Source organism: Benincasa hispida, chromosome 8 (assembly GCF_009727055.1).
Source record: "Benincasa hispida cultivar B227 chromosome 8, ASM972705v1, whole genome shotgun sequence".
NCBI classification, from domain to species: domain Eukaryota; kingdom Viridiplantae; phylum Streptophyta; class Magnoliopsida; order Cucurbitales; family Cucurbitaceae; genus Benincasa; species Benincasa hispida.
In genome coordinates this window covers 38924950-38996254 of record NC_052356.1, presented here as the reverse complement: position 1 = coordinate 38996254, position 71305 = coordinate 38924950, and the positions used below count along the sequence as shown (strand labels likewise).

The following is a 71305-nucleotide window of genomic DNA, read 5'->3' as shown; positions in this document are numbered from 1 at the left end:
CCGAATCCCCGAACAGGGATTTTTCGACCCCGACCCTGACCCCCAAAATGGGGAATGGAGCGGGGACGGGGATTAAGAATCCCCACGGGGACGGGGATGTGGAGTACATCCCCGCCTCGCCTCGGCCCCGTTGTCATCCCTAATGTATGTAATGTGATAGAAAAGGAATTACATGCTAACATAGGTTTATTTCTTAAAAAAATAGTTTAAAATTTTGATTTCATAAGTACCCCTATGTTTAATAATTTTCTAATTCGATTAGAAATAGATTTAACCTTTTATTTCAGTTTGATATGATTGAATTGAGTTTTTGAATAAATGATTACATTTATAACAAATGTTTCTATAAGGGACCTTTGTGTAAGGACAGTTCTGTCTAGGCTGTGGTATTATTTAAGCTAACAGAAATGGAACACCCCTACCTGGGAACTGACATGAAAGGTGAATTAGATAGATTTCTTACAAGCATTCAATAAATGATTCATATTTATTAAAGTATTTAATGAACATAAATCAACGTTATTAAACTATCCAATGTAAAATTTACTTTGGGCAAAGTTAACATACACTTAGTAAAATTGTTAGTCGTTATTTGCCTAAGTTATGAACCATCATTTTTAAAACACTCAGTTAAAGGACAATGATGTATATGATACTTCAATTTCCTTCTTGCATTTCTCCCTAAATAGTTCACACCATGAGATCTATGCTCGGCCTCGAGACACCTTTGCTTGTGTCCCCCTACGGATGGTGTTTACATAGGTCAATACCAAAGTGAATGGGAGAGAGTGCTTATAGTAAGTGGGAGAGGGAAGTGTGTCAACACATCCCACAGTCTCCTTCATTGATTTGCAGTAAACTTTCATGCTTGACTTCGAGACACCTTTGCTTGTATCCCCCTACGGATGGTGTTTGCATAAAATTTTATTCAAACTCCACAAATGGATAATATTGCTTTAGTTTTTGGCCCAGTCGGATTTTCCTACGGTTATCTCATTGGAACGAAACTCTAGAGTCTAAAATGAAGGGTTACACTTACAAGAAATTGTTAAGAAAGTTAATGATGTTTTGACCAAAATATGGTAACTAAATATTGTAGGAATAAGAGTTATTTTGGTGTAATATTTGGTTGAAAATGTCTCAAAGGAGTAACTAACTGTCCTATGGTGACTTTTATTCTAACTCACTTGAGTATTGTAGCAATAGATATTCTGAATTAATACGAATGAGATTCATATTAAATATATTGGGTTCATCTTTTAATTTCTATGCTGAGTTAGAATGGATAGTAGTCTGCATATAGTCAATTAACATGTTTTATATATTTCAAAGTTATGTCATCTTCTTCCAAGAGTTATAATTTCTATTACCAATATAAGTCAAAGTTTTGATAAATATGTTACTTTGAAATGTGTCATCAACAAATAGAGACAATGTAATTTGTCTTTCAATTTGAGAAACGTTCTGAAAAAGAATTGTTGTCGATTTATGAATAATCTTTCCAGTGATAACTTACTTTTATTATTTAGATTACATATGATAGATTTGGAACACAAGATAAAGTCACGACAAAACATATTGTATGTTAGAGTCATGGGAAGCTAAATGACCTATAAAGATAAGTATTTTTTATTTCCAAGAAAATTATTATGACTAGAACTAATTAGGAAAATGTTTCTCAATTAATTTGGGATGCCAGATGATGAGGAATTTTAGAAATACTTCAAAGAGAAGAAAAATAAGAATAAGTAAATTAAATTTACTGAAATCTTGGTGGAGAATACAAATTCACACCTTGATTGCTGAATAATGATTCACTATCAGAATTTTTTCTTCATTACAATTAGATTGTAAATTTTGGAAAATATTCAACAGTGGAATAGGTCTACTAGTTAGCAATAGAAAACTCATCTCAATTAAAGTAGCGGGATACATTTAAATGTTGTTTATTTATGCTGAATATGGTGTTGAGGATGATACCCTAAAGTCTCGTGTCCTGTAGTTTGTAAATACAATTTTGTACGAACGCTTGTGATGTATAATATATGATATTTACTTCACTACTTATCTTTGAACATTGGGTGTTTTATTTGCTTTACCACAAACCAATAAACTAAAATCCTTAGTTGTCATTATGTAACTTAAGCATGTATGTGGTGACATATAAGTGGATCATGTCTTAAGTGATAACCAAAATGATCTGTAGTATATGAATATAGGAGGGAAACCTTATCCTGATAACGCTACGGATGCGGCCCGATTTGTGGAATAGTTACAAGTGTTGTGACTTGCTACAGATGGTCTGATCCTGATCATTCGTGTGGGGACATGCGAGCGGGGGCGTCTTACACAAAGAGTTTGTATAATACCTGACCACGAAGTGTTAACGTCTCGTTATATAACGTCGTTCATGACAGAGACTTCACTTCACTAGGATGATCATAGGTTGCGAGTGGCCAAGTCGCTGACTCAAACCTGACGAATCCTGTCATGAACGTCGTTCACGTCTCGTTATATAACGTCGTAATACCTGACCAGGAGAGTTCAATTATCGATCTTTAATGGAATGCCTAGCGGTTAATAGATGGTAGATCTCGTAGCTAAAGAGTTTAGTCAGCTATTCACCTATCGTTGGAGCTTCGAGCCATAGGTCCATAAGGTCCCCTTGGTAGCTCAATTGATTCAAGTTGAGAATCAGTTTTTGGGTCAGTATGAAATGTTCAAATTGACAAGAGGGAGTTCAATTATATATGACATGATTGAACTAGTTAATTATATTTGATATGATTAACTTTATGTATGAGATATATTAGTTGGAGGAAAATGGATAGTGGAGGAGAAAACACTATGGTTGATATGTGATATTAAACTATAGGTTGATGTATATAATATGATTAGATTTATTATATTAATTTGACAATTATGGGATAATTGTGCATGCCATTTTCTCCGTAATCGTGCATTAGTGGGAAGTTTCAATAAGTTTTCGTAATTGAAGAATAAAATGAAAATCGTTTTCATTTTGGAAGTAATCACGGAATTTGCTCAAGAGTAGTGTGTTGCTTATCGCTTAGTAAATTGAGAGACTATACGATAGCTCGAATTTTACTACACGATCGCATACACACGCACGCTTCTTCTAAACGATCACCTACATTTTACTAAACGATTGTCTAGCGTCGAGCATTTACTACAATCGATAGAGATCGTTGCCTTTTTACTACACGATCGTGTACTTCATCTAAACGATCAAGCATTTTGCCTATATGATAGACTAAGCATTCTCCCATTTGATTAATCGTTGTATACGATCTTCATCTCCTCCTGCCTTCTACCAAATCCCAATAGGGTTCACTCTTTGGATTCTCACACCGAGAATACTAAGGGTTCCAAGTGGTGGTGTCGTCCCTATCGTTCTGTTCGTGTGGAGACCATTTGTGGTAGATGACCAGTGGTGTTGCTAAACGATAGCTTGACGTTACAACGAGAGCGAGAGGAGTCTGTTCCCTTAGAGAGAATGAGCTTTGCTGTGAAGAAAGAGTCTTCAACTGGTAAGTTTACTTGTTCTCTTGTTTGTTATTCGTAAATCATGCCGGTAATTTTACAATATGATGCATATCTGTTTGTTTGAATGTAAATGTGGTAATTTTGTCACAATGTCTTTAGAAAGATCCGTTTCCGCTCAGAGGTACTCTTGTATAAGAGTTCCTTCATATGGTGCTTATAAGAAATTCAATTTCTCCAAAATTGATTACTAAGTGTATCATAGCACATGAATAGTTTTAGTTATTAGACATGTTTTCAAAAAAAAAAAAATGTTTTGAAAATATGTTCAGCTTTAAATCAAACACATTTATGTGTGTTAAAGGTTAACACATTTACGTACTAAACTTGAGAGGAACCGACATAGTGAGTTTTCTGTTCCGTTCTGTTCTGAGCATCATTTTCCCCATGATTCCAATCCATCTTCCCGCGAATGCATGCTTGAATTTGATATAGCCTGAAAGCTTTTACAATTGCTAGTCAGAAAAATCAAGTATGTAAACTTAACAAATCTCTTTATGATATTAAGCAAACTCCAAAAATGGTATGAAAAATTCAACAATACTATGATAAAAAATGGGTTTAAAGTGAATTCCTTAGATACATGTGTTTATTAAAAAATCTTTAAAGCAAAGTATGTGATTGTATGCTTGTATATTAATGATATGCTCATTTTGGAACAAACATAAAGGTAATAAATAATACCAAGTTGTTATTATCGTCGCATTTTAAAATGAAAGATCTAGGAGAAGCTGACGAGAAAGAAAATGATTTTTCTTTGTGTCAATCACACTATATTGAAAATTTATTAAAGAGATTTAGCTGCTTTGATGATCCTCCTATAAGTACACCTTATGATGCTAGTATAAGTCTTAAGAAAAGTAAATGAGTTAGTGTGTCTCAATCTGAATATGCAAAGATCATAGATGGTGTTATGTTTTTAATGAACTATACCAGACCTGATATTACATACGCTGTGAGTAGATTTAGTAGATATACACATAATCCTGATAAAGATCATTGGGGTGCTATTCGTCGTTTGTTGAGATATCTTCAAGGCACAATAGACTATTGTTTGCATTTCAATAAATTTCCTACTATGTTAAAGAGTTATTGTGATGCAAATTGGGTAGCTGACAATGATGAGGTCAATTCACTAGTGTATATGTATTCTTACTCGGTGGAGGAGCCATATCGTGGAAGTCTGCAAAACAGATGTGCATAGCTAGATCCACCATGGAATCTGAATTTATTGCTCTAGAGTTAGTAGCACAAGAGGCTGAGTGGCTTAGAAGTCTACTGGGAGATGTACGATTGTAGGGGCATCAGTACCGATTTCGGTACATTGTGATTCACAAGGTGCCACAGGAATTGCCAAGAATAGTGTATATAATGGCAAAAGAAGGCATATTCGTCTTAGACATGGAGATGTGAAACAATTATTAAAAGGATAAGTTATTTCCTTGGAATTCGTGAGGTCTAAAAGGAATCTGGTTGATCCTCTTACCAAAGGACTAACAAGGAAAATAATTTTAGAATACTCAGTGAACATGGGGCTTAAACCCTTATAGTGGTCCATAGCCCTATATCTGGGTAGTTTATAACGATAGACTTGATGGTCCATAGTCTTTTTCTTTCCAAGAGGACTACTGCGATAGACTTGATGATCCATAACCCTTTATTTGGGTGGTCCTAATAAGGACTTGATAGATAAAACTAAAACATTTAAATGTTCCATAGCCCTTTCTTTGGGTGGCCCTGATATGGACTTGATGGATAATGTTGAAATCTTCATAGCTCAGTGTTTGAGTAGTTTGACTCTGAAAAACTTGATGAAGTTGGTTCTGGTACGGACTAGATGATGAAGACTTCATAGCTCAGTTGTTTAGTGGTTTGTCTCTGATAGACTTGATGAAGCATTTGACATGATAGTGAAGATGTGACTGCCTTTTATGAAAGAGTCTAAGGGTCTATTTCTAGAGCTTTCACAGTTACCCGAGGTTAATGTGCATGGCCTTAATTAGCACACTTTATAACGCAGAATCAAGGAAAAATACTTGGAGTAAAACGTATTATGAGGGTCTCAACTAATGATATTGAAAGTTCAAGAGGTAGCTCACTTTCTCTAATGAAGCTATTGCCCTGTTTCACTGTGCATCAATATAAATCGTTAGATATTGGTTTTTAAGTTTGATCTGTTATCTTTGTTCAGAATATTTTTTTTGATTAATTTTTTTTTATTTTAATTTTGCTATAATGGTCATTTGTGGAAGATTGTTGGAAATGACTCTTGGGCTTAGACCCATAGCAAAAGTTTAAAAAAAAAATCCCACATTGGAGAATTAAGCATTGCCTTAAAGGTATAAATACCAAGACATGTTATAAGTAACTCTAAAGTGTGGTGGTGATAAAAGTATGACCCTTTCATCACATGTGCGCCATCGTTGTCATCCATTTGTCCGCGAACGGGGTGGGTTAACCGCGCGAAAAAGAAACACAACATTTTATTTTTTTTCAACCTAAAAATTAAACGTTTCTTCCCGTTTTGACTGTTTAACCCTAGATGTTTTGATAAGCTTCTTCTTTAAAAACCCAAAAACACCGATCTAAAAAATCAATATTTTTTCAATATTGTTTTTTGCACTCTCATCTACCTATTTCTGTTCCATTATGTTTTGAGCATTGTTTTTCTTTTGATTTCAATCCGCTTCTGTCGAGTACATGATTGAAGTTAGATGTTGTGTTAACATTGGAGAGCAACCGATACAAACGATTGACATCGAGGTCGCATTGTAATTACTTTTAGGGTAGTGGTTTCTCCACAGCGCAACAACTTTTTCGCATCTATTTTTATAATGAAGTCATACGAATCATATCTAATAAAGTTGCATTTCAACTTTTTACTAAAATTACGTTTTAAATTTTAATAGCCACGTGGCGATTAGTTTAAGTGGACTTTAAATTTTAGATGTAGCTCGAAAAACAAATTAGAGATTCAAATCTCTACCCTACCTTGTTATCGATCTAGAAATTAGATAAGACTAAGACTAGTTATATCAAAGATTTTAAAGCCACGTTAATGTTTTAATTTTATGAAAATGTATCATAAAATGTCAATAAAGTAGCAAGGAAACATTTGATTGTTTCTAAATAATATATTCACATTTGCTATATTTGGCCAACTTTTTTTTTTTTTTTTTGAAAGGTATTGTAATTAAAATGTGGGGTGGGAGAATCGAACCTCAAACCTCAAGATCAATAATACAAGTATTATGCCAACTTTTTTTTTTTAATTTAATGAAAATGTCTACGTTTAATGTTGGCACGTAGGCTTATGGAAAACACTAGCAAACAAATCCTTCAAATTCATTGGAACACATCTATATCACAAATACTAGGTGTGTATTTCATACCTTTCCAATAATAAACAATATGATATATATTAGATGTATTTCATACACTTTTAATTATAATGAAAATGATTAAGGACTCATTTGATAACGCCTCCTTTTCCTATTTCCTGTTTCCATGTCTCATTTTTCCAGAAGCTGACTTGTTTGATAATCATTTCCATTTCTTATTTCTAGAATTTGGGAAACGTATATGAAATGGGATCAAATTTGAGAAAATACAAACAAAACAAAAAAAAAAATAGTTTCTCCTTGTTTTATTCCTATTTTATTTATATTCGTTCCTAATTGAAACAAAAATTAGTTCTGGTTTGTTGGTAAGTAGATGTGTCTCAATTTACTTCAATTTTCATAATCCTGGGTATGAACCCCCAATCAGTCATTTCGATTTTTTAGTTGTCTATTTCTTTATTTCTCCATTTGTTTTTTTTTTTAAAAAAAAAATTCTTTCTTTCTTTTATTATTTTTAATTTTATATATTAATTTAATTTACAATTTTAAAATTTTCAATATTTAGATTTACATATTATTTTTATTTTCAAAATTTTTAATTTTTAATATGTATATTAATTTTTTTTTAAATATTAAAATTTAAATTTTGCAATAGGTATGTTTATATATTTTAAATTTAAATTCTTTATTTTTAGGACCTTCAAAACTGGTTAGATTTTATAATCTATAAATTTTGTTTACTAAAACACTCATTTAGTTCACTTTAATACTTTACAACCACGACATTAACACAATAATATAATTCAGTTGGATTTGAGTCAACATCATGTAGACAAATGACTTGAGTGAGAAATAATATGACAAATTAAAATTTAGCGATATATGAATGATAAAAACAATTATATTATCACTATTAATTTTGATGATAATGTAAATTATGTTTTATAATAATAATTATTATATATATTTATTTATTTATACATGTTATATATTTTTTTATTTTGCATAATTAAATTATATTTTAACTAAAAAATATGAGAAAAATATAAGAGAAAAAATACAAGAAATGATTATCAAATAAATGTTTGTTTATGTTTCTCAAGAAAAAAGAAACATGAATAATTACCAAACATATTCCTATTTTAAATAGTTATCAAACATATTTCTATTTCAAATAATTACCAAACATATTTAGTTTTTAAAAAGAAGGAAACAAGAAACAAAAAATAAGAAATAAGAAACAAGAAGAGAAACGTTATCAAACAGAGCCTAAGTGTTACAAACATTAAAGGTGTATCTCCTTCCATGCTGTCATGCACCAACCGCAAATCCAAATTGGATTTCCCAGACAATTTTGGCAAATTGGTATGATCCTCTTGCATAAAAGGAAAAAAAGGTGTACTTACTTTCGAAGACCGCTAATTCAAATTACTATCGACCAAAACTTAATTAACCAAGATGTTGCTGCCGTCCAAAGGTATTGCCAGTTGCCACCGTCTGCGAAGTTGAAAATTTTCACAAAATGACCCAAAATCCAAAAACTTTTCTACTAATAACCTCTTCCTGAAAACTTTTCTACCACTGATATTTTCCCCATGCGAAATTTTAAAATTACCCACAGTTTTGTTCAGCCTTCAGACGCACCACATTTCTTCTTCCTTCTATGATTTCTTCAGCCCTTCATTCAATGTGCATTCAATACACCACCAACATTCCACCAAAACATTTATTCCCAACTAATATTCTGAAGAGAATAGAACGTAACTCTCATTATTCACTTTCTGTCATCGAACTCCCCACGAAATTCTTTCATTATTCTTTCGTAGCTTTCTCTCAGAGTTTCAGCCCAACATCTTCGAATTCTCTCGTAGCTTTCATCGTCGGATTTAGTCCACATTTCTTCTTCCTTCAACGGTTTCTTCAGCCCTTCATTCAATGTACGATTTCTTCTCCCATATCGTTTTCATAATAAGTGTCGTTTAGCATTAAATTACTGGACAATCGTTTATACATTACTATGCGATCGTTTATACATTCCTATGCGGTCGTTTATACATTCCTATACGGTCGTTTATACATTACTATGCAATCGTTTACTATGCGATCATGTATAAATTACTACACGATTGTTCATAAATTACAATACGATTGTATAGTAAATTATAAACGATCGTGTAGTAAATTATACACGATCGTATAGTAAATTATAAACGATCGTATAGTAATTTATACACAATCGTTTAATAAATTATAAACTATCGTTTAGTAATATATACACAATCATTAATACATCACTATGCGATCGTTTATACATTACTATGTAATTGTTTACTACACGATCGTGTAGTAATTTATACACAATCGCATAGTAATTTATAAACGATTGTGTATTAATTTATACAATATGATTGTTTATACATTACTATGTGATCGTTTATGCATTACTATGCGATCGTTTAGACATTACTATGCAATGTTTACTACACGATCGTATAGTAATTTATACACGATCGCAAGTAATTTATACACGATCGTTTACTTATCAATGATTTGTTTATCTAATTGTAGATCAATGACGTTACTTTGCATCTTTGTACGATTTGGTGGGGATTAGGATGAGTTCGGAAGAAATTATGTTGATGGTCATATGAAAGGTCTGAAAGTCATAAATGATATAACAGTCAATGAATTAGTGAGTATGTTGAACCAACGACTGAATATCGATTCGGATATGTTTGATATATACATCAAATGTTGCTATAATCTGTCTCGGCTCCCCCAATTGACATAGTCGACGATGAAGATCTTAGCTTCTTTTTAGAAGGCAGTGAGGCATCCCAGATTCGTTATTTGTATCAGTTACATCTTGTGAAAGTCATGGAGTACACCAACATTGCAATCTAACCGAACAACCCAATCCAATTCATACCATGTCTTCACTTGATGATCATATTGAGCCATGTAACTTGGGAGATGACTGAAGTGAAGCTTGGTTTGGTCGGAACAGTAAACCCAAATGTACTTCACAATTCAATACTGATCATAGATATGGACAATCTTTAGGTCTACAAACTTCTCCAACACCTAACATCCATGTTCCAACCTTACCTACTCCAGTTCCCCCTGGTTATGATGCCTTCAGATCTAATGCATTCCATCATTCCAACCGAACAATTTGTTGATATACTTGGACCATCAGAGGGCCCATCGTATGACAATCTCGTCATAATACCTCATTACTGTCTGAATGACAAGGATATAAAGGTCGGTCAAATTTTCTTTTCGAAATATGACTTATTAGTTAAATTATTGATGCTTGCAATAAAAAATAACTTTGACTACCATGTAAAAAGTCAACAAAGAGCTTGCTAACTATCTGGTGTTCGGTAGAGGAATGCAAATGGAGGGTCCGTACCAAAAAAAATGAAAGAAAGTGATTCCTTCAAAGTGACGAATATCCCAGCGAACATACATGTTCTCTTGAAATGAGAACTGGTAATCATCGACAAGCAAAAAGTTGTGTTATTGGACACTTAATAAAGTCCAAATACAAACAAGTTGGTCGAACCTACCGCACAAGGGATATAATTGAGGACGTCCGACGAGAATATGGAGTGAACATTACCCACGAACGGGCTTATCACGCTAGAGAGTACGGATTGGTGTATGCATGAGGCTCGCTAGAATGATCATATGCTATTGTTAGGGCATATGGCGAGGCACTTAAGCTTGCAAATCTAGGTATCATATTTGAGGTTGAAGTAGAGGACGAACATTACTTTAAGTACGTCTTCATGGCACTTGATCCGTGTATCAGGGGTTTTCTAAACTGCATCCGCCCAGTAATCGTTGTTGATGGGATCCATTTGCATGAGAAATACAAAGGTATGTTATTAAAGTAAGAGTATATCAACATGCAGCAGAAGCAACAAGGATCAATAAGCATTCTAATTCATTAATTTTGGTAGTAACTAAAACATGCTCATCTAATACAAGAGGGTTTGAAGCCATACCTTTGTAGAACTCCTTGAAGTATTGATTCTCAACTGTAATCTTCTCCGAAATTTGCTCTGAACCACTTCAAGATCTTCCTCACTATACTCTTGGAGCTTTAGAATGAGTTGTGGGACTCAAGAACAACTTGAACGAAAGGAAACTTAGAGAGAAGCTTACTGCTATAACCCACTTGAAGAACAATTTCTTCAGCCTGAATTTTTCTGTAAAAACTCTTTGAATGTATGCCTCAATTCCACTCCAATCTTCTTTATTTATTATAGATCTTTCATGCAAAGAAGATGACTGCATGAGATGCAGCTCATGCTTGGAGTTATTGAAGCCAAAGGAAAATGAGTTTTGTGTGAGCTAGTTGAAGGCTTAATGGAAAAATCCATCTTTCTATTTTGTGTTAATTTTCCAATTTTTCAATTTTTGATCCAATGATTTCAAAAATCAATTTGGTTTAAAAATTGAAAATGTTATTAATTTTGTAAAATTAATTTCATAATAAAATTAATCAATAATAATTTAATTAATTCTAATTAATTTAATATTAATATTAAATTAATTTTATATAAATCCACCTTCATATATTTAAATCATATTGAAATATAAATTCTCCTATTCCGTTTTATTCTAATTTGGACGTTTCAAATTAACTTATCATGCTACTCTAAAGCTAATCCATTTACGAGCTAGTAGGGGACCTCGCGGACCTACAGATCATGGGCTCCAACGATCCAGGATTAATTGGCTAAACTCATTATACCGAATTAACCTTCATTCGTTAACTAATGGGTCACTCCACTAAAGTCCATAGTTGAACTCCCATCACTGTAGATATATAATGTCCATTTGATATAACTATGATGAGTAAGTCGATCCTTCACAGGTCATTCGTAATCACAGTTGGGTCAAAATCATCGTTTTACCTTTGTGAATACATTTCGTTCCTTAAGTTCCTACTGACCCTCTAATGAATAATTTTGATTCATAATACTTATGAATCAAGTCCTTTCTCTATCATGAGAAGGCGGGGCCCCGATTGTTTAAGACCTGGAATCAGTACTTAAGAGAATAACCTATCTGCTAACCCTAAATCGGGTATGAGTGAATTCCATCTTGCAGAGCTATGTCCCCAACTATTCATCCAATCTTATCCCCAAAATGGAAGGCTTATTGAGCAGTGTTGTTGGACTACTCTCACCTATGCAGATCAAAGGATAATTCTGAACAAACAGGAGTTCATAGCTAGCTCAGGATTAAGATCGAGTTATCCTAGGTTACTTAAAATGAAATAGTCAGTTTTAACAGTAAACGCTCGTTATAAAGAAAAATGACTATTTTGTGGTCCAGTCTTTATGCAAACTAATTGCATAGGATGCTTCCACTCACATCTCTCTACATGAATGATATGTGGATCACATCATTTGTATTACCTCCAAAATATGTCGCATCCAATAGTGTTTCCAGGATGAGATACCCAATTTCATCCATATACTTATTAGACCATTTATGCTATATACTATTAACTTGATCCTGTTTACGTCACCACATAAAATTAAAGTATTCACACTATAGCCATGGATATGTTTATTGAATTTTCATAAAAGAATGCAAAATCAACAACTTTATTGAATAAAATACTCAATAATATTTTATTGATAAATAGAATGTTTAACACGAACTGCGAGTTCTAGGAAATTCCCAATAGTTAATAGCTACGTCGCCTTCAGTATTGTAGATGGTGAGAACGTTCCCAATCTAGTAATTATATTAGATCGTCACATCTCAATTGCAAAGGCTGTTGCAAGAATATTCCTTGATGCATTTCATGCCCTGTGTATATACCATATTCGGAACAATTTGGTGTATAAATTCAAGAATAAGGACTAATCCCACATTTCTACCTAGCGGCAAAAGCATATAGAATATCTGAATTTCAGATATATTGGGCTAAACTTCATCAATATCCTGGTGTAACGGCCTATCTTAAGGAGGTTGGATTACAACGGTGGGTAAGAGTTTATCAAGTCCATTATAGGTATGACAAGATGACGACAAATATAATAGAATACCTAAATGGAGTGTTGAAAGATGCCCAAGAACTATCAATCACAAAGCTATTAGAGCATATCTGCGAGTGGTTACAAGGTTGGTTCTATATCCGATGTACCCACGCAATGGCATGCACAAACATTGTAACTGATTACACAATGAGTATTCTTAAGGAATCAGAATTGATGTCTAGAACATTGAAGGAACTCTTATTCAAGAGTACCTACGAGCGGAAGGAGATCTTTCCAATTCATTGTGACAGAATTACCACATATACATTCAAACATACTAATGTGTATTCATAATGCTAAAGAGATCAAAAGATCATACCAGTTGAAGACTTCTTCTTCATAGCGAATCTAAAACCCAATCGTCTACCTCGAACAATCACCACACGAACAGAAGGAACGGAGATGACACCACCACTCAGAGCCATCGGTATTCTTGGAGTGGGAATCCAAAATGTGGGCTTTGTTGAGATTTGGCAGAGGGGAGGAGGAAGAGAGACCGTAACAACGATCAAGCAAGTGAGAGATGAGCTCGTCTATCGCATAGATAAGATGCTTGATCATTTAGGTGAAGTATACGATTGTGTAGAAAAAAGTAAGCGATCGTCTAAACGATCGTGTAGGAAAAAGGGTAAGCGATCATTTAAACGATCGTGTAGAAAAAAGGGTAAGTGATTGTCTAAATGATCATGTAGGAAAAACTAAGTGATCATCTATATGATTGTATAGAAAATTTCGGGAGCTAAACGATCGCTTAGGAAAAGGTAAACGATCGTTTAGTAAATAGCACGCGAAGGTGTAATCGGTAAGCGATCGTTTAGCAATATCGTATAGGTAAGCGATCGTGTAGGCACTATCGTATAGGCACTGATTTTCTAAGCGATGACATACGCTTTAACACAATATCCGTGCATCTCATGCTTAACACACCATGAGCTATTTATGCATCTTAAAGTGATCTTTCAACACATTCACTCGTTATTAAAACAGAAGAGACGTCGTCCCATTTCCCTTTTAACCGTCCAATGAATGTGATCTCATCATATTCATAACATGTAAATTAATATCATATATTAATTATAGTATTTTTCCTCTACTAGATATAAATCATATTTATATCCAATTTCCTCCAAATTAATGTATCTCATACACAAAATTTATTATATCATATATAATTAACTAGTTCAATTATATCAAACTGACCCAAAACTTGACTCTCAACTTGTATCCAAGCTACCAAGGAAACCTTATAGACTTAAGGCTTGAAGCTCCAACGGTACGTGAATAGCTGACTAAACTCTTTAGTCACGATATCCATCATTCGTTAACCGCCAAGCATTCTATTAAAGACCGATAGTTGAACTCTTCTTACCATAGATATATTTATATGTCCACTAGATATAACCAATTATCAGTACGATGACCCTTCACAGATGCTCATAATTACAGCAAGCTAATTTACCGTTTTGCTCCTGTAATTACATCTTCCTCCTTAAGTACCACTGATCACTCTAATGAACAACACAACATAGTCTACTTTGTGTGAACACCTCTCGGACCATGAGAAGGTGCGTGGCGCCACATCGTTCAAGCCCCGGGATTAGCCCTTAAGAGAGTAATTTATCTACTTACCCTTGCTTTGGGGAAGGAGTGAACTCCATCTTGTGAAGTTGAGTTCCCAGCTCCCAAATCAGAAGAATCTCCCAAAATAGTAAGTTTGAGTCGGCGCTCTGGCCACTCGCACCCATGCAAATTAAAGAACCGCCCTCAATGACAGAAGCTCCCAACTCACTCAGGATTAAGGTCATGTTACCTATGGTCATCCTAGTGAAGTGAAGTCTCAGTCATGAACGGAGTTATATGACAAGACATTAACACTTCGAGGTCAGGTCTTATACAAACTTTTTATATAGGATGCACCCACTCGCATGTCCATTACATGAATGATCAGGATCAGACCATCTGTGACAAGTCACAACATTTGTAAAAATTTCACAAAGCGGGCCACGTCCGTAGTGTTACCAGGATAAGATTTCCCTTTTATATCCATATACTATAGACTATTTTGGTTGTCACTTAAGACATGATCCACTTGTATGTCACTACATACATGCTTAAGTTACATAAAGACAACCATGGATATTAAGTTTATTGGTTTGTGGTAAAATAAAAAACATCTAAATGTACAAAGTCAAGAAGTGAAGTAAATATCATATATATATTATACATCACAAGTGTTCTTATAAAGTTGTTTACAAACTACAGGACACGAGACTTTAGGGCATAAACCCCAACAAACATATAGTGTTTCTCTGGTGGATATGAATATAATTAATGTGGACGATGGATATTTGGGGGGAGGGGGAATTGGTTGATCTTCGTTCACGGACATGTACGTGTATGGAGTTTAATTGCCTTGAGATCTCATGCTCCCATGCAATATATGCAGCGACCCTGAGAAATATTAATATTCAAACATTTACGTGCAAAATGGGTTCCAGTTGAGTGTGTGTTTGCTGCTTATGCCGAACCAATCTTCCCAGTCGGACACAATCACGAATGGGTTGGAGATGTTGAAGATTTTGAACCAATTCTACCACCGTAAAAGGTAGTAAGTGTAGATCGATGTCAAACTGTCGGGATACCTTCAATTGGAGAGGAGCCACGACAAATACATAGGTGTACACGATGTGGTCAAGAGGACATAACAAGAAAACGTGCAGAAAAACGTTGATAACACCTAACACTGGCCCATCTAGACTAAACAATATGTAATTTTCGCTTCATTTTTCCTGTACAACACCAATTATACTATACAATATGTAATTTTAACACCAATTATATTATGTACAACACCAATTATACTGTACAATATTTAATTTTAGTACCAATTATATTCTGTACAACACCAACTATACTGTACAATATGTAATTTTAACACAAATTTATCTAAACAATCACCTAGTTATTTATTTACTTAGTTAAATGTATAACACCAATTGTATTATACAAATTTAGCACAAATTTATCTAAACGATCGCATAACAAAACCTAAACGATCATTTAACAAAAACTAAATGATTGTATAACAAATATCTAAATGATCGCATAATAGATATCCCAATGATCGTATAACAAAAACTAAACGATTGCATAACAATTAGCCAAACGATCGCATAATAGATATCTAAACGATCGCATAACATTTAGCTAAATGATCACTAGCCAAACAATCATATAATGGATATCTAAACGATCGCGTAACAGTTAGCTAAACGATTGGTTAGTATTCTCTGTACGATCACATAACAAAACCTAAATGATCGTTTAACAAAAACTATACGATCGCATAACAGATATCTAAACAATCGCATATATCTCAATGATCTTATAACAAAAACTAAACGATCGCGTAACAGTTAGCCAAACGATCGCATAATAGATATCTAAACGATTGCATAACATTGAGCTAAATGATCGCTTAGTAATCTCTATCTTATCGCTTAGTAATATTTAAATGCTCGCTTAAAGTATTCGTAGAGGTGCGTTCACCAAACGGTCTGAAGGCTTTTTAAAAGTTGGGGTAATTTTGAAATTTCGCATGGGGAAAATGTTAGTGGTAAAAAAGTTTTTAGGAAGAGATCATTGGTATAAAAATTTTTGGGTTTGGATCATTTTGTGAAATTTTTCTTTGAAGTTATTGTCGTGCTAGAGAGAAGACAGCGTGAGCCTTAAATTTGTTTAGGGCATTTTTCTCATTAGGGGCAACTTGGACATTTCTCATCTCCATTTGTCCAAAAAAAAAAAAAGAAAAGAAAAGAAAAAAACATCTATTTTTTTTTTTTGGCAATTTCCCCTCCTCTTCCGGCCTTAGTTGTCTCTCTAGGGTTTTGCTTCACCGCCATTTCTAAACATACCTCACCATTGAATTTGCATCACATCACTACTCCATTGTTCTCTCTTATTATTGGGGGATCTTTTGAGCTCTAACTTGCTTATCCATGGCGGCTCCCGCTGTATCTCAGCCCCGATCCTCCAAAACTGAGTCCTACGTTGATAACAAGCGCAAGGAGGACATTCGACACGCCAATATCGTCGCAGCCCGAGCCATCGCCGATGCTGTTCGTACTAGTCTTGGGCCCAAGGGCATGGACAAAATGATCTCCACGGCCTCCGGTGAGGTCATCATTACTAATGATGGGGCAACCATTCTCAATAAAATGGAAGTTCTCCAACCTGCTGCGAAAATGCTAGTCGAGCTCTCCAAGTCGCAGGACTCTGCTGCTGGAGATGGTACCACCACCGTGGTCGTCATTGCAGGTTCACTTCTTAAACAGTGTCTTTCTCTTTTATCCCATGGGATTCACCCCACTGTAATCTCCGATTCCCTCCACAAGACCGCCATTAAGGCTGTTGATGTGTTGACAGCAATGGCTGTCCCGGTTGAGCTATCGGATAGAGAGTCCTTGATTAAATCGGCGAGTACTTCGCTCAATAGTAAGGTTGTTAGTCAGTACTCGACATTGCTTGCGCCGCTTGCTGTTGATTCTGTGCTCTCGGTTGTTGATCCTGCTAAGCCAGATTTGGTTGATTTGAGGGATATTAAGATTGTGAAGAAGCTGGGCGGGACCGTGGATGACACTGTGCTTGTGAAGGGTTTGGTGTTTGACAAGAAGGTAAGTCACGCGGCTGGCGGACCGACCAGAATGGAGAATGCGAAGATTGCTGTTATTCAGTTCCAGATTTCACCACCTAAAACTGACATTGAGCAGAGTATTGTGGTCTCGGATTATACTCAGATGGATAGGATATTGAAAGAAGAGAGAAATTACATTTTAGGTATGATTAAGAAGATTAGGGCTACTGGGTGTAACGTATTGTTGATTCAGAAGAGTATCTTGAGAGATGCCGTGACAGATTTGTCTCTACATTACCTTGCAAAAGCCAAGATTTTGGTGATCAAGGATGTTGAGCGCGATGACATTGAATTCATTACGAAGACTCTCAATTGTCTGCCAATTGCAAATATTGAACATTTCCGCTCTGAGAAGTTGGGGTATGCAGAACTCGTTGAGGAGGCTTCAATGGGAGACGGGAAGATTGTTAAGATTACGGGCATTAAAGATATGGGGCGGACAGCTACCGTACTTGTTCGGGGTTCTAACCAACTAGTGATTGACGAGGCTGAGAGGAGCTTGCACGATGCCCTGTGTGTTGTTAGGTGTTTGGTAAGTAAAAGGTTCTTGATTGCAGGTGGTGGTGCACCAGAGATTGAGCTGTCAAGGCAGTTGGGTGCCTGGGCAAAAGTGTTGCATGGAATGGAGGGTTACTGTGTTCGTTCCTTTGCGGAGGCTCTTGAAGTTATCCCATATACTTTGGCTGAAAATGCTGGGTTGAACCCAATTACCATTGTTACAGAACTGAGGAATCGTCATGCACAGGGTGAGATCAATACTGGAATTAATGTAAGGAAGGGGCAGATCACAAACATCTTGGAGGAGAATGTTGTTCAGCCACTTCTCGTAAGTACAAGTGCAATCACTCTAGCTACAGAATGCGTGCGAATGATTTTGAAGATTGATGACATTGTCACCGTGAGGTAGAGTGTGGGCTTTAATTGAATGAAAAGGCTGGTTTTGTCGTTTTTTCATTTTGGTTTGCTAGTAGAATCTAGGGTTCTGTTTTGCTCTGGTTAAAAGAATTTTAATGTGTTTCTTTTGTTGCTATTTGCCTATAGTTTATTGGTATGGCCTTTTGTTCCTTAGGAGGTTTTATGGATCCTATCTTTTTTAGCTTTGGAAATTTACGTGTAGTCATCAAACTTCATTAATTATTTGAGTTGCACTGTGATACTACTTTTCTCAGATCTCACATATTGGGATTCTCTAAAAGCTCTTTCTGCTTCTGCTTATATAGTCTGTTTAGTAGTCGTTTCTGTTGGGATTCCCCATATTTCACATCTTAATATCTATCTTCTTTTACAAGAACCACAATTCTTTTCTAGAATAACTGTTTGAAGAAAAGTTGTCGTCTTTAATAGTGTAGCTACGGTGATTCTTGGGGTAGCATTGGTAGGTATTCTGGATTATTGTAAGAGAACTAATCTCATTATTGGAGCTGGTAATTCTTGTCAATTTTTAACTACTCTAGTGGAATTCTCTCCGGTCAACAAGACATAAGATTTAGTTAGTGTACTCTCTTTAGTCTCGGTTTGATTTGATCTCATGGACTTGTACAACACATGCTGCCAGAGTAATTTTTGTGTTGCTTAGATTGAACTGTATGAAGGTCTCACACTAATTTTGGCCGAGTTTAATTGCATCTTGTAAACTCACTGTGTTTACAAGATTACTTCTAAACTGCTTACTAATAAATTGATAATAGTTCTCCCCTCCATTGTGTTTGAGTCCCAAGTTGCTTTTCTGGAGGGACGTCAAATCCTTGATGCTATTCTCACTGCTTCGGAAGCCCTTGAGGATTGGCACGCGAGTGGGAAGAAAGGTGTCCTTCTAAAACTTGATTTGGAAAAGGTGTATGACAAAGTTGATTGGAGGTTCTTAAACATGGCCTTGAAGTTTAAAGGGTTTGGTAGGCGGTGGAGAAAGTGGATTTGGGGGTGTCTTTCCTCAACCAACTTCTCTGTCATCGTTAATGGAAGATTGAGGGGTAAGATTTTTGCGAAAAGAGGACTCCGCCAAGGTGATCCACTTGCCCCTTTTCTCTTTACCATAGTTGGAGATGTCTTGAGTAGACTCATTCACTTCTGCAATGAAAGATGGTTTATTAGAGTCTTTTCTTTTGGAGATATGTCTTCTAATTTGACCCACCTGCAATACGCTAACGGCACTCTCCTTTTTTGTTTTTGGGAGGGCAACAATATCACAAATTGGTGGCCTGTTATTAACACTTTCCGTTTGGGCTCCGGTTTGTCCTTGAACACTTCCAAAACCTGCATCATCAGTATTAATTTGGATAGAAATGCTTTGGAATAGCCTTGAACTTGGGGTGTGAAGTGGAATCTTTATCGTTTGTTTATTTGGGTTTCCCTATAGGTGGAAATTATAAGGCCCGAGATGTTTGGAATGGTTTAGAGGAAAATTTTAAAACAAAGATCGACAAATGGAGAGGGATTGTTCTTTCCAAAGGAGATTGGTTGACCCTTGCCCAGTTGGTCCTTAATAGTCTCCTTTGCTATTTCTTCTCATTGATGCAAGCTCCGGTTAAAACTCTTAACCGTCTGGAGAAGTCTATGAGCGATTTTGTTTGGAATGGTGGCTTCTTTAACCTGACTTCCCATCTTGTCTGGTGGAGTTCGACCTTGCTCCCTACCGTCTTTGGGGGTCTCGGGGTTGGCTTGTTTCGTCAAAAGAACTTTGCCCTCCTTAAGAAATGGTTATGGAGATTCTCTCACGAAGAAGATGCTCTTTGGAGGCGGATTATCAGTGCGATTTGTGGCTTAGAGACTAACGGTTGGCTGACTAAAGCTCCTAAGCCAAGAGAAAGGGTACTGTTTGGGCTGGGATCTTAAAGCATAAAGAGAGCAGTTCATGAGCTTCACTAAATTTGTGTTGGGTATTGGAAAAACTATTAGCTTCTGGAACGATTGGTGGTGTGACCCCCTTCCTCTTGCTCTAAAATTTCCTAGTATTTACTCCATATCTGACAATAAGGAGGCTAAAGTGGCTGATTGCTGGTGTTTCTCTAACCAATTTTGGGACTTGGGCCTTAGAAGGACCATTTTGACAGAGAGTTGAGAGATCTTGTGGAACTTTTGCATATTCTTCAATACTGGAAGGCTGAAGGAAGTAATGGTAGTAACGACAGCCTGAAATGGAAGATTGATGCTTTGGGGAATTTCACTACAAAAGCCACTTTCCTGCATTTGGCTAGGCCGCCCTCTCCCTCCATGTTCTCGTTGGAGCGAATTGTGTGGAAGATGAAGGTGCCCAAGAAAGTCAAATTCTTCATTCCCTCAGCGTAAAGACCCATGATAAGTTGCAGAGAAAGCTTCCCTGTCTCCTTCAATTTGTTGCTGTGCATGAAAGCTGAGGAAACATTGGACCATCTGTTTCTGCATTGCGAGTTTGTTCATTGGGGTTGGTGTACGTTGCTTAATACTTTTGGGTGGAGGGTTGTCTCCCTAACAAGGTTGACAATTGGATTCTTGAAGGGCTTGACAGTTATGCCTTTAACAGTACTGGCAAAGTGTTTTGGAGATGTGCCTTGCGTGCTTTGCTTTGGTGCACTTGGAAAGAAAGAAACAAGAGAATTTTTGAAGATAAGTTTTTTTTTTTTTTTTTTTTTTTTTAAATTCTTTTTCGGCTTTTGTGCAGCACACAGCCTCTTAGTGGTGTACTAAGTACACTAAATTCATTTGTAATTACAGCCTCCTAATGATTTTTAACGATTAGAAGGCTTTGCTTTGTTAGTTGCTCCTGGGGTTCCTATCAACCCCTCGCCCTTAGGCTGGTCCTCTTTGGCTTGGTTTTTATATTTTATTTTGCTTCCTATGGCCCAGAACTAACTGTATATATGACTTTTTTTAAGTACCGATATAATTAAGACTAAGAGGAGGCCTAAGATTCCATTATTCAAATTTCAAACATCAGCAACCTGAAACGTACACGTGCAGATTATAAGTAAAGAGCCCATTCTTCTCGAACACAGCTTCCTTAGTCACACACACACATGGAAGGGAGGGAGATACTGACATACTGGCCAACAGGGAAGTAAAAGTCCTTTAGTGGAAACAACTAAAATGATTAACTAGTATTGGCAGTATGCTACACATCTTTAGTGGAAACAACTTAGCTCAAAGAGATCAAAAACCCTCAACTTCTTTTATAGAGGAGCCATCACCTCCTTTATGACGATTCACACCCTCCCAATAGAAGTTCCCTATGGCTTCGTTATTTCTAGAAGACACCACATTAGGGATCCATAAAAACAGAGCAATTGGGAAGGCTAGTTATCATTTCTTGAACCTTGGTAAGATGCACTCTTCCAATATTAGAGTCTCTCCACTTGGCTTATGATCCATTGAATTTTTTCCAGCACAGGGATCCAAAAGAAGTGAATTTAGGAAAAACCTCCAGGGGAGGGGGTAGGGAAGGAGCTAAAATTGGTGCCCAAATTCTTCAAGTAGAATCCACAAGATGTAGACAGCCAAATTCTTTACTAGGCATACATTTGCATCAAGTCATAGCAAGTTGGATAATATGTTAAAAAAAGCGTCAAAAGAGCTTTCTTTATCATTGGATAGGTGTTTGTTTCTCTCCTTCCATATTATCTATAAGAAAGCACGAAACAAGTGTGACCATATAATCTTCTTAGATAAGTTAAAAGGGCTGCCTGTGAGAGTATATGTGAGGAGGCTCAAAATATCGTTAGGTTAGGGGGTAGCCATCCAAAGGAGAGGGTGATCTCTCTCCAAAATCGCTTGGCAAATGAGCAGTGAATGAATAGGTGACTCAGGGTCTCATAAGTGGCATGGCAAAGATGACAACACTGTGGAGAGAGAACCATGTGTGGGAAACGTCTTTGCATTGATGGCATTGTGACTAATTTTCCAAAGGAAGAAATTTTACTCTCTCTCTCTCTCTTTTTGGGTGTAGATGTCCATCCGTATGGCGTCAAAAAGTGGGGTTAAGGTCAGCCCCCTTGGTTCCCAAATCATTACTCATTAGCCAAGGATTTTGTGGAGAAAAGGCCATTTTTATCCTGTTTCCAAACCCATTTATCTCTTTTGGAGGCCATTTCATAATTGTTCATGAGAGTCGTCCAATCTTCAACTTCTTCTTTGAGGTTCCTTCTATAACTGATGGTCCATCCATGTAGTTCATCCCAAAAATGGTTTATGATGGACATTTTGTGCGTGGCCAGAGTGTAGAGCCATGGGAATAGGGTTGATAAGGGGGCTTAGCCAATGATCAATGCCAAAATGAGGTGGGCACATTCAGTAGGCAGATTTTCAACCGAGAAACTAGTTTAGAAATTTTTACGAAGTTCAAAAAGATGGGTAATCTCCCTTTTCATCAAGGACTGAGAAAAGAGGAGAGCATGTGGGATCTTTACAAAATAACTTGTGGTTTGAACGCCATCCAGAGGTTGTATATTGTACACTATTCCAATTCCTCAAAAGTCTTTTGGTTTCTCTGTTTCTAAATGAGCCAAAGGGTGGTTGTGGTGTGCATCGCTCAAATCATCTGATATTAGATACGTAACCTTCCCTGCACAATTGGTTGTAGTCTAGCCCAAGTAACTATATGGTATGGCTGCGTCTTTTTTGAATCCACATTCATAATGTGCAATTATGTTCATCATTTCGAATTTACCTAGTTTAATCTCTGTGAACAGATACTTTTGGAATTGCATGTAGTTTTAAAAACTTGTTTTTGTTTTTGGAATGACTAAGAATTCAACCATTGTAGTTAAGAATGAAGCAAATCATTGTAAGAAATTGGGAGAAATTGTAAAAACAAAAAGTGAAATGGTTATCAAATGAGACCTAAGTTATTTATTTTCTCCAAAATTCTTATTGAATAATGGCATTTGAATTTGAATACCTTTAATCCATTTTGATTTTGTAAGGATATTGAGACCACATTCTCCTTATTTCAGGATGTAGGCATAAAAAGCCAAGCCTACGTAACCTGTGTGCCATAAATTTTATCTCGAACTGATTAGATTGCCTCGAAAATTGTCGAAGGAATGTGTACTGGTTAGATTTAGTTCCTTCAATTAATTTGGTAGTTATTTTATTTTTTTGTCATGGACAAGCAGCATCTAACAAATCCCTATTCTTCACGGGAATATTTTTGCTATTCCAACAAAAGTCATAGTGGAGGGTTTCTTTCACAACCAATGTTTCGTTCAGATGGATGATTTTTAGATCAAAAGCTAGATTTGATTATGCTTAACTAGCGCATATTATCTTAAACTTAAAAATGAAATATAACAGAGAGCTCTAAAGGATCAATAAATACAGTTTTTGCTTTCAAACTATATGCATTTTCATGCATTAAGGTACACAAGCCCTTCAAGGTGAATTTTGATGTAGCTGTTGAGATGGGTCTTGGAGTTCCAACGTAGCATGATTCAATATTTCATAGACTTCATGTGAGATCTTCAACAATGTGAATGATTTTTTTTTAATCGTAAGTACAATTTAGTAGCTTACGAGCTTGTTTTCCATACTCGAAAATAAAGATTGAAAATAATTTAACTAGAAGACCATACGCGAATTTTTAATTTAACATAATTTTAACTGTTGAAACTTAATATAATTTATATTTTTGGTTACTTCATACTAAAATCTTAATTTTAATATCAATTTGTTAACAAATCCACCCCTTTCTAGCTCAACATGCAAGTTGAGATTAGATGTCTTAATCCTCTGTCTCTATAATTGATGTATTGAAAAGAGTCTTAACCAATATAATCATGTTCAAATTGGTTAGTAAATTCTACATTTTTGTCAAATATCACATGGATTGGATATACAATTGATGAATTTATAAATCTAAAAACTAATATAAAAATGAAACATTGTCTATAACTTATAAACATAATATTAAATTTTTGTTGACATCTCTATATTTTCACTTTTTATAGATTTATTATGAAAGATCAATCGATATTTTCACTATATTGTTGAATAGTCTATAATTGATAAAAAGAATAAGCTACAAAATGTCACTAATATAAATATAATATAAATAGTAGACATGTTAATTTGTTTAAAAATTATAAAAATATTTATTTTCTAATTAATTTTATTTTTTTTAATTTTAAAAAAATATTCATCAACATCAATATTTTATCGATAATTTTTTTGTTGATAAATATTTCATCAATAAAATTTAGACCTCAATATTTTCGTGGATCGACCTTTTAAACTTTAGTTATAACCTCAAATAGTTGAGGTTTTTGAATTTGAGTTCGAAAAAGAAGGGTTTTGCCATTTTCTTAAATAAATCAAGGGAGAAAAAGAAGAAAAAAGAAAAGGAAAAAAGAAAGTGAAAAAAGATGAACGGCTCGAAAATTATATATATTTATATTGGCGGCATAGAGCCCAAATCCGAACCGGATCGTCCTCACTTCCAATCTCTTCTCGGTATTTCTCTGAAAGTTCTTTCTGTGTGTCCAAAACCCCTTCTGTCTCCCTCTCGAAAGCTCCATCGGTGACTACCTTTTCTCTTTTCTATTTTCAAGGTGCTTCTTTTCGAGCTGTGCTGACGGAGATCGTCAAAGGATTTCCACTCGCACAACCTCCCAAAGCGAAGGCCCTCCATGTTTTGATTGCTCATGTTGTCTCGCCGATTTTTTCTTCCGATCATTGTTTGCTGCTTCTGATTCTCCTTTTCTCTCGTCAAGATTGATTGAGTTTACTGTATCAATTTTGGGCCTCATCGGTCTTGTACTCTGTTCTATAATCACATATTATAAGAAAACTAGACTAGGGTTACAAGTTTTTTCTTCTTTTGTTTTATTCTTCTTCCCTTATATAGTTTCAATTGATTGTAGCTTTGGGTTCCATGTTAATGGATTTTCCCTTCCCAGTATTGTATTATTGACGTTTATATGATTGCTATCTTCTCGTTTGTTTTTTTTTTTTCCCTTTCTTGATATGATTTTCTACGGGGAAAAGGTGTGAAAAAAATATAGAAAAAAAAAAAGAGAAAAGAATTGGTAAAAATTATCATCAAGCAATATATTCTTGACATCCCCTTTTCTTAATAAAAAAAAGAGAGAGCGAGAGAGGAAAATAAAAACGAGACTGTAGAACTTTGTATATTACTTTTGAATGGGGAGCCCTGCATTAAGTGGCCGGAATAATGGGCAGCAGCGATTAGGCATTACCGATCCCATTTCGTTGAGTGGGCCGACGGAGTACGACGTGATAAAGACTCGCGAACTTGAAAAGGTTCTGGGTTGTTGTTTCCATTTGGGCAGTATCGTTTTTTTGCAAATATGCTGTGTCTTCTCTGAACTCAGTCGTTCTTTCTTTTTTGGAGTGTTCAGTATTTGCAAGATGCTGGATTGTACGAAAGTCAGGAGGAAGCCGTGAGTAGAGAGGAAGTTCTTGGGAGACTAGACCAGGTTGGGTCACCCTTAGTTGTTTTTGAGAAGTTGAAAAGAAGAAAATAATGATTCGTATTGGTTTGTGATGCGTAGTTGAATTTTAACATTCATATCTTTGTTGTTTAACTGATAGAACATTCTTGCGATTGTAATGTTGTGTATTTGCTGTATATGGAGCAGATTGTGAAGATTTGGGTTAAATCAATTAGTCGTGCAAAGGGGTTGAATGAGCAACTGGTACAAGAAGCCAATGCTAAGATTTTCACGTTTGGTTCATATCGTTTAGGGGTACAGAACTATTTCTCTTGTAGAGCTTTATTCTCTATGGGAATTTGATGTGCTATGTGCTATGATTTTCTTATGAAGATAAATGCTTTCGTGTTAGTTGTTTCTTCAAGTAATTTTTTGTCTACTTTTATTTGTAATAGTTTCCTGTATGTGATTGCATCAGCATCAAAATCTCAATGTAACTTTATTATGAATGAATAGAAGATTATATCATATGATTACCAACAGCTTTCAAGTATGATGAACCAGTCTGGTATTAAGCTGGAAATTTTATTTGTATGTAGAATTGCCCAAGTCCTTACTCTTATGACACAGTGATGTTGATTACAGAAAGATCAAAGCTACATGATTACAGAAAGATTTGGACCAGGGTCCTGGAACCCCTGAAAGAAGAAAATTACTCACGATCTCAACAGAGTCAAAATTGGAGTCCTGGAAATTTATATTCCTCTTTAGCTAATTCTCCAGAGAACGAAGATAGTGTTGCATAATAAGACTTTAGCCTTCCTTTTGAATTGATATCCATATAGAAGCTGGTGATTAGCACTCTTGTAGCAATTAGGAAAGTATGAGGAGGCATCAAAGATGGAAAAAAGAACATTGCAGTACTTGGTGCAAATTCACAAGGAACAAATGCAACTGGTCTTCATTAGGTTTCTTGTACATGATGCATGAACTAGCAGTCCAGCTTGAATTATGATTGTACAACACTCATTGACACGTCATTTTTTCAACAAATTGTTAAATCCAATAACGAAAGGACTTCCTGCTTGTTTTAGTGTTTAGTATTAGCTTGATTTCTTTTTCTTACATGTCTGTTGACAATCATAGGAAGTTAGATAATTACATTATAATTACATTGTTTGTATTGTTAGTATTGTCTAATGTCATTTATAACAAAAAAAAAAAAAAAAAGAAAAGGGAATCAAACTTTTGGGTTGTTATATTTCGTTTTGTATGTAAAATCTGTAAATTTGATGCATCAAAAATGAATTAGATTTTATTTATTATCTTTTTAACAGAAAATGAATTAGATTTTATATGGACTTCATAAGTAACTCATTTCACATGTAGATTTTAAATACGTATTTCTTTCCAAGTATGATTTTCATTTTAAAGAGTTTAACCTGTTTTTCTATGGCCTTTATCCCAAAAAAAAAAAAAAAAAAAAAAAAAGTGGCTGTGGCTAACTCTATACTTGTCTTCAAGTGCGTTGTTTGTCCATCTTTTCTCTATTCTTCCTTCCTTTTCTCTGGTGTTTTCTCCTCTCTTTTTGCAACACATTAGTATTATTTGTTTAATAAAAAACTAATTTTAGTGAGAAAATGAAAACTACAATGGAGGGGAGGCAACCCAAGCCCCAATCGGGGAACATTACAACATACTTTGCCAAGTGGCATAAGAAAAAAGGAAAAGAAAAGAAAAGAAAAAGTAACACTCTAGATCCCTCCTTATTATGTATGTTACAGCTTTCTCTTTCTACTTGCAAATAATTAGCACAAAGCTTAGATTTCTAATTCTGTTGTCATTTTCTTTTCCTTGAGGAAAGTTTATCTATATATTGTATTTGTAGGTACATGGCCCTGGTGCAGATATTGATACGCTGTGTGTGGGACCTAGACATGCAACACGTGAAGTGCGACCAGCTTTCTTTTTTATGAATACTTGTGGTGCATTAATTTTGCATAAACTCTGTTATTTTAGTTTTGTAGACTCAATAATACTTTTGTTAACTGGCCGTAGGAAGACTTTTTTGGTGAGCTACATAAAATGCTGTCAGAGATGCCTGAAGTATCTGAGTTACATCCTGTGCCTGATGCTCATGTTCCTGTGATGAGATTTAAGTTTTCCGGGGTTTCTATTGATCTTCTCTATGCAAAATTGTCACTTTGGGTTATTCCTGAAGTAAGTCGTTGTATGCTAGCATATTCTTATTTAAATTGTCCCACTGTCTAATATTTCATGATTATGATGTACTGATGCCATGCCATACAATATAAAGATTTAGTAAATTTTTGTAGCTAATTTGCAATCTGACTTCTAGAAAATGGATTTTTTGGATCCTTTTCCATTCTACATTATTCACTCTGGGCTCTTATTCCATCTTCCCCATCTTGCCTTCTTGAAGTGCACAAATGGCTTATAATCTTTGTAAATTTACTATTACTAAAAGATGTTGATATGATCTGTTTTTAAACTTTCTATTCTGGGCCAGGACTTGGATATATCTCAGGATTCGATACTTCAAAATGCAGATGAACAGACAGTTCGTAGTCTAAATGGTTGTCGAGTTACTGATCGAATTTTGCGGTTAGTTCCAAATATTCAGGTTGTGAATCAAAACTTGCCTAGATGTTTTTATCTCTTTTTCTCATTAACTTTGTTCATTCTTAAAGTTCGGTTGATTTATGAAGTGCAGAGTTTTCGAACAACATTGAGATGCATGAGATTTTGGGCAAAACGCCGAGGTGTTTATTCCAATGTATGGTACAAATATCTAATAAAGTGGATTGCTTCTAAGTTTATGCTAAAATTTCTTACACAATCTTTTGACTTTTAATTTATACCCTGGCCAGGTTTCGGGGTTTCTTGGTGGTATAAACTGGGCATTGCTTGTTGCTCGGATATGCCAACTATACCCCAATGCATTGCCAAATATGCTTGTGGCTCGTTTTTTCAGGGTCTTCACCCAGTGGCGCTGGCCAAATCCTGTTATGCTTTGTGCTAATGAAGAAGGATCTCTTGGACTTCCAGTTTGGGATCCAAGGAGAAATCCGAAGGATAGATACCATTTAATGCCTATAATTACTCCTGCTTATCCTTGTATGAATTCTAGCTACAATGTTTCGGCAAGCACTTTGCGTATTATGACTGAAGAATTTCGAAGGGGACATGATATTTGTGAGGTACATTTCTGCAATGTATCTTTTATTCCCAGTTAGGGATTTGCATAATGAGTTTAATTGGATTCATGTTTCTATTATATTCACATTCAGTTATTTGATCTGCTGGCTTATGATAGATATCTAGGAACTTTTTACTTGGTGCTGATAAATCTTTCTACAATTTGTATCTCATTTTTGTTCAGTATAATTTATGTTCTCTTTAATTTGATGTCTCATCCATCCTTTTGTTTGTTTTAATTTTAATAAATTGCTTTTGTAAGTACAAGTGAAGTTTGTTTTGACTCGTGATTTCCTATTTGCATGCTAGTATACGAGATTTTGGATTGGATTCTGTCTCCAATTTGTCAGCGTTATACGAAACCTTGTTCATGACGCTATTCTTAATTATCTGCCCAACTATTAGTGTAGGTATTAGTTTAGGACTGGCAATCAAGTTGATGTGGAAACTAATGTTATTGACATTAGAAAGCTGTTCCTCTTTACACAGTCCATAAGTCAGGTTTGTTATCTTGATAGTGAAGCATTGTTCTATGTTTAGTTTGATGGTTGTTTGATGTTATCAGGTTATGGAAGAAAATAAGGCCGATTGGGACACACTTTTTGAGCCTTACCCCTTCTTCGAAGCATACAAAAACTACTTGCAAATAGACATTACTGCAGAAAATGATGATGACCTGAGAATTTGGAAAGGTTGGGTTGAATCTCGCCTTCGCCAACTGACATTGAAGGTGAAATTGTAATTTCATGGTTATTTACTTTCAGCCTTTCTAGCATTTATCGAATTATGCACTCGTTCAATGGAGATTGACTTGGCTTGTGTGTTGATGCAGATCGAAAGACATACGTATAACATGCTTCAGTGCCATCCACATCCAGGAGATTTTTCTGACAAATCCAGACCTTTCCACCATTGTTATTTCATGGGTTTGCAGCGAAAACAAGGAGTTCCTGCAAGTGGGGGTGAACAGTTTGATATAAGGTTGACAGTTGACGAATTTAAACGTTCTGTCAATGTATATACACAGCGGAAGCGTGGGATGGAGATTTATGTCTCCCATGTGAAAAGGAGGAGTATACCAAATTTTGTTTTCCCGGGTGGAGTTCGACCTTCGCGTGCATCAAAATTGACTTGGGATAGTAGGCGTAGTTCAGAACTAAAAGCTTCTGACAGTACTCAAGTAGACAGCCCATCTGAAGTTACAGGAAGTTTAGATGGGATAGATGATAGAAGGAAAAGAACGCGTATTGATGATAATGCAAATACTAACTTGAGAAATGGAGAGTGCTTGGCTGCTGCTCATTCCCACCTTGAGGAAGTTCATGAAGTCTGCCAAGTCAGCAACACTAGCTCATGTTCCATTAAGGATGCAAATTTTATTCCCACCAGTGCAGATAACTTAGAAAATCTGGCAGATGTTTCCCCTCAGAACAATGGAGATCATGGATTGATAGGAGTTACTCGCTCCACAAACATTGTACCTGTGGCTACTAATACATTAAACTGCAAAGAAGCAGAAAAGCTGGCAATTCAAAAAATTCTGTCCGACTCATATAACTCTCATCAAGATTTTCCTTCTGAGCCTGAAGAGCTGGACGATTTTGATTATAAACAAGCAGCTAAAGATTTTGGGGCTACTAAGCAAGGTAGCCCTATGAGGTCTTCGGATGCAAACACGTCTTCTATAGTAGTGCCTATGGTATCTTGCAATGAAGCACGCCAGTCAAGTTCTTATTCTAATGGGGGCTTAGAGGAGCTTGAGGTTTTATATACTTTAACCAAAACTTCTATTTTCTTTCATTTCTCTGTACTATCATATAGTTGGTGTTTCTTTCAACTACAATTGCAGAATGATTATATTCTGTTAAAATGCTAAATGATTATATTCTGTTACGTTTCTTTGTTTTCTCGTCTTAAATACGGATGTTGTTCAAAGATAACAGGTTATGAAATATACCCTATCAAGGGCGTACAAAAAAACCCTTGTATGCTTTATAATGAACTTAATATTTTAGGGGGAAATAATTTTTGGAGAGCTTTGAAAAACAAAATTGATTCTCCCTCCCATATAAAACTAGATAAACTGATAAGCTCCAGTTTTACTCTGTTATCTTACTGTCTAATTTCTTATGTTAAGCTTGCTGAGGTTGTGGCGCCATTGTCAACTGGGACCGCTCCTGCACCTGTAGCTGAGCGAAAGCCAATTATCAGGTGGCTTGCAATATTCTTAATTCTATGAGGAATAGGAATGGTTGACATTTGATTAAAATATTTGTATCTTTTTTCCTTCCCACCCTCTTTGGCATGGGTTGCTATCATAAACATGCTCCAGTCTCCTTTTTACTTTCTTTTTTTTCCCCCATTTATTTTAGTTGGGTTATGACCACACACTTTCATTGTCAATATTGGCTTATTCAATCTAGTTTCTTTTCTTCCTCCAAATTGCAGGTTGAGCTTCACTTCCTTGGGCAAAGCTGGTAAAAGCTCGTAAAGAAGGCTTCTTCCCTTCCCAAAAGCAGCTCGAGAGAGCATCCCTCTAATCTGTTATGTACTAGGCGATGTCCTGCCGGTCGATTTTCTTTTCATGTAACTCTTGACCCTTAATAATATAAAAGGAAAAAAAAAAAGAAAAAAAAGGTCCTAAGTTTTTATGTAATTTGTATAACGGGCTTGAAGGGCCCCATGTGCCAACAGTTCTACAAATGTACTAGTCGGTGTATGCCTTCTTTTTTTTTTACCGTGTTAATACAGATGATAGCTTCTATTATTTCTTCTAAACCTCTGAAAAACCAGACCTTCCTCTTATTATTAACTTACAGATTGATTGTTCTATGAAGAAAAAAAACGTCTTTCTCAACGAGAAGATAAAGATTCCTCTTAATGAATACCAACCTTTTGTATGATTTGATTAATTTATCATTTGTTCACTTTTAGACCGAGCACTTGGTCGCGTGCTAGTTGCTTGCCTTGCTTCACGTGCTTCATGTTCGATAGTTCGTCAACTATTTTAATGTGGCCCTCACTTTGATATGATATATAATATCGAAAAATTATTTCTGCTATTCAACCCACATTTTCAATTGTATGACAATGATAATAAAACGACGTGGAAGCCTGTTGAGCTGTTGCTACTAATATAAGTTGTCATTGGTATACTCTCTGAGGGGAAGCAAAAAGTTGTGCGAGGGAGACTTGGTACTTTGTAGTTTGCAGGAGCTAAGCTGAAGAAGGATGGAAGTGAAGGATCTTGAATATTTGATGGTTCCGCTTGGTTTTGCGGTGCTGGTGAGCTACCATCTCTGGCTAATAATTACCATTTATAGGAGGCCTAAAAGAACAGTAATCGGAATCAACGCTGAATCCCGCCGGCAATGGGTCTCAACCATGATTTCAGTGAGTGCATCTCTTCTCTTACTCTCTCTTCTTCTATGTTGTGTGTCAACTCAGTTTCAAGAACTTTTTTTTTCTTGTTTTTGATATCTGATTTCTTGTTCAGAAAAAGCATCTGTAAGTGAGAGAAAACTAGTGTGAAATTCCTTAGAAGTAATGGTCTTGAAAATGAGATGAAAGCCTTTTGAAGCTGAGAACAACGTTAAGAGTCCCCCCCACCCTTTTCTTTTTCTAGTCTTGTTGATATCTCTGATAGCATTTATTGCGTGAGGATTTTGGTTTATCATGAATTTTAATTTCCTCTAAAATACGATTCCACATGTAATTCTAATCATATTTCTCCCTCGTGATTGAGAAACTTATTCTACAACTAATTAATCTAGAAACTATATCGAATCAACTAATACTCAAACGGGTAGGATAGAAAAGTGATGTTAAAGTTTGACTTAAGAAGACATCTGGTCCCCTCCGCTCCCACTTTCATGGAGGTGGAGGAGGAGGAGAGAGGCAACTTCCATGGTTGACTAGACTACTTGAGTGATCATGTTTAGGACCCTACAAAGAATGGTGTTCTCGCGGTTCAAACCATACGAAACAACATCATGGCTTCTACACTTATGGCTACAACGACGATCACCATTGGCTCATTGATCAGTGTTTTTGTGAGCAGCACATCAAGTACTGGAAAGTACCGTTACATTGTATTGTGTTTCCTTGTTGCCTTTCTTTGCAATGTGCAGTCTATCAGATACTATGCTCATGCTAGCTTCTTAGTCACTTTGCCTGCTGGTGAAGGTAGAAAGGATTATCTTGGTGCAATCTTGAATCGAGGAAGCTTATTTTGGTCACTCGGATTGCGAGCTTTCTATTTCGCAATTCCTCTCTTCCTTTGGATCTTTGGACCTCTATCAATGTTCTCGAGTTGTTACCTGATAACATTTGTTCTTTACTTCTTGGATTTTACTGGAACTTCTAGCTATGATCCTTACGAATATGTACAAAAGGAAGAAGCCAACAACAATGACATTGAATCCGTTAGTCAATCAGGGTGAGTGCTTTCATATGTTCAATTGATCTTTATATTTGGCTTTATGATTTTGCTTATTCACTATGGTTTTCTAAACGAGTGTTCTGAATTCATTCGGGTCAGGGGAATCAATTTCGTCGCAAATTCTTGCCTTCAATCTCCTCTACTTGTTGGTCACCATATGACTACCAACTTAAATACCTCTGCAAATCAAAACTGAAATGCAATTTGCTACAAAGAAAAATATACTGTACTTTTCTCAGCTATTTTTAGCAATTATTGAATTTTGGGTGAGATTGAAAGCAAATTTTCATTTATATATATAATCTACAGACATCGTTTGAATGTGTGCAAGTGTAAACTTAAATGATCAAGTGTTGGGTTGTGGGATACCCACTATGTAGGGATTATGTTATCCCTTTATTCTTTAAAATGTTAATTGTTATGTAAACCATAGTTAATATCATTATGAAACTACCCTTCATCTCATTTTATATCCTTTGAGATCATGTCGAGTCACCCCAAAGGTTGATTTTTTTTTTAACCATGGTCAAACAATTCACGACAATCATTATTTGTTGCTTTTTATTTTCTCTCGACAATATTATCTCAAGAAACACCTGCTAGGTAGTTACTAAAAAATGTCATTTTGGGAGAGACTAACTAAAGTTTGGCTTTTACTTGAAATGTCATTTTGAAAGAGAGGCTTCGAACCAATATATGGCTTTTACTCATGGCAAGCACTTCCTAAAGAATATTCGGCCATTGAAAGTACTTTGAGACGTTTTGTTCACTATTAAAGAAGTGTTTGAGTCCAATTTGACTAGTATCTTCTAAGAAAAATGATGAATTTGCATAAACGTAATCAATTTTGACCTTATAAATATATTGCTGTATTGGTTAAATTAGTATCAATTCACATGCTAATCTGAATATTTCCATGTGTTGAGCTTTGTCCTTATTCAAAAATTGCAATTTGCTTGGTGGAATTGAAACGGGAAAGCACATCTACTCACTTTCTTTTCTCTCTCACCATCCCAAATTCAAAATCTCAAATTGTACTCTATGAAGGAAAAAAATGTTTTGTGGACTTTTGTTACATCCCTTTATATAGGTCAACATATGGACAAGCTTTGAACACAATTGAGAAAAATTACTTCTGTCTAAGATAAGGGTGATGGTCGGTTTTGTCAGTTTTGGGATCAACCAAGAACCAATCTAAATCAATCGGTTTTTATAAAGAAAAGATCAAAATCGATGTCCAATAGATAAAGAAAAAAAATTAGTGGATTGATTTTTATTTGGTTCATTATACAATCGGTTTTGTTCTCAATTTTTTTACGGTTTTTTCCTTCCAAATTTTAATTTTTATTTCCAACTTTGTCTTGAATTGGTCCTTTTTGTAAATTTAATAAATTGGGTTCGTTTCTTTTTTTAATATATATTGAAATCGAACATTTTTATTTTTTTCTTGCCACTTGCTAAATAAAAACATAGACACTCCATAATAATTGATTTTTTTCTAAATAATAAATATATATGCACCAATAATTAAAACACTAAAAGAGACATGATATTAGGGTTTATTTTTAAGGGTACATATACCCTTGGTTTGGTTCAGTTTTGATTGGTTTTTCCAATCAAAATCTGATCTGAACCAATACTTTTTACTTTTCTCTAAATATAAACCAATATGTCCAAGTCCAATTTTATACTAAAAAACCAAGCCAAATCGAACTAGTGGATCAGTTTAGATAGGTTTGGTTTTTTGATTTTGTTGCACTCCTAATCTAAGATACGTCGTACTAATAGTAAAATTTTGGAGCAAAACATGTTTTTGGAAAAAAATTTATGATTCGTACTTCTCTTTCTTAAAAGGACTTCAAGTGTTCTTAGAATTTTTAAAATCATTTTGATTTCTAACTACGATAAGATTTGAAAAATATTTTTAATTTGCTAAAATCACCTTTTATCTTCCAAAAATCATTTATTACCTATGTCGTCTTTTATCTTAGTTATACATAATATTTCATGAATATGGTTAGAATTGATGTCTCACATAATTTGAAATACATATTAGAGAAGAATTCATGTTCATTACTTTATCCCAAAAAAAGGAAAAAAAAAAAAAAAAAAAAAACTTGATTACATTGTATCTCACAAAGAAAAAGTAAGTTACTTCTTATCTATAGTTGCAAATGAATTCACTTCTTAAAAAAAGGAAGAAAACACATTTTAATATCAATTTGGGTAAAAGGATTGATGTTGCCACATTGTAGCAACCTACTTTTCCTTAGGATAGTGGGTACCAAACCAACTAAATAGCCCATATCCAATGGAAGTCTATGGGCCTAACAAATCATAAATCACTTCAAAGTATCATTGAATAGCCAAACAATATTATAAACAAAGAAAAACAAACCTCAACAATATAATTAAAAATGATGCTCGATTACTCACCACCTAACTAATCGATACGTATGTCTTACCGACCATTGGTATATCTTTTAAAACTAAGGAAGAGGAATGAAGAAAATGAGGAGAAAAAGGCAAACTTTTTCCTTTTTCTTAAAAAAATAAATAGCTGTCAAATTTTTAATGGTAGTTAGTAGGAAGATACCTACTATATATGTATAACTAATAGATAAGTATAATTCATATATTAATACAGTGGCAAATAACATAATAAATGATGCATACAAATAACGTAACATATTTACCTAAATAGAGAAGTAGAAGTTAAATAAAGTGAAAACAAAACTTTAACTACCTCGATGTTTCAAATATGAAAGGAGTATTTTCACTTGCAAACCTTATGAGAAACTCTAGTAAGAAATTTTAGTTAGCTTCTTATTGGAGAATTGAAATCAACTTCATTGGGAGAAAAAAAATGCTTCCTAAGATAATACACTTGAGCAGCCACCTCAATATGCTTTGAAAGACTTTTTACTATGGAGTAAACTTCCAAACTCTTTTCAAATATAAATATATTCACAAAAAGTCTTCAAATATCATACCTTAACAGCAACTTTTGAGTTTGATTGGACCATTGTGCGATATAATCAAATGAACTAACGATATGATTCATCCAAGCAGAGATCAAGCTTCGATAAATAATAAATAATAAATGGTGTACCCCTAAATTATAGTATAACAAGGCAAAAAGTAGGAGGAAAAAGGTCTTCAATTATAAGACAAGACACACAGTTAGGTAATTTAGATCAATTCAATATACTAAAAAAGATCGTTGTGAAGCATTAGGGATTATACAAGACTCTCGGGGTTTTCTTTTGGGATACATTCTAAGGTGGTGCATAAGGTGGTCGATCAAAGTTCTTGAAGGTTTGATAATCTTAAAAGGAATTAAAAGTATCAAAGACAAATTTTCAAAGCACTTATCCTCTTTAAAGGTTGAATACTTAATAGAGACGGTTAGAATTTATTTGAAACATCAAATGTTGCTGAGAATATTCTTTTCCTCATCTTTCAAGTGAAAGTTTTGACATTTTCTTTTTATAATATGACTTGCAATAAAGTTGTTCATGCACTTGCGAAAGTGGAGACCTTACTTCACGATATTTTTTTTGTTGGATCTCTTATCTTCGTGAGATATCAAACAATTATATATATATATATATATACACACAAAATTTTCAAATAGGGTCTCATCTGCTTTAGATCATTTTATAGTTGTATCTTATTTTAATATATTGTAAAAAAAAAAGTTCTAAAAAAAATGTGACAAAACATAGAAGAAACCACTCAAAGAAACATTAAGGTCCGTTTGTTAACCATTTGATTTTAGATTTTTATTTTTAAAAATTAAATCTGTCTTTATTAAATACAATGGTTGAATTTCACTTTTTAAACTATCGGTGAAAATAAAAAATAAAGAAACAAATTTGGAGATGTTTATAGATTTAATTTTAAATAACCAAATAGTTACATAGACTAAATCAATGAATAGTGATTTGAGTTGATTCCGTTCAAATCTATACTGTAATTAATTGTTCATGTTAATATTTGTTTATTGAAATTTCCGTAACATCGAGAAACAAATGATGTGTGCTGATTGTACTACTTGCGTCAGTCTCTTCCGATTAGTTCGAAAGTTGCAGCGAAGAAGAAGCAGAGTTGAGGGAGAAGAAAAGACCATTTACAGATGCATTTTTCTGTTCCCTTGGAGTTTCACAATCAGCTCTAATGGCGGCCACCAAAATTTTTCATTTCTCTCTACCCACCAAATCTAACCCTTCAACTCCGCCGTTTAAGACTTCTTACACCCTCATTTCCTCCCCACATTCCAGGCAAGATTCTCTCCAATCTCTCTCAACTGTGCGATCAATAATCGATTCGTTATAACTCATCTTCTTAACATTTCAGGCCTGTCAAAAGCATCCGTTGTCTGTCTATTCACCGATCAGACGACGATGACCCCTCTACATCAAACAGCACGATTAACTCCCTGAGAGTCGTCTTCGCCGCCGGAGGCACTGGTGGTCGCGTTTATCCCGCCGTCGCCATTGCCGATGAGCTCCTAATTGCTTACCCCACAGCGCAGATCCTCTTTTTAGGAACACCCAACAGCACGGAAAGCGCCGCCGTCCCCTCCGCCGGGTACGAGTTCGACACAGTTCCGGCCACCCAGTTAGCTCGCCCTCTTATATCTCCCCAAAACCTTCTCCTCCCTTTACATCTGATCAAATCCGTGGTTGCGAGTTACAAAAAACTCATCGATTTCAAACCCCACATTGTCATTGGCACAGGTGGGAACGTCTCGTTCCCGATTTGTCTCGCTGCAAGGCTGATCAATGGCGTCAAGCTCGCAATCCAAGAACAGAACTCGGTTCCAGGATTTGCGAATTGGGTTCTTTCCCATTTTGCAGATGTGGTGTTTGTTGTATTGAACTCCACAGTCGAGTGCTTTCCAAGGAAGAAGAAATGCTTGGTTTGTGGGAATCCGGTGAGGTCGGCGTTGAGGCAGTACGTGCCCAAGGCTGTGGCACGTTTGCATTTCTTTCCAAGATCAGGGAAGGGTGAGGATTTGGAGGCTAAGGTGTTGCTTATTCTTGGAGGGTCTTTGGGTGCAAATGCCATTAATATTGCCATGTTGAATCTGTATTATCAGATGTTGTTGGAGAACAAGAGTTTGTATATTATATGGCAGACTGGTGTGAAGACATTTGATGAGATGGACAGCCTTGTGAAGAACCATCCCCATCTGCATTTAACGCCGTAATTCTTTTCTCAGTATTAAATGCCTCTCAACTTTCCTCTTGATCACTGATTTTAGTAGCTAGTTATAGATTCCAACAACCTGCATTTACCTGCTTCCATGTGGATTATAGTCTTGATATTAAAATCTAAATATCATAATCTTCTTATATATTTGTTCATGAATTGAAGTTTACGATGTTATGATCCTCTAGAATGCATCTGTTGTTAGACAGCAAATACTTGGAGAGAGTTTTCTGAGACCATAGTAACTGTTTGTAGATCTTTTATTTATTGCTGCTGAAGATCTTTTGGAAACTCTAGCTTAAGGAAAAAAGTAAATAACTTCAGAGTCAAGCAATTAAATGTATGCTAGAACTGAAGTATGAGTGTCTGAGATATGCTAATCAATGCGGTTAATAAGACTGAGCATGACTGAATCTAGAAAACTCAATAACCTGGTGGCTCCATGCTCATATCATAACACCACTGTGTAAGTTGCTCGCGACGTTGTCAAATGTTGAAACAAATTTATCTCTTCATTGAGCTTCTATGGAAGCTCCATTCCATCTTTATGAGTTATACATGGATGTATGTCTAGTGCCACAGCCTTCCTTCCTTGACGAATAATTTTGATCTTCTCATATTGATACTTAATACGGCCAAATCTTGGAGATTAGATGACCAAGATTGATCCATATGTATAGTATCGATTATGTCTTAATCATATATCTTTTATGTGGATTCATATTCTGTTTTCATCATTTCTTTCATATAATTCTACCTGTAAACATCTACTGATCTTCATAAATGTACAAGCATGTAATAGATCCTGTTTGTTTTTTATTGGTGAAGGTTCATGCATTCTCTGCATTTGGCTTATGCAGCTGCAGATGTCGTTGTTTCTAGAGCAGGGGCCATGACTTGCTCTGAGATCCTAGCAACTGGAAAGCCTTCTATACTGGTACAAATTACAACCCCTCCAATCAAGATTTTCTGTATGTTCTTCATTCTTTGAAAGGAACCTTATATCTTGACTCGTTTAACTTTAGATACCATCACCATATGAAGATGAAGGACATCAGTTTAAAAATGCTTCAATAATGGCTGACATGGCTGGTTCAACGGTCATTAATGAAGATGAACTAGATTCGACAACCCTTGCAATTGCAATTCATGAGATATTAGGTATGTTTAACATGCTCTGTTAAGGAAATCATTTCTTCATTCAAATGAAAATCATGCGTTAGTTTGCTTCTGGTTTTGAGATCGTGACTCTAGATCAGTTTGAATAATCTAAAATGGTTACCCAATCTACTAATTGCTTATATGACCTGTAAGGTTCCCTAAAGATTCTTTACTGTCACCCGTTCAATTGAAGGACTGATATCTATAAGTTTTATAACATAAACAAACTATTCATACCTTATTTGATAACCATCTAGATTTTGATTTTTGAAAATTATGCTTCTTTTTCGTGACTTATTTGCCATAGCTTTCATATTTCTAAGGGAAACATTTGAATTCATAGCTAAATCCCAAAAACAAAAATAACTTCTTTTAAAACTACGGCTTGATGTGGTAACCATTTGGTCTTTATTAGTTTTTGAAAATTAAGCCGGTAAACACCAATTCCACCTCTCAATTTTTTGCTTTGTTATTTACTTTTTACCAATATTTTAGAAAAACAAACCATGCTTTGAAAATTAGAAAAAGTAATTTTTAAAAATTTGTTTTAATTTTAGAATTTGACGAAGAATTAAACTCTTTTACTTAAGAAATATGCAAACCAATGAAAGAAATTGAGAATAAGTAAAAATAGGCTTAATTTTTTAAAATAAAAAACCGAATTGTTACCCAACATAACCTTTTTTTTATTTTTTTTTTATTTTTTTATTTTTTTTATTTTTAATGTTTTAAGAATTGCCTGGGATTTTTTAAAAACATTCCTAAAAAGTGAGTTATATAAAACAAATAAATCCATATGTGGATATAGTGATTATAAGTTTCATTTTTAAAAACAAAATAATTATCAAACGAAGTCTCACTTAATCAGTAATTGGAGACTAATACTCTCCATTTTGAGCATGTTGAACGGTTAATATGCATGTTTGTGTGCACATACAAATGTATTATATAACATCTTACTTTAGGCCACATTTCTAACCACTGTTTATAAGAGGTTTGATGAAAAGGTTTAGATGAGACTAGAACTTTATGCCCAACCAATATCAGATATAATTCTTCTGTTTTGCCTCATTTCATTAACTTTCTGGTGACTTCTTCTGCTTCGCTTTGTTTGAAGAAGCTGAGATTAGCCTCATAAATTGTCAAATTGACATCAACTTTAGATTTTCTCATAGTATGTGTGTGTTTTTTACAGGTGATGAGAGTAAAATGGCAGATCTATCTGAGAGAGCATTGCGAGCATCAAAACCAAATGCCTCTATTGAAATTGTTCAACACATTGGAAGCTTAATAAACTTGTCAACTACGAAGGCCAAGCAGCAATGATACAATAATGGCAAATGAGAGAATTTTCTGAATTACAGGATTCTTTAAAGTCTAGTTTGATAACCTGTTTGTTTTTAGTTTTTTTTCCCTTTCTTTTCAAGGCAATTTTCTAGCAGATGTTTCACTTCCACTGGCCAAACTCTTGGTTTAATGATATCAATCTTTAAAAAATAAAAGCCCACTTTTGCTTTGCATATATTTTAATCTACTTCATTTAGAATTTTCTATTATGAGTTTTCAAGGAATTGAACTGGTCTCTCCACTCAAACCCTCCTTTGAATTGCAAACCCTCCTCATAATACAAGGAATTAACATTCTCACATTATGTTATTTTACTTGAAAACTATTTGTTTGATTCCTAAATTTTGAGTCTAGTTTCTATTTAGACTATCAATTTCATAATGTTACATTTTTAATTCTCTGTATTTTTCGTTTATTTCAATTTAGCTCCTAAATTTCAAAATGTTTGGACTTTATCATTGAAAATTGAGTTTTGAAACACAAATTTTATCTTTAGTATTAATATCTATTAATTAATTTAGTTTCACTATTAAGATTAATATTGAGATTTTACTTCATAATTATCTTTAATTGATTACAAAATGTTAATACCAAATATTGAAAGATAAGTTTTAAAAAATCAAGGTTAAAAGTGTAAATTTTGAAACCTAAAAACTAAACTGAAACATAACAAATTAAAACAAAATTCAAATCTTAATATAAAATTGTAACATCTTGAAAAGTAGGTTCTAAATTAATATAAAATTGTAACACCTTGGACCAAATAGAAACGAATCCCAAAACTTAAGAACTAAAAATGTATATTTTTCTCTTGTTTTTAAAAAGGAAAAATGTTAATAGTCACTTTCAAATCCTCCCTAGAATTGAAACAATATGATATTATATTTATGGAATACATTAATCAAGACATCAAAAGTGACTTTTAATTAACAAAAGGAGAAAAAAGGTTAGAAATGGAGGGAAAAAGTTAAATTTTGCACAGTTTTGATAATATTCTTGAAAAATAAGGAAGAAAAAGAAATCCAAATGCATTATCCTTTTCAGCAAATGGAAACAATAGATAAACGTAGCTCTTACTACTTTTCTTTCATTCTTATCCTTTTACATTCTCATTGCCTAACTTTCCTTTCATACACATGAAAAATCCAAATATGAAAGCTTAGCAAATTGAAATTTTGAAGTAGATGTATTGCATATATCTCCATTAACAAAAAGCCACGAATTGTTATGAAACACATTGAATCGATCAAAGACTATTAACGGAATATTTTGAAAATTCATTAAACAAGTGTTACAAAATCAATATTCAAACATTAGACATCGCTATTTACTTGATTCATTAATAGTGTGTTATTACATCCATGGGTAAAAACAAGATTTTGTTATTAGAGAGATATCATATAAAAGATTACAAAGATGTCTCTAAAGTTAGAGAGTTTATATATAACGCACTCTTCTAAGCTCTAGGATCAAAATCGTAAATAACATAAATATGAATACAATTTAGATTCTAGGCCCCCAAACCCCTACGAGGGCACGTCACCTCTAGACTCGACTCGCAGACTAAGTAGCGAGACCCTATACTTGGCCATTTGAAGCTATAGATAACAAGTTCAAAGCATTCTAATAAAAACCTTAAAAATTTATTAGATATTTTGTAAAATCCAAGGACCTCTTAGAAATCTTTGAAAACTTGAAAATCTATTAGACATTTTTTGGAAATCAGGAGCCAAGAATACTGACAAAGAGGAATGTTCAAAAATTAAATTTGTAATTTAATCCCCACAAGAAGAAAATTGTTTTTTTTAATGGATAATGTTAATTGCAAAATGGATGTGGTTCAGCCAAGTCAGCGCAGAAATAGAGCCCACCAAAGGGATAAAAAGTCAAAACTTGGTCAAGTGGGACCCGCTTCGAATGCACGGCCAAATTCCCAACTTGATGACTCAGCCTTCGCCTTCACCGAGTTTTGTAATTTTTTCCCCTAAAAAATTTTCTTCTTCCTAAAATCTCCCCAACCGCCATTTTCAAACCATGTCATTTTCTTGCTTTCTAATTACCCACAAGCAATAACTTCTCTGCCATTCTTTACTTCAAGCTCCGATCTTCTCAAACGCAGAGGAGATAATGGCGACCCTTTCGTTGTCTCGTTTCGATCTCTCCTCAATCGGCCAGAGCAAGGACCGCCGCCGTCATCTCCACCGATTGAGACAAGAAGGGAAATCACAACCTTCGTGGGCCTTACGCCGGCGGAATGTGATCGCCGTGAAGTCCGTCAGGGCGTTTTACGGCGGTGCGTCTGGATTGAATGCCAATAAGGAGAAGGGTTTGATCTGTACTGCCGACGAGCTTCATTACGTCTCTGTTCCTAACTCTGATTGGAAGCTCGCTCTTTGGCGTTATCTCCCTTCTATTCGGGTTTATTCTCACTCTGATCCTAGAAATTGATTTCTCTTCAATCTTTGAGTGAACCCATCTTGTATAAATTGTGAATGTTCGAGACTCGGGGAGAATAATAGATGATGGGTTTCTAATTTAGATTGGTGGGTATTGAGATAATTTTTGAACGGATAGAAATGTGTGTAAGAGAGACTGTTTTGGTTTGCAAACAGGCGCCATCAAGGAATCATCCGCTTTTGCTGTTATCAGGGGTTGGGAGCAATGCTCTTGGATATGACCTTTCTCCAGAGGTGAGTTACATTTTCTTTCTTCTTTTCTCATTTCTTTTCCCATCATTGCTTTCATGTTCTGCAGCAATAAGATGGCGGTTGGAATTGAAATCTCCATCTCACCAACTTGATCTACAAACTGTAGCTTTTGCTTGGTTTGTTTGAAACTCTACGTTTCTTTTGGCTGCTAGCCATATCGACTGACCGATATTGATTCATCTTTCTTTTTACATCTTTGTATAATCACGAATCCTAGAACCAGAGCTTTAACAGAGTTCTAACGACATGATCTATGCAATTGGAAGTATAATTTATCGACCCTCAAACAGATACTAGAAATATAGAACAATCCAAATGTCACATACAACTCTATATGTTGTTTGCTCACATTGTCAAGGAGGGATATTACAGCTATTACCAATCACCATGCTCTCTACTACAGTCGTTCATCCTTTTGTGAATCAAAATCACTAAACAAGAATTACATGATAGTCGTGCCTTTAAACTTACGGCTATCATATCATGCTTCTTGTCCATTACAAGCGCTATGGATTTCATAAATAAGGAACCTTTGATAAGAACTGACATTGTTAAACTCGTATGACACATGGCCTAATCAACACAGCAGTGTTTTTAAATTGGGGATCAATTTGACTAGTAACAAATTGCCAAAAGGCCAATTCCATAGTGTGTGATTCGAGAACTTGCAAAAAGGGGCCCATACGTCACAAATTTCTAAAAGCATTGACGGATTCACAAGGATGAATCAGGATATGGAGACTTAATAAGATGGAGAAGTTAGTAGTGGGACGAAATAGTATATGAAACGGAGTCTAAAAGGTGCATATAAATGCTATTAAAAACTTCCAATGTCCCTCTACAACCAAGCCATCCATTTTCTTTATGTAGTGTGCTTCCTGTCCGGTCTAGTTTTAGATGACCATTATGCTATTTTTGTAGAATAGGCCAAAGGTTCGCTCTCTTCTACTTTCTTCTGTCATTTTTGTGGACTAACTAGATCATCCATGGTTCTCGGTTCTTACACCTATTTACAATGTAATATTTTCAGTCCTCATTTGCTCGCTACATGTCCAACCAAGGATATGACACATGGATTCTTGAAGTTCGAGGATTGGGACTTAGCACTGACAGAGGAAAAATGAAGGATACTGAACAGATACGATCTGAAACTCTGGCGAAACAGCCATTAGTCAAGGCCAGTACATATGAAAGTTCTGAGGGTTCTGGTATTTCTTCAAGAGATGGTCTGTTGAGAACTTTTCTTTCATTAACCTAATTGCACGTTAAGATCTGTGGTATAACTTCAGTTACTGAGGGATGTAAGGACTTTAGCCTCCATTTTTAATACTTTTTAAATTTGTTACAGGACAGACTTCTAACATTGCTACTCAACTTAGGCAATGGAATAAGAATCTTATCAATTTAATTGACGGAGCTCAACAACTGGGTCCATTTCAGCCTTTTAATCTACAAGGTGTTACCTCCGCATTAGAAGAGTTCCAGGAACAACTTCATGTATATGAGAAGTATGATTGGGACTTCGACAACTACTTGGAAGAAGATGTGCCTGCTGCGGTGAGGTGCTTTTTTTTGTTTTTTCATGGATTGCTGAAAATAATACTTCTTCCAACACACCATCAAATGAAGATCTTTAATGATGAACGTGGATGTGATGTTTCATTTTAGATGGAGTACATAAGGAACCAATCCAAACCAAATGATGGCAAGTTACTAGCAATCGGCCATTCGATGGGGGGTATCTTGCTATATGCTACGATCTCTCGCTGTAGTGAGTTTGACATGCCTTCTTATTATCTCATAATGTTCTAACTACTTCAATAATCTTGAAACACAAATCATTCAGAGCCGCGGACCCTTTATAATAGATCTTTCTTGACTATGATTATTCTTTTTCAGGCTTTAAGAAAGTTGATCCACAGTTGGCATCGGTTGTTACTTTGGCTTCTTCACTTGACTACAGACCTTCAAATTCGTCACTCAGACTTCTTTTACCTTTGGCAAGTGATCGTATAAGCTATTGTCAGATGATTTCTTCCTCAATATGACTAATCACATATACTAGATTGAGAAACTAAAGGCAAATCCAACTTTAATGTACAGAGAGATCCTGCACAGAATCTTAATGTTCCTGTGATTCCCATTGGGCCATTGCTTGTTATTGCTCATCCTCTCGCATCCCGTCCTCCTTATGTCTTGTCTTGGTTGAAGGGTCAAATCTCTGCAGAAGACATGTTACATCCCACCTTGCTTGAGAAGCTTGTGATGAATGGCTTTGGTTAAATACTTTTTCCTTCTGTTTATCAATGAAAAATTATCAAATTATTCAGTACTTTACCAATGACAGTTTCATTTCAGCGTTGCTATTGAACTCTACACCCATAGTTGACATGATCAATAATACGATTTTCAGGATCTGTGCCTGCAAAGGTTCTCATGCAGCTATCGTCTGTTTTTGAGGAGGGGGGCTTATGTGACAGGAGTGGTACATTCAAATACAAGGATTATCTACGCCAAGGCAACGTTCCAGTCCTTGCTCTTGCTGGAGACCAAGACCTTATTTGTCCTCCTGAAGCTGTATATGGTAGGATTTCTAATATAATACCTGAGTGACATCGCCGTGCCTTCTCTACATTCATCACCCTCATTGACGACTGTCTTCCCAATCCTTTTTGACATGAATCAGAAACTGTGAAAGAAATTCCTACGCAGTTGGTTTCCTACAAAGTTCTTGGCAAGCTTGGTGGTCCTCACTATGCTCACTATGATATTGTGGGAAGTCATTTGGTACAGTTCTTCTCCTTCACAGTCAGTTCTTAAGCTACTTTGGTTTTCAATCGTCTCTAACTTCTGTGTTCAATGTTATGGAATGTAGGCATCAAGTGAAGTATATCCATTGATAACCGATTTTCTCAACCGCCATGACATGGTTTGATTTTACCATACCATTCAACTCCTCTAGTTATATATATCCCATCAGTTGAAATAAGAAACAGTAGCATGTATATCTTCCACGATAAAATATACACAGATTTCTCACCATATACACAATTGTAAAGAAAGCATACAATCCTATGAAGGATATTACTTGAAGTGAATTATTGGCTTTAGAAAGTTCTAGGTTATGTAATTTGGAATGGAATCTTTATACTAATTTCTGGAAATGTCTCCAGTTAAACTGAAGTCTTCTCTCCCTCTTAGTTTTTTCCTCACTCTGTGGAATCACTGGATAACTACCCAACTCAATTCAATAAAACGAAGGTGGAGATCATCCAAAAACCCAAGAGATTCAATTACAAGTTATAAAATGATGCAACCATACAGTGTTTTTGCAAATTATCATTTGATTTCAACCATTAATTCAATCACGAGAGGCAGGCAAAGCTGCGCCATAATGAAAGCAGATTACAACATTTTACTTGCTCATAAGTTGAATAAGAGCTTTGTTTCTTTGTTTCTTTTTTTCCCTTTTTTTTTTTTTTTTTGTGTGCCCGACGAAATTTGTCGGGAAGGACACAAGAAAGGCATAGTACCTTGAGGTCTTAAAGCTATGCAATCAAGTCAATCCAAAATCACCATAACATGAAATCTCTAGAGGACAGAGGAAAAAGAGAATGGCGCCCATCATATCTATTATAAGCAGATAGGGAAGCTTCACACGAATGAACGAATGCTTTTGCTCATGTAAAAAGGCAATGAAATCTATACACCACATAGTGGAGAAAGCAAGCAGGCAGAGTCGAAGAAGTGCTAGACATGATGGACTAACCGTTCAACCTCGGCCCACCGCTGCTGTCTTACAGACTGGGCATGTATTCTTCTGTGAAAGCCACTGTTTTATACAGTGTATATGGTAGCTGTGCCCACATTCCAGCTTACCCATTTCATCATCTGGTTCATAGTCCTCCTGCTTGTACAAAATAATTGTAGATGTTAAGAATGTGATTACATACACAAATGCTAATCAAAGCCAGCAAAACCGAACTCTTCTACTTCACCTGACAGATGCTGCACTTCCTATCCATTTGTGATAATAAATGAGTTGCTAGCTCATTCACAACAAGGGGCTTCATTTTTCTAATACATCGTACTATCTCATCTTCTTTCAGTCCTGTACTGACATGGCCGATCCGTTCACCGAGTTCAAGCAGCTCCTGTTTCCATCACGAAATAAGAAAGAGATGTGAGTATCACATTGTGTCAAGAAGGAGAAACTCGAGAAACTTACAAACCTCATAGGACATGTTATCGACGTCAAGTCGTAATTCCCTAAATTGGTCGTGTAGATCGAACCTTCCACCCATCAGCAAACTGCTCTGGAACATCATAATCTGCTAAATAATGTAAACGTGATATCAAATGAGCAAATCAGTTTCATATGATCATTGTGAAACAGAGGTTCTTTTAAGTAGTACATAAAAAGAACAGCATGATGTGAAAACATTTCCAACCACCGTGTCAATAAAACTAAAAGAAAAACAGCCTTAAAGGAGAGAATGACAAGATTAACACCACGAACAAAGAACTCAACTGAAACTTATATTTTTAGAACTCAGAGACAGAGTTGTAGAACCACCTTGTCGTTCCAACAAAAGCTTATATTTATGGCTCACCTCAGCAAGGCCATCAGGGGATGGATGACGAACATGGCGATAATATCGACTCCTAGACAGTTCCAATGATCGAGCAGTTGGAAGATCAGAATCAGAATCTAAAAATAAAAGGGTCTCGGGGTTCACTGTTCGCCTTCCTAAACAAGAACGCTGTAATGGGAAAAGCAGAGGAAGTTAAAACGCATTAAACAGAGTTTGTTATCGATGAATAATGAACGATGAATAAGTGATTCTTCGTTTTTATAGTCCCAAAGAAAAGGTTTCATTCAGAAAAATTCCAAATCTAATGCATACCCATTTGCATTAAATACTCAAATTTACGAAGAAGAATAAAATCAAACAAGTTCCAAGAATGGAAGTCGAACAGGGTCAGATAGATTTAGAAGAACCCTATTAAAGAAAAGAAACAGAGACGATAAAGTTCGATTAAAAAAACAGAAGAAACCCATATCTGAAGTTCTGATAATAAAATGACAAAAGCCGAAATAAAATAAACGCCCAAATTCTTCTTTAACTATGAAATCGACACGAATGCTTAACAATAACAACAACAGAACGACACATCGACACATAAGAAAGAAATTCAAAAATAAATTCAAAAGAAAGTAAAAAGAAGTTCGTACCTCCCTCTGAGTTATCTTCTCCAAATCGATTTTTCCCCTTCCAGAAGCATGTCTTCTAGCAACAACACAATCCACAGAAGCAGCCGCATCTGCAGAGAATCCAATTCCAGGGCCACACCAAACATCTTGAGCGTCTAAACAGCTAGCAGAGTTGATGTTCGAATTAGGTTGAAAATGAGAGGCATCAACAATTCCTTGTTGGGTTTTGTTCTTGGAGTTCTTCTGCTTTTTTTTCCTCGTCTTCTTCCTTTCCCAATCCGCTGAAGTTCGAATTACAGCCGGGACAGAAACTTGCTGAGAAGCGGCGGTGGTGCAACCGAGTCCCCTGAGAGTAGCAGAAGAGAAGTTGTTCTTCTTCCTATTGGTGATAATGGAAGAAGGTAAAGCTTCATTTCCACCGCTAGTTGTATTATTGGAAAAAGTAGAGAGCAGAAGAGAAGAAATGGTGGATTTGCAGCGAGTGGATTGAATTATAGAAGGGATTGATGATGGGTTTGGATCTGATTCTGAAATGGGTTGGTTCAAATGGTTCAAAATGCTTTTGGGTCTTCTCAATTTCATGTGTTCACCAACTGTGGAAGTGTGTGTAACAACAGGCATGATTATTAAACAAGGATTAGAATGTAACAATGAAACTGGAGGAGAAGAAAGAAATGGTAAACAAAGGGAAATGAATGGAAGAAGAAACAAAATAGAAGGTGATTTAAGGCTTTTAGAACAGAAAAATGAAAGGGAATGGAGTGGGACTGAAATTGAGTTGAAAGAGAGAAAAGCATAAACTTTAATAAACTTTAGTTTAATCAATCTTTTTGTTCCATTCCCAGATTTGAATGCAGAGGAATGAATGGAAGAAAAAATTAAAAAAGAAAAAGGAGTGATTATGAAGCGATTTTTCTCCTCCTTTCCTGTGCTGTTTGTTAGGTGGGCTCTGTTTGTCTTCTTGTTAGAGTTTGTGGGTAATGTGCCATCATAGAGAGCAGAGTCTCACAGACTCGGGAATCTGTGAACAACTTTTTTCTTTTTCTTTTTCTTTTTTTTTTTTTTTTTTTTTGGGTTTTACCCTTTTTTGCATTCTAAGCCAAATTGATGCTTCCTTATCAAATCAAATATTCAAAATAATAATAATAATAATGAAAAGGGTAATATGGTCATTAAAAATGGGTAGGGTCTGAAAAAAGTCAGATCTATGGGTCACCATGGAATGCAGCTGGAATGGAAGTGTCCCACAGCAGAAAGTCACAGAGTCAAAATTTGTAAGGATTCTAAATTTTGATTTGGGATTCTGTTGATTTTTTTTCCTGGAAATGGACGGTTGTGATACGGTCTTCTTCTTCTTTATTTTTCTTATGCAGATTTTTGCAGAATCGATGAATTTTGTGTTCCCCTATTGAGATAAAAATTTCAAGACTTTATTCATGGGTATTTACCAATTTCAAACCAAAAGGAAACAAGATGATGTTTTCAGAATTAATGATAGTATTGTAAAAATAAAGGTTTGATTTCATATATGGCAAACTAGGTCAAATTATTTAGAGATATAGCAAAACCTAAAAAGAATTATAAAATTGGTAAAAAATATTTGTCAGCTCTACAACACCCTCGAAGCCTACTCTTCCTAAGTCAACCAATTATCACTGATTTCCGTTCCAATCTTTTTTCTTTCGATTTATGTTATTAGTAAATAACTTCACTATCTATTAGTGATAGACGTTAACATTTAATTTTTTTTCTCCCTCTACAAGATCAAATTGAATAACGTTATAGTCTCATCAACTAATTTTTCCTCGTTTACCCAATGATCATCATCGTCCAAATAACAACATTCTTCACATGGCATTCATCAAACATTGGGTGCGCAAAATCAAGACATCCAAATTTTAACATAGTTTTGAAACGATGCTTTTTGGACGAACAATTTAGAATCAAATCCTATGTTGGAGATTTGGGTTATTGGCTTTATAATTTTTTCTAAGGAAGTGGCTTTGCAATGTCTTAATTAAAGTCTTAACATCCAGTTGTGATATCAGAATATTTTTCTTGTAGAATATTTTCCTTATTTGGAATTATCTGGCTGTGATATTTAGTCTCATATGTTTCTTTTTTAAATGCTATTTTTTTTATTCCAAATGGACTTATTTCCTTTATTGAATTCGATTATTTAAAGCGAGTTTTGCAAACCTTTTAGGGTTGTCGAATTTGTTTAATTGAGCAAGACGCTTTCTGTAATTCGGTCAAATTATTCTACATCGTGTTTTTGCTTGTTTGCTCACTATTCCACTGTGCATGTTCTTCATCTATTGAGTGCAACACTTCAAAGGGTTTCACAGTCCTAGGGGGAGCCTAAGCCATTGCTGCTAGAGAAGGGAGCTTCAGAGAAGGAGTTCTCTATCTTAGGAGAACCTAAGATTTGTCAGTGAAGGAAGTTCACTTATTCTAGGGGAAAATAATCAAGCTGAGAGGAGTCTCACACATTGTCAAGTGTCAAAGTGTCAGACGCTAATATTAACATACTTAGAGCGAGCCATCTCACATCTAGGGGGAACCTAGGTGATGTGTGAGTTAAACTCTACGTGAGCCACTGTAGTAGTTGGTGTATTATAGATAAGTACTACATTGTAAACTGCTTAACTTTTTCATATTAGTGGATTATCTTTATTGGGCACTCTGCCCCCCAGACGTAGGTGTTTATCACTGAACTAGGTTTCAACTGTTGTGTGCCCTTACTTGTTTATTTGTTGTTGGTATTTTTGTTGTTACAGTTGTTGTCAGTACTTTCTGTTTAACATCCACATGTCGAATGACGAGTCATCCTATCATATTTTTCACCCTAGTTTCCAAATCACATAATGTACTGTCATTCCTACAACTTTCCTCGCAAATTAGGCACACACCTCGAGTGCAAAAACAAGACTCCCACAATCCAACCATATCGTGTTCTAGCTCTGCAATAACCCTTGACATCGTGTTCTAAATGTGCATAGCAAATGTCACCAAAATCAGAGAGTGCATAGAAGGCCACGAGGCGACTGGCAAGGAACATTTAGTTCATGATCAAGCCAGTACGAGTCATGTGAGCTTGAATTTGCTTTTAATTGGAATATTGTTAATGTAAATCCAACCATATTTTTGTAACAAAATCTGTTTTTTCTTTTGTTTTCATATTTACATGGAATCTGATCCCCCTTTCAACATATATAAAAAGTGAGCTCTTAGAATGAAAAAAATATAGATAGAAAGAAAAAAAAAATTATACACATTAGAAAAGACTAAAAGTTGTACTCGTCTTTCATTCTTCTTCAAGATTATCATCCCGTGAATGTAGGCATCTTAAATTGGCCGAACCACGTTAAAACTCTGGTGTACTTCTCTTCTTTCCCTTCATTCTTTTCTTGTTTAAAGCTTTTATCCATCTGAAATGAAATAGTTTAACATCGAGAGAGAGAGGGACAGAGAGCTGATTTCGAAGAAGAAATGGAAAGTGAAAAAGAGAGAGTAAAATTTTCCCCTTGGTTGGTTTCTTACCAGTTTTTGGTCTCAGTGGGGTTTTACCTCTCCTTCCACGTGCGTGCTAAACTCTCCATCAGTATGGCTTCTTCACAGCCATATCTCTCACCTATCAAGTAGTGTCCTTGGGCTGTATCTTCTTTGTGGGCCTGGATAAAACCATTTGGCATAAAAAACCCAACAAATATGGAAGAGAATGATTGTAGGATTAGAAGAGTTCGAGTTGGAAATGAAGACTTTGGAAAGTGAATTCCATCTGAGTTTTCCAGCAGAGTTTGATGGTAGAAAGCACGGTTTCAAAATTTTAAATAAATCAAAACATATTCACCTATTTTGAAAAATCTTCTCAATGTTGACTATTTTAAAAAAATATTTTGAGTAAATTTCCATTTAAGAAAATTCTCCTTGAGAAATAAAGATTTGATTTTTATTGATACAAATAATAACAATGGTGAATTTGTAGCATGGAAAACTAAACTTAGCTTGATATGACAAGTGTCACGGTCATGCTTGTCCAGGGCATGTTGCCCATGGCCGCATGCCCACCTCCACCTCTTTTTACTATGTTTTCATCTTATGTATCTCATTTTGCTAGGTAGTTTACTTTCTATGTACTTTTCTTAGTGTGTGACCACTCGCCCATTTTCATATGCAAGGGTGACATATGTATTTTTGTTCAAAATGCACTTTATGGGGGTAAGACTAATCATCATATCCTCATACCAGTGAGTTGTATGCTATAAAGTCGTGTTATTGCTTATTTCTTTCTAGATGTACGACTAATGTTCATTGTTTACACATGCTTTCAACCGTTTGCAGAAATATTTTTCTCTAAACCCGTTTGCTAAAACCTTTTTTGAAGAACGAGGGTGGAGGTTGTTTGAAACGCTTATTGTGCCATCGGCTATTTGGATTTGGATTGGCTGACTTGTTCGAGGGTGAGAACAAGTGCCACACAATCATCTCGAGACCCTTACAAAGGTGTGATTGTGACAATTGGTATCAGAGCCAAGTCGGCTCGCGGAGTTGAGAAGCTGTGATCATGTTTGCTACAAAGCAGTTGGGCAAGTCTCATGTTGACCGATTGGTCGAGATAGAAGAGCAAATGCTCTATCTAATAGAAGTCTCTGATTAGGTTTGATTCCTAGAAACTCAATTACAAGAAGTTGTTGACTAGGCCGATGAAATTGGCCTAGTGGCTGGCCGCTTAGACGGGATGCCTGTCAGGAAATTGTTGACAAGGGTTAGGCCCCTAGAGGTAAAAGTTACGAGAAGTGGGCCTCTCGAATGTTTGACAGACTCTGTTACCTCTATGGAAGAATGTGTCAAAGAACTAGACAGCTCGCAAAAAGTGATAATTCAGATGGTGACTAAATTGTCCGAGGACTTTCGAGCCATCATTGATGTCATCCGTGCAGAGATTGTGGACATTAGTGCAAGAATTAACCTCACCATGAGAGCGGTGGGAAATCAAGCCCAAAAAAGGGGTACAGTCCAGTTCAACAAGGTAAAAGTACCCGAACCTAAGCCCTTCTATAATGCTCGTGATGCAAAAACGCTAGAATATTTTATCTTTGACATGGAGTAGTATTTCAAAGCTACGAACACAACGACTGAAGAGCCAAAGATCACCCTAACAACAACGCATCCAGCAGAGGATGCCAAGTTATGGTGGAGATCCCGCTTAATGGACGTCCAAGATGGTCGGTGCACCAACGACACATGGGAGAGACCGAAACAAGAGTTGCATTCTCAGTTCTTCCCCGATAATGTTGAGATTTTGGCAAGACATAAGTTACGAGAATTGAAACATACTGGCACCATCAGGGACTATGTGAAACAATTTGCCAGGTTGATGTTGGACATAAGAGATATGTCCAAAAAAGACAAAGTTTTCTGTTTGGATCTGAAATCGTGGGCAAAGACAAAATTGTATGAACAGAGAATACAGGATCTCTCAATTGCATACGTCGCAGCCGAACGGTTGTTCGACTTATTTGATGAATCTCAAGAGAGTAAGCAATACTCGAGATCCCTTAATAAATGGAGAAAGAGTAACGATTCGAGCCCATCGAGGAATTGTGGGGGAAATAGAGACACTAGTGGGGATGAGAAACCACTTCAGCAGATGATTGGAAATACATGGCGGGGGAAAAATCAACAGAATGTAAGGGGTAGCATAAGGCGAGTGAATGTCTGAAACGAGCAGCCTTTAATGCTTTTCAAGCCTCATTAACCTTGGACTGGAAAGGAAAAGCTGTTCAAGTAGAAGACAAGAATGTACAAGCCGAGGAAGATGGAACCCCACAAGTCGAGGCCCTAAGATTTTTAGCTGCCCTACAGAAGAATGTGGGAGAAACAAAGGAATCCCAAAAAGGAAGACTGATGTATGTTGATGCTTGGGTCAACCATAGATTGGGAAAAAGTACCATGGTCGACTCAGGTGTCACACATAACTCTATGTCCGAAACAGAAGCTAGACGGTTGAATCTCCATTGGAAATGAGGCATAGGTAAAATGAGAGTAGTGAACTCTGCGCTCTTGCCTATTACAGGAATGGTAAAGGGAGCAATCATAAAGTTGGGGGATTGGAGTGGCCCTGTCGATTTCTGATCGTCAAAATGGATGACTTTGACATGGTGTTGGGGATGAAATTCTTGTTTGAGCACCAGGTAATACTGATACCCCTCGCCAAGTGTCTAGTGATCACAGGTTCTACGCCTACCATTATGCATGCTGGGATTAGACAGTCGAATGGGATAAAGATGATCTCGGCCCTTCAGTTGGAGAATGACTTTACCCACGAGTCAGTCGAAACCATGGAAAAGAAGGCCCCTCAAGACATTTTATGTGTCTTGGAAAAGTGTCATGTTGTTGAGCCGGACAGTTCACACAAGTTCCTACCTCCAAAGAGGAGGAGAAGAAGAAGAAGGAAGCTCAGACACCGAAAGTTCCTACCAAAGGACAAGGTTCGAGTAAACTTGTGCCTCAGACAGTTTTGAAGTTGAGGATAAAGAGAACATCATCTCGTGAGCAGCTTTAGAGGACCCGTGGAAGTCATTGAAAGGGTTGGAAAAGCCTCTTATCGGGTGCAGTTACCATCGTGGATGGAGATTCATCCCGTCATCTACGTAAATAGACGAAACCCTATCATCCCAACCATGCCGAGGAGCGATGTAGGGTGGTGACCCATCCGACTGCCACGACGAAGAGAATGACAGAGGAAGAAGTCAATGAGAGGCTTGCTGGAAGAAGTGACAGAGTTAGAAGACCATGACCAAGCTGAGAAGAGTTCCTAGAGGGATGGAAAAGCCTCAAAGATGGAGAAGTTCATTGAGAGCGCGCATAAGGCCTAAAAGGCAACTGCTCAACAATTTGCTAAGTTCGAGTAGAGTCTCCAATTGAGTGGGGGAGAATGTTACGATCATGCTTGTCCAGGGCGTGTTGCCCATGGCCGCATGCTCGCCTCCACCTCTTTTTACTATGTTTTCAGTCTATGTATCTCATTTTGCTAGGTAGTTTACTTTATAGTACTTAGTGTATGACCGCTCGCCCATTTCCATATGCAAGGGTGACAGATGTATTTTTGTTCATAATGCATTATATGAGGGTAAGACTAATCATCATATTCTCATACCAGTGAGTTGTATACTACAAAGTCGTGTTGTTGTTTATTGCTTTCTAGATGTACGACTAATGTTTATTGTTTACACATGCTTTCAAACGTTTGCGGAAACCTTTTCCTCTAAACCCGTTTTCTAAAACTTTTTTTGAAGAATGAGGGTGGAGGTTGTTTGAAACACCCATTGTGCCATCGGCTATGTGGATTTGGATTGGCTGACTTATTCGAGGGCGAGAACAAGTACCGCACAATCGCCTCGAGACCCTTACGAAGGTGCGATTGTGACAACAAGCAACACACTCCGACATTCAAATTATTGTTGATTTTGTGAATAGCTTAAACATTGTATTTTAACATATTTTGGATGTGTCATATTCTCCCGTTTATAAGGAAACTTCGTTTTCATGACGAAGTATAGAGATCATCAATATTCTTTAGGAATTTTTCAAGATTCCTCCACGAATATTAGTTGGACTATTAGTTATTAACTGAGAGGGGTGTATATAACAAATAGAAAAGCCTGACTGCTCCTTTGAATGCACCTATCTTGGTGCATCCCAAATATAGTCCAATAAAATGTTGTCACGTGGCATTTTAAAAAAATATTTTTTTTCTAATTTCTTTTTTGTGTAGTAGAGATAGAGCACAAGAGTTAGGTTGCACCTAATCATTGCTCTATAACAAAATTTATGATACATTCAGTAGTGGACATCCAAGTCTCTAATTGATTGCTCCTTTGAATACACTTATCTTGATGCAATAAAATGTTGCCACGTGGCATTTTAAAAAAATATTTTTTTTTCCAATTTCTTTTTTGTGTAGAGCACAAGAGTTAGGTTGCATATAATCATTGCTCTATAACAAAACTTATGATACAGTCAGTAGTGGACATCCAAGTCTCTAATTGGCTCTTAGGAGCGTGTTTCAATTTGATTACACTCAACCTCCTCAAATCTTCCTCAGCAATTTTTATCATGTTTATCAATATGAACCCATTGATGTCGTCATAGGCCATGAGCCTTTATTTATTTTAGATTTTATTTTATGACTAATTTTCAACCTTCGATTATTATTTTTTTGGGTCAATTAACTCCGTGCTAACATATGGTGAGTAGTTACAATTATACCCTCAATTTTTTAATGATAAATATTGTGCCCTTAAATTTATAGTAATATTAAAATTGGACCTTCAAACTAACATGAGTGTAATTGTAATTAACAACTGTAAAAGTTTGAAGGTTCAATTGTTTTTCATCTTTAATAAGTTTAAATGTCCAATTTTAACACGTGAAAATTTAAGCACCTAAGTTTTACCATTGAAAGTTTGATGATGTTTTTACAATTGCAACTACCATCATAATTTAGAGATGGTTTTTGGAATATGTTTTTTAAATGTGAAACTTATAAAAAATAAATTTTCAAATAAATTTTAAATTGGCATTGTGCATATTAGTAATTGAAATCATGTGAAGATTGTCTTGTTTTGACTGCAATGTGTCTTATATGTAAAGGAACCAAACAGTACTACATGCTTGAATCATTATGTTCTTACATTCTAAAAATAATAATAATAAAATGCTTTTCCAATTCTTTTTTATCTTTTGGAAATAAAAATGCACAATAAAATACTATATTGGATTGAAAACCAGTGCTACAATGATATTCCAAGTTACTCCATTTCCATCTTAGGAGAGGCATTTGGCATTAATATAATAAAATAGGAATAAAGTTTAAAATTGTAAAAAAGTATTGTGATCATTTTCTTTCATTTTGTCAGATGGGCATATAATTATTTGTTCGAAAAGTATAAAATATAACAACAATTAAGGGAAAAGGATATGATTTGAAGCCTAATTAAGTACCCACAATCAAATATGTTTTTTGAAATTCTACCTTCAAAAGTCATAAAATCATGTATCTTTAATCATTTCAATGAGTTCCTTTAGATTATAATGGTGAATAAGCAATTTCTAATTCTTTTAAAAAAAAATTTAAATTCCTTTTTAATCCTTCTAATGATACCATAATTTAGTAATCAAATTAATACCTTTAAGTAGTTAGATTCGATATCTAAAAAATAGATAAATTATAAAAAATAGATAAATTACTATAGTTTTTTAAGTACAAATGAAAAAAATAAACATCATTTAAGAAAAGACGAATTTCTCTATTGATAATCAATAAATCCAGAATACGTGATTTTTTAGTTAAATTTTATTCTCAAAGTATCTTTTTGAGTATTTTTTTGTATGAGTTAAAAGAATATGTATTGTCATATTAGAAGCTTTCAGTATGTGAGGGGAAAAAAACCCAATAAAGGTGACAAAGGAGTTAAGCCCATGTGGATTGTTTTTTTTAAAATTAAATTTAGGCATTTTTGTTGATAAGGGTGAGTGTTCTTTTTCTTTTTCAATGATATAAATTTGAGTTACTAGGTTATTCATAAAAGATTTTATAATTAATTTTGAGGAGCATTAATTTAGTAAATTACAAACTTCACTTAACGTTTGGGTTTACTCTAACTATATGAACTTTAAAAAGTAATCTTTAAATCTAAAAATTATGTAATAAATTTCTAACTTTTTTTTACTTTATGTCTTGTCATATATTTAATATATTCAACATATATAATTTAAAAAATCATGCACCTACTAGAAGGAAAATTATAAGTATTGGATTATATCAGACACAACATTTAAACTAATATTTCATAGATCAATTAATTTTTAGTTTTTTTTATTAATAAGTGCTTAGCTCAATTGACATCACATGACCAAAAGATGTGGTTCGAATCTTCCACCCCTATTTATACTAAAAAAAATTTTAATTTTAATTTTTTTTAAATATATCATAAACCAATATAAATAGATCGTTGGTCTAGCAGAAGGGAATATAGAATTCTAGTAGGAGGCTTTCGTGAAGACTATAAACTGTTTTTGTCTATTTATTAATTTAGACACAATTTGATTTTTTTTTTCCATTAAATTTTATATATTCTATATTCCACATTAAATATTGAAGGTAGAAAAGGACTTATAATGAAAATGAGCTGTCAAGTGAGTAATAATTAAACTTCATCGTATTAGTAAGGGAATTAATATTTTAATTTGTTATTATAGGAATTATTAAATGGGAAAAAACAAAAAACTATGCAACTTGTTTAATTTATGATATTCAAACATTTTACTAGCTAAACAATGTAATATATTTAAGTTAGAAATACAATGGACGTTCTTATAATGTACTATAAACAATTGAAATTTAATTAAGTCAAACAATATTCTCAACTAATATAGAAATTTATAATCTATGATCAATCATACACAATTAAAACTAAAATATTTCTATTTACAAAATGATTAAATTACAAATTTAGCTGATGTATTTAAAGTTTGTGTTAAATAGGTTTTTAATTAAATTTAAATTCTCGATACTATGTTTAATAAACCACTAAACCTTAATTTTACATTTAATCGGTCATTGACTCATTTAGGATTATTTAAAATTCATGAACTTAAAGGCACAAACTTGAAATTTATTCCATTTAAACTATTAGATCTTACATTGTAAGGATAGAAATGTTAGAAGTGTAAACAAAATCTCAAATTAGTTAGAGAATGAAGTGATCACGGATATATAAGTGAGAATTAAAGTGTTTCATGGATTTGGTTAGATTGGGTTGAACACTTATTAGACCTAACACAATTGTTCAAGTCCTAAGTTTCTTTAATCCAAGTTCTAAATAAATAAAATGTTAACATGTAAAAACTTTATTTAATTATCTTCATATATTAAATTAAGATTAACAACTCAATTTCAATTTATGTTATGGAAATTTTATTTATAGAGTGCTACAAATCATTTTTAGAGGTTGTTGGAGAATAAATTATCCAAAAAATAATAAAGTGAAAATAAATATATGCGTTGATAATTGTATTATGGGTAAAACAAATGTCTTCTTTTCGTTTTTTTTTTTTAAATAATAATAAATTCGGGTAGATTTGCGTTATTTTAGGTAAATTCATGAACCAATCCAACCTATAAAAATTCATTTATTTGAATCCAACTCAACCCAACCCAAATCGTATGGTTCTGTTTAGGTTTTATGGTTGAGTTAATCAACTTTTTTTTAGGTCATCGAGTTTTTTAACACTCCTAATAAGAAAAATTGTCTCTATTGATATGTAGACTCTTGGGTGGTACCAAAAGCAAAATGAGTCAGCAAAACCTTAAAAAAGACAATTTATAATTGATTTTAAGATTAAATTTCATCTTTATCAAATAACAATGGATAAAAGTATTATTTTTCCAATAAAACCAACTACAATTATGGCTTGGCTAGTTGGCTTTTAATCAACAAATAAGTACAACAACCATAATAATTAAAAATAGATGTATCAAGATTGACATTTTATTTTCAATAGTATTATCAAATATACATCACATATATATTATTGATTTTGTTAACAAATTTAATATATATAAAGTTAGATTAGTCATGTCAAGACTTAAAACTAAAATTAAAAGTTGGGAATTAAAAGAAAAGGCTAACTAATTACTTTTTCTTTCTTTCTTTTTTTTCTAAGAAAAGCTAACTAATTACTATTAACACTTTCTTCATCAACAATCTCGAACATGTAATTAGACAGGAAATAGTATATAATCAGGATAAAAATGTTAATAAAATAACTAATTTCAATCAAGTATTTAAAATCTATTTGATTTTTTATTTAGGGTTAAAAATCACTTTTTAGTCCCTAGAATTTTTTTTTGAGAATAACAATTTAATATTTGAACTTTGTTTTGTAAAAATTTAGCGTATGTACTTTCAATTTTGTTATGATTGATCCCTAAACTTTAATATGTAATAATTTAGTCGTTATACTTTCAAAATATAACGATTTAGTCCCTCACATAAAGAATTAATCAAAATTCAATGTCAATTTTTAATATTTTATGATGAAGACTTTATATTTTGCAAAAATATTGAGTTTCTAATCAGTTTAACAGTTTATTTATGTATGAAATCTTATTAAATCTTATCAATAATTTCTACAATAGGCACTAAATTATTACAAATTCTAAAATACATGAACTAAATTGTTACATAATAAAATTTGGGTATTAAATTGTTTTAAAATTTAAAATATAGGAACTAAATTGTTATAAACTAAAATTTAGAGACCAAATCGTTACTTTTACAAACGTTTATGGACTAAAGTAATTTTCTATAAAGCACAGACACTTCATATGAGGTAAAGAATCCGTATCAGACACGTATCGGATACCGATACTTCAAGATACTTCCTAAATATGTATCTGACATGCGATTTGACGTATCTATTTTTACGCTTACTTTTTTAAATAAAAAAGACAAGTAACTCATATAATCTTTCCCAATCTAAAACTAGGCAAACTATTTAAAAAACTCACTACTGAGTCCAAAACTAAAAGGAAAAAAATAAAAATTTGAACTTTAGAATCATCTAATCTTCATTTTCACATCTGAGTGCCCATAAAGTTCACCAAAATATAAACCACCTGAATATCTTCAACAATTCAACGAAGGAGTTCTTTGTTTATCTTCATATTTCTCCATCTAATATTCTTCTTCTTTGCAATATGAGTCACTTTTTTATTGCATTTTATTAATGAAGGAGTTCTTTGTTTATCTTCATATTTGTATTGTATTTCAGTGTTTGTATAATATTTTGTGCTATTGTCATGAACGTGTATGTTAAATTTATATATATCCTAGATTTTTTTTTTTTAAAAAAAATGTATATTCAACGTATTAGTATCCTTATCTTATATATATATATAATAACGTATCCTTAGACGTATCTGTATCTTAGTTTTTTAAAAATTGATAAATCGTTGTATCCGATCGTATTCGTATCATGTAGTCATATTCGTATTTGTACTTCATCGGTGATTTTTAACTGTAAAATATGAATCCAACTTTATAATATATATAATTTGTTATGAAATTTAGAAAGGCTAGGGAGAGAAGGATGAAAATGACAAGTGATAAATTTATATATAGAAATTTGTGTTATTAGAACCAACAACTAAAGAAGGGAAGCTGATTGGCACTTTTTTCAGTGGGAAAAGGCTGTTGAGAGATCTTTTTGACTCCCTTTCATTTTTTCCTCTCTCATTTCTCTTCCTTCTTATGAGCATTTTCATTTTATAAACACCTTTTCTCTTCATGGTAAAATGTGAACAATTTTGATTTTGAACAGAACATTTTTATTTTCCAGTACTATCATAGTATTGACAGTTTTTAGTATTACCTATATTTATTAAATGTTCGAAAACATTTTAAAATTATATAAAACTGTCAGAAATAAATTAACATATCAGTGTCAAATGGAATATGCAGTACAATAATACTTTTTTTTTTTCTCAAATTTATATGCAGTTTATCGGATATTTTAATTTTAATATTTTAAATAAATCCTTGCTAGAAATTGAATATGAAAAATGATAATTTGTTAGCATATATTTTCAATGAACTTTTATCAATAGAAAAGTATAAATAACAATTTTAATTAATTTAAGATATATAGCTTTAGTTGTTAAAAGTTTGAATTCCTCCATGTCCAAATTAACGTTAAAAAAAAAAAAAAAATTCATAAAAGATCAACTTTTTGTATTGGTAAAAAAAAAAAACAATTTATCAATCATGTTGTTACATTTTTAATATTTAATAATTTTAAAATATGAATTTGTTTTTTTTTTTTTTTAGATTAAAATTTTAGTTTTCTTTTATCTTTTAAGAAGAAAATGTGGAGAAATGCGAAGAACATTTTACTAGCTATATGTTAGTTATTTAGATTTAAAATTTTAGGATAAATATTTGTCCTTCCATTATCTATCAAAGTACACATATTAAATCTCTGTTTTCTCTACTTTCTCATATTTGCCTCCTTAACTCATTTAAGAGCAATGGGTCAAAATAGAAGTATTTTTATGCGTGGAGATTTGAGCTTGACATTTTCAATATATAGTGGTTTGAGTTAAAACTTTTCGATTAAGTTGTTGTAAAAGGAAGGATACATCAGAAAACATCTATGTCGTGATTGATGTGAATAATTTTAATACATACTATAGGGATTCGAATCTCCTTAAGAAGAGCGAGATACCTACATTTCAATATAATTGTTCGTGTATTTGTTTGTCAATATCTATTCAAATTTTTTTGTTATTTAGAATTTTCCAACGTTCTATTTTAATAAAATGAATTTGCTCGGCTTGGCTGCCAAACAAAAATAAAATATAGTGGTCTTTGTACCGATGACCAAAAAATGGGTAAAAAAAATGTCAAAATGGCCCAATTTTTTCTAAAAAAAGTCGAATGATCATATGCTGACGTCAAATTCAGGTGAAATTATCAGAGTACACTTGCGCACATGTGGAAAACATCTTACTCTCTCTTGGTCTCACTTTATATCTCTCGTTCTCTCTCCATATCTCTCACTTTCTCTGGCTTTCTCTCGCTCTCTCTCTCCACGTCTCTTGCTTTCCCTCTCTCTCTATATCTCTCGCTCTCTCTCCCTCCATGTCTCTCACTTTCCCCTCTCTCTTCATATCTCTCGCTCTCTCTCCCTCTCTCTCCATATCATTTGCTCTCTCCCCCTCTCTTTCCATATCATTCGCTCTCTCTCCCTCTCTCAGACACTCTCGTTTTCTTTAGTTTTACCAGCTTTGGTTTTGCCAAAGTTGGTCAGAGAAGATGTCACGAGCATCATCGGCAGAGAAGAAGAACAGTGGATGCCCTATAGGTCAGATTTTCAACGTCACCAAGAAGAAGGAAAGAGGACAAGAATAAATAATAAAATATTTTCACCGAATTCGTCTGCTAGAGAAGGAGAAGAAGAGGAAGGATAGAGAGAAAAGACAAAAAAAAAAAGGCCGAAGGTCACGTCAGAGAAGAAGGAAAGAAGAAAAGAGATAAATAAATCTGAAGGATAAATTCGTAATTCCACTCATCTATGACATCAACATAAGGTCATTTAACATTTTTTTAAAAAAAATTTAGGTTGCCATTTTGGATTCAATTTTTAGGTCATTACAAATATTCCTAAAATATAAACCATTTTAAGAGCAAAAAAAAAATATTTAGAATATCACAAATAATAAAATTGTTTTTCAATATTAAACATATAAAAGGTTGTGAAACTTAAAAATAAAATAATCGAATTTTGTGTTGCACAAAATAGAGAGGACAACGTACACAACGTGTAAAAGATATAATTGGTTTACTTCTTAAAAAAAAGTTCGGACAAATAGTAAAAACCATCCTTCAAGTATGGTTGTAATTGAAATTATGGTTGTAATTGAAATTATACTCTTAAACTTTTAATTTTAAAATTTGAACACTTAATATTATATAAATATTACAATTGGGATAAATTGAACTTTCCAACTTACATAATTGTATAAATTGTAACATTTGTATAAGTTTAAGAGTTCAATTATCATATTGTGGGTCTAATTTTTATAATTATTATAAATTTGAGAGTCTAATTTTAATATTTATAGAAATTTAGGGATCCAAATTTTATAATTGAAAGTTTAAGGATATAATTGCAACTGCTACCATACTTTAAATGTGATTTTTGCAACTTACCTAAAAAGTTATAATATGCTCTCTCTCTATATATAAGAAATATAGTATGCTATGAATTGTGATGCCTTTGGTAGAAAATTTATATTTTCTTTTTAATAATGCTTTATTCATAAGTTATAATTTAAATAGAATAATATTATATATATATATATATATTTTGCAAATTGTTGAATTTGTAATTTATAATGTATGATTATATTAAAAATATAAAAAATTGTTAATAATAGTAGTATTTCATGTTATAAATTAAATTCGTTTTTTTTTTTCAATTTTTGTTAAATTAAAATATGTCATTAAAGCATATGATATCACACAGAGATAATTTTATAAAAGATTTTAACATAAAACATATTCATAAATGAATGAATAATAATAAATTTGGGCTTTTTTAAATATCTATAACTTATTTTATGGTGAGTAGACAAACTTTCAAATACATTTTTTAAAATTATTTAAATTAGAATCATATTTATAAATTTACTATCATATACGTATTTGTAGAATGCGATCGTGTTTTGTTAGAATATCTGTCTATTAAAGGCTTCCATTACAACACAAAGAGTGAGAGGTCTTTTTAGTCTTCGTCACTTTCTTAAAGTATTTTTCATTTTCCCTTTAACCCCAAATGGATGATTATGTTTTTTTTCCTTTTCAAACTTTTGACGTTCTTTGGTTAATAGATTTATGAAAATGAAATAAAAGGGAAAAATAAAAAAAATAAGAAAAACAAGTGAAAATTTGTGACAAATTTCTATATTTTACCAAATTTCACTTTAAAAATATAACATCTAAATTTATATCTTGTTTTCGCGATAGTTTATATGTAAAATTTAAGAGTACATAAAATATTTGAAAAAGAAAATTTAACTCTAAAGAAAGTATATATTCAAAAAAGAAAAAAGAAAAAAATCTCATCTTCTAACAATTATATAGATATTTTTAAAGGGAATCTTTGGCAATTATTTTATGCTCTATTCCAATCTTTGACTAGAGTTTATTCAACATTATTGTTGCGAGTGAAGTATACAAAGCCAAAAAGCACCATTAGTCGCACTGTTAAACTGTTTTTTTTTTTAAAAAAAAAAATCACATTTCAATTAAATATAATGTCATAAAAATTCAACTTAGTGTATATATATATATAGTATATCTATATGAAAAAAAACTAATATTTTAATAAGATAAAATGAGGTGAGAACTATACTCCTATATTCTTCTTATACAAATGAAGTGTGATATTGGAATTTTATTTTTTTCATCAATGTCCAACACAATAAATTGAGAATAGATACAAATAATACGATAAACTTTAAAATATAAATGCCAATGGCTTATATTTGTTTTAGTCTCTCAAGTTTTAAGTTTGTTTTAATTTGGTTTAAATTTTTTTAAAACATTCATGTGGTCTTTAAAATTCTGTATTTGTTCTATTTTTTATATTTTTTTAATCTTTTATTTATATTTGAATAAATAATACTGTAAATTTATGTACACTACTAAGTTTAGTAGTTAATATGAATAAATCTTGACCCTAAAATGATTTTTTAAAGGTTTTTAAGTACTAAAATATGAGTATTTAGGAAATGAATATTGGATTGAAATTTTTTATAAACAAAGGTTAAAAATAGTTATGTTTTCAAAATTAAAAAAAAAAAAAGAAAAAAAGAAGAACATCTTAAAATTGTAAGGTTGAAGAAAGGTAAACTTTTAAATACCAAAATGAAATTTAAATTTATTAAAAAAAAAAATCCATATAAGTAATAAGTTTACCAAAAGTTGAGTTATGATTTATAAATAAAAAATTAGAATAAGAATAATGGGTTTGCATTGGGAAACTAAAGCCTTTTCACAAACACCAAAACTAAAAAGACAAAAACACCCTGAAAATTGGAGACAAGAATGAATTGTTTTAGGGACTCGAAGCCAAATTAACGTCAGAAAAATGAAGAAACCTAACCTCCTTTATGAAATAGATGAATTATTGAAATTCTATATATACTATCTAATATAAATATTATTGTCATCCATAAAATTAAATAACGTCACAACACCATTAATAAGATGAAACCACTAGTTAAAGATCTCAACACTCTTAATAAGATAGATGTACTACATTCTCATATCCAATTAATTTAAAATGAGGTTTTATTATCAAATTTGTTAGCCTTTTAATTATGTCAGAATGCATATAACAGAATTGTCCTCATAATTTTTTTTAATGTAAATTTGACTCAACACACTTTTCTTAACATCAATATTGATATTAATTAACTCACTAATTCATTAGATGAATGTGGTTACTTTAGGCTTTCTATAGTATTATAGGTTGAAGATATTATTATGAAATTAAGCAATAATTGTGGTAATGAGAATATTATATTGGAATGTACTAAAACTTTTGTTTAAAAAAGTATTTGTAAACTTCAAGGCAATTAATTATATATTTCTTTTCAAATTAGGATGGCTTACTTGATTAAGTTAAGTATAAATTTTGAACTTTGCAGCAGATTTCCCACAAGAACATACTTATGACTACACTCATAAGTCCTCAACAATTTCTGACATGTTTCTCGACATGAACCCTTTGATGTTGTCACAGGCCACGAGCCTTTATTAGTTTCAGATTTTATCTTACGACTAATTTTCAATCCATGTTTATTGTTTTTTGGGTTCATTGTAAAAAATTGTTTAAAAATATGATGATAGTTATAATTATACTCTCAATACTTTAATAGTAAAAGTTGAGCGTTAAAATTTAAACAAGTGTTAAATTTGAACTCTCAAACTCACATTATATAAATTATAACAATTGTATAAGTTTGAGAGTTCAATTTTAATCATTTGGATGACAAATTTCTATTTGTAAGTTTGTGGGTCCAATTTTAATATTTGTAAAAGTTTAAGGGTCTAATTTTTTTACAATTGAAAACTTGAAGGTTTAATTGTAATTACCACCATACTTCAGGGGGTGACGTTTGCAAAAAAGAAAGAAAGAAGATTACAATGTTTGAGAAATAAATAATCTAGAAATATTGGTCAAATCGAGCTTAATTCAGCAATTCAATCTTCCACCCTTGTGATTTAATTATTGTACTAAAAAGTAGAGAAAATGTGTAACTGCAACTACTACCATACTTCAGATGTGACTTTTGCAAAAAAGAAAGAAAAAAAGTTACAATGTTTGAGAAATAAAGAATTTAGAAATATTGATCAAAATTGAGCTTAATTCAGCAATTCGATCTCCCATCCTTGTAATTTAATTATTGTACTAAAAAGTAGAGAAAATGTGTATTTGCAACTACTGCCATATTTTAGGGTGACTTTTGCAAAAAAGAAAGAAAGAAAATTACAATGTTTGATAAATAAAGAATCTAGAAATATTGGTCAAAATCAAGCTTAATTAAGCAATTCGATCTCCCACCCTTGTAATTTAATTATGGTACTAAAAAGTAGAGAAATGCAGGAGAGAGAGAAAAGAGAGAGATAGACAAACACAATGAAGAAAAAAAACATTTGAAGATTAAAAAGTATATGACAACTTGGAGATTAAAAAGTATACAACAATTTGGAGATTTAAATTCGAAGATTCAAAAAAAAAGATGAAGTAATGATTAGATGCAACCTAGACTACACCTAACTCTTGTACTCCCCACATTTCTACCACAGAAAAAATAAATAAAAAAATTATTTTAAAAAAATAAAAATACCATGTGACAACATTTTATTGGAATATATTTAGAATGTATCAAGATAGGTACATCCAAGAAAAGATCCAAATTTTTCTTCGAATAAGAAGAGTTTGAAGGGAAAAGAAAGAGGGAGAATAAGTTACAAAACTCATTTGGATACACCAAAGACTTTTTTCCCCACACAATTAAATCAAACGTCGGCTACAAATGTCATGCTTCTTGATAGCATTTTTTTAAAGCTTCATCATGTGAAAAGTAGCAAAATATTTTTAGATTAGGAAAAAAAAATAGCAAATCCATTTCTTATTTGATGAATTAATAATTAATAGGTTACAAAATACCCCAAATAGCAAATATAATGAATTTATCTTAATTTTTGAAGCATTAAATTTTCATACTCTTAAATCTTTTATTTTTCTATTTAAAAGATTTTGCTTGATAATTTGGGAATCTAACAACAAAATTCAACCTAACATTTTCTTTAACAATTGTTTATTAAAATTACATTACAGCTCAATTGAAGTAGTTAATATACATCATATTTTTTTTTTAAAAAAAAAATTATAAATGATATAAACATTTAATGATTGTTTGAGATTTGTGTGACATTCATTTAGTTAATTACTATGTAATTTTGTTATGTTGTTGAAGAGCCATAGAAGACGGAGAAATTGGTGAATAGCACAAGAAAGAAATAGATAATGGCTACTTACTTGAAAATTGATAATTATATAAAATAGGGAATTGAAATAACTAAGAAAAACAAGAATTATAAGTTGATTATTTCTCTTTCTCGTCAAGTATCCACCTGTTCAATTTTGCAAATGAGATCTTCTAAAAATTAAAGGTAGGTGGCTTCCTTCTAAATATCTCCATAGTCAAGATGATGAGTTTTGAGTCGATTCGATATCTATACAGTGAAGAATCGCACAACAACAAAAAAACTTCAATCCTAATTTGAAAAATTCAATTAAGAAGACCAAATATTTCTCATTATCATATTTTCTTCGGTATTTAGAAGAGAATCAATGAAGAATAATCTAGAGCCTAAAACTATCTAGGATCGCACATAAAAAAAAAAAAAATAATTCCTCCGCAAATGAAGATTTCAAGAAATATTTGGAGAAAGTTAAGTTGTTATACAGAAAAATTCTCACAAAAGTAGCAATATATAGAAGCCAAAACGGAAGACAAATAAATTTGGTAAAGAAGATAAATCATCAAATATTGAGTTTTTAGATAATAACTTCGGGAAAGAAAGTGGATCGAAAAGGCTATGACACTCATTTTCTAGTAATTTAAAATACGAGAAGGAGAAAATGAAAGGAAAATCGGAGTAATAAGAATAATGTGAAATATGGAAAGAAATAGTAAAAAAAAAAAAAAGGGAAAAGTAAGAACAATAAGAGATTCGCAAAAAAATACCAAAAAAAAAAAAAAAAGGAAAAACAAAAAACTGTGATTTGATATATTTTTTTAATCTTATCTCAATATTCAAGGGGTGATCTTATAGGCTATGATCTAAGTTGTTGATATTCAAATATAAGTAGGGAAAATTTTAATTACGGTCCAATACAAAATATCGTTGAGTGTATTTTAGAATTTTCATTGAGGACATTTTAGGATTTCGAAAAATGGAAGCACGTTCATCAGATGAAGTTTGTTACAGCTTTGAAAACTTTCGATTTTTACCAATCTTCATTATGGAACTTCAAATGTTACTATCGGTCCCAATTTCCCTTCTTAAATCTCTTGAAATAAACAAACGGTAAAATATAATATTTTATAAGAAAAATTTTCACAGATAGAAAAATGTAAAACTATTAACAAAAATAACAAAAAAAGAAAAAAAAAACACTGATCAACGTCTATTCGCACGAGATTTCAAGAGAAATTTATTTCATGGAACTTGAACTTTGTATTTTTATTAATTTTGTGGAAAGTGAGTACAATCTCTAATACATAATATTTTGATGCTTTCAAAATAAACTATAGTCTTTGGGCTTATTGATTTTCTTGGATGGTTGACCTTTGGGCTTGTTGATCTTCTTAGATGATCGGCCTTTGGGCTTGATGATCTTCTTGGACGATCGACATTTGGACTTGTTGATCTTCTTGAATGATCGGTCTTTGGGCTTGATGATCTTCTTGGATGAACGGTTTTTGGGCTTGATGATCTTCTTGGATGATCGACCTATGAGCTTGATGATCTTATTAGATGATCGACCATTGAGCTGGTTGATTTTATTGGATGATGAGCTTTTGGGCTTGTTAATCTTTTTAGATGATCGACCTTTAGGCTTGATGATCTTCTTGAATGATCGGCCTTTGGACTTGTTGATCTTCTTGGATGATCGACTTTTGGGCTTATTGATCTTCATGGATGATCGGCCTTTTGACTTGTTGATCTTCTTGGATGATCAGCATTTGGGCTTGTTGATCTTCTTGGATGATCGACCTTTAGGCTTGATGATCTTTTTGAATGATCGACCTTTGAACTTGT

General features: G+C 33.8%; 6 protein-coding genes across 9 annotated transcripts; 5 read left to right on the top strand and 1 right to left on the bottom strand.

Annotated features, from left to right (window-relative positions):
* Positions 1-16813: 16813 nt before the first annotated feature.
* On the top strand, positions 16814-18840 carry LOC120083143 (T-complex protein 1 subunit delta). Its single transcript, XM_039038730.1, has one exon. It carries the CDS (start codon positions 16969-16971, stop codon positions 18568-18570), a length of 1602 nt encoding a protein of 533 aa, XP_038894658.1. The 5' UTR covers positions 16814-16968; the 3' UTR covers positions 18571-18840.
* A 6102-nt stretch (positions 18841-24942) lies between these two features.
* On the top strand, positions 24943-32020 carry LOC120082929 (nuclear poly(A) polymerase 1). 3 transcript variants are annotated; one of them, XM_039038352.1, is made up of 12 exons: positions 24943-25082; positions 25181-25892; positions 25991-26068; positions 26231-26338; positions 27912-27974; positions 28082-28243; positions 28554-28820; positions 28915-29244; positions 29808-29972; positions 30075-31004; positions 31380-31453; positions 31691-32020. In XM_039038352.1, the coding sequence occupies exons 2-12, from the start codon at positions 25773-25775 to the stop codon at positions 31731-31733; spliced, it is 2340 nt and encodes a 779-aa protein (XP_038894280.1). In that variant the 5' UTR covers positions 24943-25082; positions 25181-25772; the 3' UTR covers positions 31734-32020. The 3 variants fall into 3 exon arrangements, with proteins under 3 accessions (XP_038894280.1, XP_038894281.1, XP_038894279.1); XM_039038353.1 differs by having other exon boundaries at positions 25029-25892; positions 28554-28667; positions 28758-28820; XM_039038351.1 differs by having other exon boundaries at positions 25029-25892.
* Positions 32021-32285: 265 nt separating this feature from the next.
* Positions 32286-34126, top strand: LOC120083587. Its single transcript, XM_039039407.1, has 3 exons — positions 32286-32635; positions 33184-33680; positions 33783-34126. Exons 1-3 carry the CDS (start codon positions 32474-32476, stop codon positions 33877-33879), a joined length of 756 nt encoding a protein of 251 aa, XP_038895335.1. The 5' UTR covers positions 32286-32473; the 3' UTR covers positions 33880-34126.
* Positions 34127-37693: 3567 nt separating this feature from the next.
* Positions 37694-41585, top strand: LOC120082574 (UDP-N-acetylglucosamine--N-acetylmuramyl-(pentapeptide) pyrophosphoryl-undecaprenol N-acetylglucosamine transferase). Its single transcript, XM_039037810.1, has 5 exons — positions 37694-37966; positions 38043-38894; positions 39729-39837; positions 39926-40061; positions 41257-41585. Exons 1-5 carry the CDS (start codon positions 37863-37865, stop codon positions 41385-41387), a joined length of 1332 nt encoding a protein of 443 aa, XP_038893738.1. The 5' UTR covers positions 37694-37862; the 3' UTR covers positions 41388-41585.
* Positions 41586-43135: 1550 nt separating this feature from the next.
* On the top strand, positions 43136-47299 carry LOC120083031. The gene is made up of 10 exons (XM_039038524.1): positions 43136-43826; positions 44021-44098; positions 45147-45342; positions 45465-45673; positions 45785-45887; positions 46016-46116; positions 46220-46394; positions 46530-46700; positions 46803-46903; positions 46992-47299. Exons 1-10 carry the CDS (start codon positions 43536-43538, stop codon positions 47049-47051), a joined length of 1485 nt encoding a protein of 494 aa, XP_038894452.1. The 5' UTR covers positions 43136-43535; the 3' UTR covers positions 47052-47299.
* Positions 47300-47442: 143 nt separating this feature from the next.
* On the bottom strand, positions 47443-50344 carry LOC120083032 (E3 ubiquitin-protein ligase MBR2). 2 transcript variants are annotated; one of them, XM_039038525.1, is made up of 5 exons: positions 49353-50344; positions 48730-48879; positions 48349-48450; positions 48115-48270; positions 47443-48023 (listed from the first exon to the last, which is right to left on the bottom strand). In XM_039038525.1, exons 1-5 carry the CDS (start codon positions 49950-49952, stop codon positions 47889-47891), a joined length of 1143 nt encoding a protein of 380 aa, XP_038894453.1. In that variant the 5' UTR covers positions 49953-50344; the 3' UTR covers positions 47443-47888. The 2 variants fall into 2 exon arrangements, with proteins under 2 accessions (XP_038894453.1, XP_038894454.1); XM_039038526.1 differs by having other exon boundaries at positions 48349-48447.
* Between the last annotated feature and the right edge of the window lie 20961 nt (positions 50345-71305).

What these genes read in the sequence shown, in the direction of transcription:
- LOC120083143 (XM_039038730.1), top strand. Translation starts at nt 16,969, where the DNA reads ATGGCGGCTCCCGCTGTATCTCAGCCCCGATCCTCCAAAACTGAGTCC.
- LOC120083031 (XM_039038524.1), top strand. Translation starts at nt 43,536, where the DNA reads ATGGCGACCCTTTCGTTGTCTCGTTTCGATCTCTCCTCAATCGGCCAG. An exon ending in AAGAAGATGTGCCTGCTGCG is followed by an intron (nt 45,674 to 45,784) that starts GTGAGGTGCTTT and finishes GTTTCATTTTAG; the next exon opens with ATGGAGTACATAAGGAACCA. An exon ending in ATATTGTGGGAAGTCATTTG is followed by an intron (nt 46,904 to 46,991) that starts GTACAGTTCTTC and finishes TATGGAATGTAG; the next exon opens with GCATCAAGTGAAGTATATCC.
- LOC120083032 (XM_039038525.1), bottom strand. Translation starts at nt 49,952, where the DNA reads ATGCCTGTTGTTACACACACTTCCACAGTTGGTGAACACATGAAATTG. An exon ending in CCCCTGATGGCCTTGCTGAG is followed by an intron (nt 48,451 to 48,729) that starts GTGAGCCATAAA and finishes TACATTATTTAG; the next exon opens with CAGATTATGATGTTCCAGAG. An exon ending in GGAAGTGCAGCATCTGTCAG is followed by an intron (nt 48,024 to 48,114) that starts GTGAAGTAGAAG and finishes TTGTACAAGCAG; the next exon opens with GAGGACTATGAACCAGATGA.
- LOC120083587 (XM_039039407.1), top strand. Translation starts at nt 32,474, where the DNA reads ATGGAAGTGAAGGATCTTGAATATTTGATGGTTCCGCTTGGTTTTGCG. An exon ending in GGGTCTCAACCATGATTTCA is followed by an intron (nt 32,636 to 33,183) that starts GTGAGTGCATCT and finishes GATCATGTTTAG; the next exon opens with GACCCTACAAAGAATGGTGT. An exon ending in GAATCCGTTAGTCAATCAGG is followed by an intron (nt 33,681 to 33,782) that starts GTGAGTGCTTTC and finishes CATTCGGGTCAG; the next exon opens with GGGAATCAATTTCGTCGCAA.
- LOC120082929 (XM_039038352.1), top strand. Translation starts at nt 25,773, where the DNA reads ATGGGGAGCCCTGCATTAAGTGGCCGGAATAATGGGCAGCAGCGATTA. An exon ending in CTAGACATGCAACACGTGAA is followed by an intron (nt 27,975 to 28,081) that starts GTGCGACCAGCT and finishes AACTGGCCGTAG; the next exon opens with GAAGACTTTTTTGGTGAGCT. An exon ending in TTCGCCAACTGACATTGAAG is followed by an intron (nt 29,973 to 30,074) that starts GTGAAATTGTAA and finishes GTGTTGATGCAG; the next exon opens with ATCGAAAGACATACGTATAA.
- LOC120082574 (XM_039037810.1), top strand. Translation starts at nt 37,863, where the DNA reads ATGGCGGCCACCAAAATTTTTCATTTCTCTCTACCCACCAAATCTAAC. An exon ending in ATTTCCTCCCCACATTCCAG is followed by an intron (nt 37,967 to 38,042) that starts GCAAGATTCTCT and finishes TTAACATTTCAG; the next exon opens with GCCTGTCAAAAGCATCCGTT. An exon ending in CTGGAAAGCCTTCTATACTG is followed by an intron (nt 39,838 to 39,925) that starts GTACAAATTACA and finishes GTTTAACTTTAG; the next exon opens with ATACCATCACCATATGAAGA.